This window comes from Suncus etruscus, chromosome 17, assembly GCF_024139225.1.
Source record: "Suncus etruscus isolate mSunEtr1 chromosome 17, mSunEtr1.pri.cur, whole genome shotgun sequence".
NCBI classification, from domain to species: Eukaryota; Metazoa; Chordata; class Mammalia; order Eulipotyphla; family Soricidae; genus Suncus; species Suncus etruscus.
The window spans coordinates 65,081,758-65,142,705 of record NC_064864.1 but is presented as its reverse complement, the minus strand read 5'-3'; the positions used below and the strand labels follow the sequence as shown (position 1 = coordinate 65,142,705).

General features: G+C 47.2%; 2 protein-coding genes and 2 non-coding genes across 4 annotated transcripts; 3 read left to right on the top strand and 1 right to left on the bottom strand.

Moving 5' to 3' along the window:
* Nucleotides 1–1,647: 1,647 nt before the first annotated feature.
* On the top strand, nucleotides 1,648–48,249 carry EIF3A (eukaryotic translation initiation factor 3 subunit A). The gene is made up of 22 exons (XM_049764535.1): nucleotides 1,648–1,860; nucleotides 12,385–12,575; nucleotides 12,721–12,857; nucleotides 13,199–13,362; nucleotides 14,527–14,726; nucleotides 16,956–17,164; nucleotides 20,730–20,901; nucleotides 23,489–23,593; nucleotides 23,934–24,032; nucleotides 26,520–26,636; nucleotides 26,798–26,983; nucleotides 28,387–28,734; nucleotides 29,711–29,815; nucleotides 32,719–32,832; nucleotides 35,064–35,186; nucleotides 37,637–37,790; nucleotides 38,980–39,164; nucleotides 42,021–42,109; nucleotides 43,005–43,672; nucleotides 45,103–45,298; nucleotides 45,784–45,959; nucleotides 47,732–48,249. The coding sequence occupies exons 1-22, from the start codon at nucleotides 1,812–1,814 to the stop codon at nucleotides 47,956–47,958; spliced, it is 4,014 nt and encodes a 1,337-aa protein (XP_049620492.1). The 5' UTR covers nucleotides 1,648–1,811; the 3' UTR covers nucleotides 47,959–48,249.
* LOC125995548 (small nucleolar RNA SNORA19) lies at nucleotides 23,673–23,807 on the top strand. The gene has a single exon (XR_007491050.1). It is a non-coding gene; the product is annotated as a small nucleolar RNA SNORA19 (small nucleolar RNA).
* On the top strand, nucleotides 26,019–26,147 carry LOC125995541 (small nucleolar RNA SNORA19). The gene has a single exon (XR_007491044.1). It is a non-coding gene; the product is annotated as a small nucleolar RNA SNORA19 (small nucleolar RNA).
* A 4,812-nt stretch (nucleotides 48,250–53,061) lies between the features above and the next one.
* Nucleotides 53,062–53,970, bottom strand: NANOS1 (nanos C2HC-type zinc finger 1). Its single transcript, XM_049790444.1, has one exon. The coding sequence runs from the start codon at nucleotides 53,968–53,970 to the stop codon at nucleotides 53,062–53,064; it is 909 nt and encodes a 302-aa protein (XP_049646401.1).
* Between the last annotated feature and the right edge of the window lie 6,978 nt (nucleotides 53,971–60,948).

Below are 60,948 nucleotides of genomic sequence, written 5' to 3'. Positions count from 1 at the left end.
ACATGTATATTAGCTTAAGTTAACCTCAAATTTTAAGTGTGTGCGTTTTAAGGATTAGAGTCAAAGGAGCACAGTAAAAACGGTGTTAGAGTGGCAATTGTTGTTTTTTTTTTTTTTTTTTGGTTTTTGGGCCACACCCGGCGGTGCTCAGAGGTTTCTCCTGGCTGTCTGCTCAGAAATAGCTCCTGGCAGGCACGGGGGACCATATGGGACACCGGGATTTGAACCAACCACCTTTGGTCCTGGATCGGCTGCTTGCAAGGCAAACGCCGCTGTGCTATCTCTCCGGGCCCGGCAATTGTTGTTTGCATAGGCCAACCAAAATATGAGAGGCATGGAAAGGAATAACCTTGGCCTAAATACAAAGAGATCCTACCCCTGAAGTTTCCTGGCATAAGACCAGCTCTAGGCCTCAGGCAAGTTATCGTTCGATCCAAGACATTGTCCTACGGTGAAACTTTTAATTCACATATTTCATCCAGCATTTTCAAGTTGTAATACGTCTGCAAAAACATTTTTTTCCAGTGTTGTTGGCTGGATTCCTCCTATGTTCACCTTCATTGCAGACCCACGACTTAAGTAATCAGTTTTGGCTCACTTAGATTTCAACTTCTAGGTTTAATTAATCTTTTGAAGTGTGAATCAGAAAAGACTGGGTCTGAGGCTTAGAGGTACAGCGTTTGCCTTCCCCTGCAGAAAAACCTCTCCTTGGGTCCGGAGAGATAGCACAGTGGTGGTTGCCTTGCAAGCAGCTGATCCAGGACCTAAGGTGGTTGGTTCGAATCCCGGTGTCCCATATGGTCCCCCTTGCCTGCCAGGAGCTATTTCTGAGCAGACATCCAGGAGTAACCCCTGAGCACCGCCGGGTGTGGCCTAAAAACAAAAAACAAACAAACAAAGAAACAAAAAAAGAAAAACCTCTCCTCCCCCCGCAGAAGGCCTGCAGCAAAGGTGAATGTTCCTTTACATTTTCCCCCACTATCACTCTTCTTCCCAACGTTGCTTTAAATCTTTGCCCGTGGGAAAGGCGAGTGCAAGCTTTTTCTATAGGCTTTTTGCAATGGGATGCAACAAGTCTGTCGTGCTGCGGGGCCTTTTGCTCTCAGGCAGACTTGTGGTGGCCACCCTGTGAGGCTCAGGTTTCCAAAAGCGCTTTGTCCGGGGACCCCAGGACCCCCACGCAATTTCCGAGTTTGCTTTCTCACTCTTAGCCCAGCCTGGAGGAAGTAAGATTGTTTTCGGATCCTGTCCAGCACACCCTGCCCGCCTAGCCCCATATGTCACCGGCCCTTCTTCAAGACCACTTTGGTCTGCACATAAATTAGGTCTTCTCTTGGACCCTCGCCGGGGTCCTGCTTCCAAAAAGGGGCAGAAAGAACCAGAAGCAAAAGTGCATGTGCGCAGACACCTGCTTCCTCTTTGCAGACGGAAGCTCGGCTCCCCGGGACCTCGTTCCGGAGGAGACGCGACGATAGGCCCAGGGCACCGTCTATCTCCCCGCCGCGTTCCGGGCCTTCCGTCCGCCGCCACGTCAGCCGCCGCGCGTGACGCCAGCGCGCTTGCGCGCCGCCGCGGAGGGGGCGGGGCGTAGGCGAGACCCCGCCCCTTACATCCGGGGCCTGGTCGGCGGCCGTGCCGCCGCGCGCGCGCGGTCACGTGGGCCCTTCCTTTCCGTCTCTGGCCGGCTGGGCGCGGGCGTCTGCTGCGAGGCGCGTGGAGGGAGCCCCGCGCCTGTCCGCCTCGTCCCCTTCCCGGCCCGGGCCCCGAGGAGAGAGATCGCCGACGCCGGCTGAGCCGAGCCTGCCGCCAAGATGCCGGCCTACTTCCAGAGGCCGGAGAACGCCCTCAAGCGCGCCAACGGTGAGCCTCCGCGGAGGTGGAGGCCGGGAGGGCCGGCGGGGGACGGGGCCTGCCATGCGGCCTGTGCCTCGGGCCGCGCTTCGGCTGCCGGGCAGCCCCCTCGCCCGGCCCCGTCGCCCCGGGAGCGTGTCGGGCCACGGCCCGGGCTCCCGTCCACGCCGCCATCTGGCAGCGCCGGGCGAAGGAAGGACGGAAGCCAGGACGCCAGGAAGAACATGGCTCCCGCCCGGCGCTCCCGGGCACAATGCGCGAGGCCGCGGCTCCTCCCGCCGGCCGGGCCGCCCGGGCCTTCGGGGCTGCGCGCTTGGGGCTTCGCGGCCGCCCCCGCCCGGCTCACCTGTGGCTGCGCCTGCTCGGGTCCCAGAGCCCGGAAGTCGGGCGGGTCCCCGGCTGCGACTTCCCCGCCGAGCCGAGCCGAGCCGAGCCGAGCCCGAGGCCCGCGCCGGGCTCGGGCCGCCCAAGGTCACGCCGGCCGGGCGGCGCTGCAGCCCAGGCGCCCGCCGGCGGTTCGCGTTCAGTTTAGCTTTATGGAACTTGACTCGATGCAATGTCTCGGGTCGCTGTGTGTCCGCAGCTCTGATGCTTCCCCCCCACCCGCACCGCACCCCCAAACTTGTGACTCCCCGAGAGGCCCCTTGTTTATTACGTGGGCCCGGGAGCGGGGTGCATGCAGGCACGCGGTGCACGGCCGCTCCAGGCACTTGGTGGTTGGGGAATTTATTTCTGTTTTATTTAATACAGCTTTTTTTTTTTTTTAAATAGGGATGCGCATTGTCTCGTCTTGCAACTTTTAGCGGCAGCTTTCCCAAATCTTGCCCACCCAGCGTTTATTCCTTGAGGCCCCCAGAGCCGCTGGGGATGGGTTTTCGGGTTTTCGCGCTTTTTGGTTTTGGGTTTTTGCCCCCCAAACCTCAGAGAGCTCTTTGATGGGCTCAGCGCTGCTGCGAGATAGATTCGGGTGTTGGGGTGTTGGTTCGGATCTTGTCTGGTCTCATCCCGGCTCCTCCTCCTCCTCCTGCTCCTCTTTGGGAAACTTGAGCGTTCGTGTTTCGACAACTTGAAAAGAATCGAGCTATAAATATGATGCAACAGCTCTTGCCTCTTTCGCGGCTTCCCCCGATGATGAAATAGATAAATTTGATTCTTGGAGAGGGAATAACCTGAAATGAAAGTAGGCAAGAGGAGAGTAAAGGTGTTTGTAAGGGGGGCATTTTGTTTTGTCTTTTCTGTCCCCCCCCACTTTGTACTCTCAGGTGGTGCTTGCTCCAGTCCTTAAGCCCTGTTGCACCAGTATTTCCGTCTTGAACAAAGTAGTCAGGGTAAAAACTTCCGTACCTCTGAGCGTGGAATGAGATCCAGTCCCCTCCCTAATCAGGTGAACTGACACAGGACCCTGATAAGGAAATTTATGCACATGGAATGATAGAAGGACTTTTCCTTCACTGGGAAAATACATTTTACCTACATTTTCACTGAAACTCTTGTGATCCTGAGTACTTGTTAAAAAAAGTAGCAAAGATTAAAGTAGGAGAGCCTTGAACTTTGGAAACCAGGGAGACTGTGGAGGAAATTAATTTTCCAGATTATTGGTAGGTATGCCAAATTAATTGCTTCTGACTCAAAAACAGCCCCTTAAACTATAGAACCAATGGCTTCAAGTTGTTAGTAAGCCCATAAATTATGTAACATAATAGTAACTGAAGCATCTAGCTAGATTTTGTCTTTGGAACTAGACAGGATTTCCTTCATTGTGCTCAGAGGTACTCAGAAAGGCCACATTCGAGAAACAGGTGGTAATTTCAGATTTTCATGTCAAAAGTACCAATCTAGAAACCGGTTTTTATTGCAACAGGAGTGTTCGTGTGCTAGTTCTATCAGCCCTATAAACTCCCCGCTTACTATAAATCATAGGAATTGAATCTTGTGTGTTAGGGTAAAGAAATGTTCCCAATCACTATCATGTTAATATTGATCACTATTTTTTCTTTTTTTTGTGATTTTGATCACTAATTTTTTTTTTTTTGGGCCACACCCTGTGACGCTCAGGGGTTACTCCTGGCTATGCGCTCAGAAGTTGCTCCTGGCTTCTTGGGGGACCATATGGGACGCCGGGGGATCCGTCCTAGGCTAGCTCAGGCAAGGCAGGCACCTTACCTCCAGCGCCACCGCCCGGCCCCGATCACTATTTTTTTTTTTTTTTTTTTTTTTTTTTTTTGGTTTTTTGGGTCACACCCGGCGGTGCTCAGGGGTTACTCCTGGCTGTCTGCTCAGAAATAGCTCCTGGCAGGCTCAGGGGACCATATGGGACACCGGGATTCGAACCAACCACCTTTGGTCCTGGATCGGCTGCTTGCAAGGCAAACACCGCTGTGCTATCTCTCCGGGCCCCCCGATCACTATTTTTTAAACAAAATTGTTCATGGTTTTATTTTGTCCTTGGTCCTGGTAGGATGTCTAGACAACATTTTTTTTTGTTTGTTTTTTTGGGCCACAGGAGTTACTCCTGGCTATGCGCTCCTGGCTTGAGGGACCATATGGGACCGCAGGGGATCGAACCTTGGTCTGTCCTAGGCTATAGCTTGCAAAGTAGACGCCTTAACTCTAGCGCCACCGATCTGGCCCCTAGACATTTTTGTCAAGAATCCGTTTATGTGCTTAGACTTGATGGGACATGCTATTTTAGAGTTTGAACGTATGTTCCTTGGAATCAGACATATGATTGGCTGTTGAGGAAGTGAGAAATACTTCAGTTCTTGGAACAGTTTTTTTTTTTTTTCTTAGCGTGATATTAAGAAACCATGTTCTTCCTTTTGAAATAAGGGATTGGAAAAGTGAGTTATTTTTAGACAGTTTAGCAATTTTTTTTAGCAATTTTTTTTTTTTATCATTTTGGTTGGGATGAGCTTTGTGTCTGTCCTTGTTTATAAGCACATTGATGGTGCTTATCTATAGTGGTGTAAATTCTCATCAGAGTCTTGGCAACTAGAAGATGTAAGAAGTCACTTTGGTGCTGGTATGACTTTTTATGTTTTGTTTGTTTTTGGGTCACACCCGTGGCATTCAGACACTCAGGGCTCTGTGCTCAGAAATCACTCCTGGCAGGCTCGGATGACCATATGTGTCCATTCTGTGTTGGCCAGGTGCAAGGCAAATGCCCTACCGCTGTACTATGGCTCCTGTGCTATTGCTCTGGCCTCGGTGCTGGTATAGCTGTATTTTGGCTGAGGGATTTATTATTTGACAGTGCTCCCTGGTATTGCTCAGGGACCAGAAAACAGAATTAGGTTGGTGTTTTTGTATTTCTGCTAAATAAACATCACTAAAGTGATGTTCTTAATGTGATAAACTTAAAAGCACCCGCCCCCATTTTTGGTTGATACTTTTTTTTTTGCATAGTTGTGAAAAATACATAAAATGTTCAGATATAGGGGCCGGGCGGTGGCGCTGGAGGTAAGGAGCCTGCCTTGCCTGCGCTAGCCTAGGACGGACCACGGTTCGATCCCCCGGCAGGCTTGGGAGACCATATAGAATGCTGGGATTTGAACCACTATCCTTCTGCATGCAAGGCAAATGCCCTACCTCCATGCTATTTCCTGTCCCATGTTCAGATATTTTAATTTGGGGGGGGGGGTCACACCTGCCAGTGCTCAGGGGTTACTCCTGGTTCCACGCTCAGAAATCCCTCCTGGCAGGCTTGGGGGACCATATGGGATGCCGGGATTCAAGCCACTGTCCCTCTGCATGCAAGGCAAATGCCCTGCCTACATGCTATCTCTCCGGCCCCAGATATTTTAAATATTTTTTGGAGGGGGTCACACCCGTTAGCGTTCAGGGGTTACTCCTGGCTCTAGGCTCAGAAATCGCTCCTGGCAGGCTTGGGGGACCATATAGGATGCCAGGATTCGAACCACCGACCTTCTGTTTGCAAGGCAAACGCCTTACCTCCATGCCACATCTCTGGCTCCAGATATTTTAATTTTTACAATAAAAATTTTTAATAAGAATTTTTTGAGTCACACCTGTTCCTGTTTTTAATTTGCTTAATCCTGGCCCTGTTTTTAATTTTACTTAAGGTAGTGCACTTTCAGTTTTGTTGACATTTCTGGCCTCCTCACTCCCACCAAATTGCCCAAGACCTCCCACTGCATTATTGGGTTTTAGAAAGTCACATTTTCTGTGGAGGGGAACCAGGCACATTCTCTTCCAAGGAGGATCATACACTTAATTCTGGTGATGTTTATTTTTTTACATCTATGCTTTATTAGTAGCTTTTGTCAGGTCTTTGAGTCACACAGACAGTGAGTGGTGCTCAGGGCTTGCTCCTGGTTGTGCTCAGGGACCACTCTGGCAGGACAGAGGACCATATGGGATGCCTGGAATCTAACCTGTGTTGGCCATTAATAGGCAAGTTGCACAAGCAGCAGAAGGCGAGTGCAAGTACTATCACCCTGGCTCTTAGTAACTTTCTTTTTTTTTTTTGGTTTTTGGGTCACACCTGGCAGTGCTCAGGGGATACTCCTGGCTCCATGCTCAGAAATTGTTCCTGGCAGGCATGGGGGACCATATAGGACTCCGGAATTCGAACTGGTGACCTTCTGCATGAAAGGCAAACGCCTTACCTCCATGCTATCTCTCAGGCCCAGTAACTTTCTTTATAATGATAAAATTGAATCAACTGGAAATATATTTGTACTATAAAGCAGAGATTAATACAGTCATCTGGCAGGCTCAGAGGACCATATGGGATGCCAGGATTCAAACCAGGGCTCCATCCTGTGTTGGCATCGGGCAAGGTAAATGTACGCTGTGCTGTCACTTAGGCCTCAGTACAGAGACTATTGATTTGAAAAATTCAAGTGTGGGGTCGGAGATATAGCATGGAGGGTAAGGCATTGCCTTTCATGCAGAAGGTCCGTGGTTTGAATCCTGGCATCCCATATGGACTCCTGAGCACTGTCGGGTGTGACCCAAAAACAAAACAAAACAAAACAGAAAAATTAAAGAGTAAGCCTGAGCATTGCCTGATGTGTGTCTCCCTGTCTCCCCCCCTCCCCCCCAAGTTGCTGCTAGAGAATTATAGTCTGATGCTATTAGGACCCTCCCAAGAAAGGACCTATCTGCCTCTTGTGTGCTGAGCATACGATTACAAGGAAGATAGTGTTATATGTTGCTGTTGGTTTTTGGGCCACACCCGGTGACGGTCAGGGGATACTCCTGTCTATGCGCTCAGAAGTCTCTCCTGGCTTGGGGGACCATATTGGATGCCGGGGGATTGAACTGCGGTCCGTCCTAGGCTAGCGCTGGCAAGGCAGACACCTTACCTCTAGCGCCACTGGGCCAGCCCCTAAAAGTTATCTTTTTTTTTTTTTTTTTTTTTTTGGTTTTTGGGCCACACCTGGTAACGCTCAGGGGTTACTCCTGGCTATGCGCTCAGAAGTTGCTCCTGGCTTGGGGGACCATATGGGATGCCGGGGGATCGAACTGTGGTCCGTCCAAGGCTAGCGCAGGCAAGGCAGGCGCCTTACCTCTTGTGCCACCGCCCGGCCCCTAAAAGTTATCTTTAACTATGATTTACAAAGTTATTAATAGTTGCATTTTAGGTACATGTGTAAAAATAAGTGCCTTTTTTGTTGTAGGGCTTACATCCAGCAGTGCTCAGCATTTATTCTGGGCTCTGTTCAGGGATCACTCCTGGGGGCTTGGGAATGCCCTGCTGAGGACTGATCCTGAGTGTGCTCTGAACTAGGAAAGCACCTTACTTGCTGAACTAGCTCCTGCCTTAAATAGAAGATTTGGTTTTCTTTTAGGGAGGTCGTCAATAGATATTTTTCTTTTCCTTTTCTTTTGGGGGGTGCACACCGGTGACACTCAGGAGTTACTCCTGGCTTGGAGACTATATGGGATGTCAGGGGGATCGAATATCCAAGTACAAGGCAAATGCCCTACTGCTGCGCCACCACTCGGCCCCAGATATTTCCCTCCTTCCCTCCCTCCCTTCCTTCTTTCCTGTTTTTCGGCAACACACAGTGATGCTCAGGATTTACTCCTGGCTATGGGCTCAGAAATCCCTCCTGACTTCGGGGACCATATGGGATGCTGGAGGATAAAACTTCCTACTGCTTGTGCCACCATTCCAGCCCCATAAAAAATCTTTCTAGGAGAAAAATAATTAAAATAAAATGGAGGACCTGGAGAGATAGAACAGTGAGTGGTAATGCATGTCGCCTGCCCATGTTTAATTCCTGCCACCTCATCTAAGTGTGTACAGTAGTGATCCCTGAGCACAGAACCAGGAGTAAATCTTTTTTTTTTGTTTTATTTTGTTTTGTTTTGTTTTTGGGTCACACCCAGCAGCTCAAGGGTTACTCCTGGCTTTATGCTCAGAAAATTGCCCCTGGCAGGCATGGGGACCATATGGGATGCCGGGAATCGAACCACTGTCCTTCTGCATGGAAGGCAAGCGCCTTACCTCCATGCTATCTCTCTTACCCCAGGAGTAAGTCTTGATCAGAGTGCCAAAATAAAAAACTGCCCCCCTAAAAAAGGGGAAAGTAACCAAACAAAATAAAAGGAAGATATAGTGTTTCTTAGAAATTTTTATAGTTTTTATAGATTTTACAGATATTTATAGTTTCCTCGCTCCTCCTATTTTTCAGATATTAGGTAGGAAGTCTTTTTGTTACGGCATTTGGCAGCTATTGAAAAAATTATTTTTTGATCCATACCCTGTTATGCTCTGGGACTACTACTGGCTCCTTGCTGGTCTACCATGTCTTGTCGAGATACGAGGCTTTCCAAAGTGTGGAACCTTTGATTTCTCTTGGGCCCCAGTTTCTGTACTTGAAGTTGAACAGAACTATATGACTTGGAGTAAATAGATCAAAGAATGGTCGATTTTGGTCAAACTGGGTCAAGCTAGAACTAAGAATAAAAATCTGAGTACCTCAAGATCTTGTGCTGGGGGGCTGGAGAGATAGGACGGAGGTAAGGCATTTGCCTTGCATGCCGAAGGACAGTAGTTCGAATTCCGGCATCCATATGGGTCCCTGAGCCTGCCAGGAGTTATTTCTGAGCAGAGCCACACACCTGAGCTCTGCCAGGTGTGACCCAAAAACCAAAAAAAAAAAAAAAAAAAAGATGATCAGCAGTTGGGTGTGGTCCCTCCAAAAGTAATTTTTGGTGTTTGGGGAGCTCTAGAATTAGCTACTTGTAGCTTTGTGTTCAAGTGTGTTGCTCAGGGCAGTGCATTTGGAATTTTCTGTTGGCAAATGAACTGAGGTCAGTCACTTGTTAAGACTAGTGCGTTAGGGCCCGGAGAGATAGATAGCACTGCGGCATTTGCCTTGCAAGCAGCCGATCCAGGACCAAAGGTGGTTGGTTCGAATCCCGGTGTCCCATAGGGTCCCCTGTGCCCGCCAGGAGCTATTTCTGAGCAGACAACCAGGAGAAACCCCTGAGCACCACCGGGTGTGGCCCAACAAAAACCAAAAAAAAAAAAAAAAAAGACTAGTGCTTTTATCCTTATGTAGTATCTGTTCCGAAAAGGTAAAAAAAAATCTGATAGGGGATGTAAAATCTAAGATAAACTAGTTAAATTTTTTTGTTATAAAACTTAAAATAAAAATTAAGAAGCCACTGTAGGGCCCGGAGAGATAGCACAGTGGCGTTTGCCTTGCAAGCAGCCGATCCAGGACCTAAGGTGGTTGGTTCGAATCCCGGTGTCCCATATGGTCCCCTGTGTCTGCCAGGAGCTATTTCTGAGCAGACAGCCAGGAGTAACCCCTGAGCACTGCTGGGTGTGGCCCAAAGACCAAAAAAAAAAAAAAAAAAAAAAAAAAGAAGCCACTGTATTTGAAGTTATTGATAGTTTTAGGCATGTAATAAATGAACAGCAATCTTAGCACTTCAACTTCCCATTTTCCAGTCTTCCTCTTCCCTTTGACAGGCACCAGCTTAGACCTCATGTTTGCGTTGTTGCCTCTGTGATGGAATATCCAGCTATGTTATCCTTCCGTCTCTTCAGTATAATAGAGATCCCTGATTACTGCCCTTTCTCATCATCTTCCATTCTCTCTGATTTCTCTATCTTTGTCTTCCCTAGACTCTTGGGTCAAGGGTGATCTAGACACCCCTATTTACTACACTATATTTCTTCATACAAGTGCATAAATCATTCTGAGTTTGTCTTTTTCTGGCTCACTTCACTTAAAATAGTATCTTCAGTTCCAGGGGCTGGAATGATAGTATAGTGGTGGGACATTTGCCTTGCACATGATGGGCCTAGGTTTGATTTCCAGCATCCCATATGATCCTCTGAAACTGCCAGGGGTGATTTTTGAGCACAGAGCCAGGAAGAACCTCTGAGCACTACTGGGCTTGACCTAAAAAGAAACAAACAAAAAACTTTAGTTCTAGCCAGGTTGAAGCAGATTGCATGATTTCTTCATTCATTGCAGCTTCATAGTATTCTGTTGTGTGTATATACCAGTGATGGCTAACCTTTTTGAGTCTGAGTGCCCAAACTGCTGCACAAAACCAAAGAATTTTCTCAAAAGTGCCAGCATATCAATTAAACCTTAATAAGATTTTAGTACCTAAAAACTATGCGACATGCACCGCATATCTTAATTGTGGACCTTCTCGCATGCCACAGGTTCACCATCGCGGGTATATACCATAGAAGATAAACTAGTTTTAAAATACTGTCAGGTTTTATTGGTAGTAAATTAAGAAATGGTATAGTTTTCATGCCAGGGCAGTAGCACTACAGGTAGGGCATTTGCCTTCCATGTGGCCAACCGCGGTCCATCCAAGGCTAGCACAGGCAAGGCAGGCAAGGCAGGCACCTTACCTCTAGCACTGCAATTCTTTTTTTTTTTTTTTTTGGTGGTTTTTGGGCCACACCCGGCAGTGCTCAGGGGTTACTCCTGGCTCCATGCTCAGAAATTGCTCCTGGCAGGCACCAGGGACCATATGAGATGCCGGGATTCGAACCGATGACTTTCTGCATGAGAGGCAAACGCTTACCTCCATGCTATCTCTCCGGCCCCAGCTGTAATTCTTTTTTTTTTTTTTTTTTTGGTTTTTGGGCCACACCCGTTTGACGCTCAGGGGTTACTCCTGGCTATGTGCTCAGAAATCGCCCCTGGCTTGGGGGGACCATATGGGACGCCGGGGTATCGAACCACGGTCCTTCCTTGGCTAGCGCTTGCAAGGCAGACACCTTACCTCCAGCGCCACCTACCCGGCCCTAGTAAGTTTTTTTTTTTTTTTTTGGTTTTGTAATTTTTTTTTTTTTGGTTTTTGTTTTTTTGTTTTTTGGGTCACACCCTGTAACACTCAGGGGTTACTCCTGGCTATGTGCTCAGAAGTTGCTCCTGGCTTGGGGGACCATATGGGACACCGGGGGATCGAACCTCGGTCTGTCCTAGGCTAGTGCAGCAAGGCAGGCACCTTATGTTTAGCGCCACTGCCCGCCCCAGTTTTGTAATTCTTTTTTTTTTTTTTTTTTTTTTTTTTTGGTTTTTGGGCCACACCCGGTGACGCTCAGGGGTTACTCCTGGCTATGTGCTCAGAAGTCGCTCCTGGCTTGGGGGACCATATGGGATGCCGGGGGATCTAACCGCAGTCCGTCCTAGGCTAGCGCAGGCAAGGCAGGCACCTTACCTCCAGCGCCACCGCCAGGCCCCTGTAATTCTTATGTTTGGATAGAGATCCAAAATTCATGCTCCAGGATTAAAACGCTGAATGTTAAGTTTCTCCGGAAAAAAAAAAAAGTTTTTCCGAAATTTTAGCTACTTTGATTCCAATGAAATTTTCAGCGAACTATTTTCTTAGATATTGCATGCCAATTCTAAGCTATATTAATCTCTGGAAGCTAAAAGACAATGTGGTAATAATGAAGAACCAGTTTCAATTTCACACTGCCTGACTTTAAGGCATTGTCGGTGGGGTAGTAGTGAAAGATTAAGGTACCTGGATTTCTGAAGAAGGTGTCCAGCTAGAGACCCTTGACAGGCCAGTGCAGGTCTATTTCAAGGAGCAAAGGAGATGGGATTTTGGGGTGATGAAGCATGAATTTTCTTTGGCCCAACTGTTCAAGTCGGATTGAACTTACTGTTTGTGAGGGGAAGATGAGATACCTGTTCTCATTGCTTCAGTATTACAACTTCAGTCTCATTTTGACATTTTATTATTATTATTATTTTGGTTTTTGGGCCACACCCGTTTGACACTCAGGGGTTACTCCTGGCTATGCGCTCAGAAATCGCCTCTGGCTTGGGGGGACCATATGGGACACCGGGGCGTGCGGTCCTTCCTACGCTAGCGCTTGCTTACCTCTAGCGCCACCTTCCCGGCCCCTTATTATTTTTCCTTAGGTAATTTTGGTATGGCCTTAGAAGTTAAAAATAAATGCGACCTAGAAATGCTTAAGTCCATAAATTATAAAACAAGCAATTAAAAAAGGGAAGATTTGGACTTTTGATTGTTATTCATAATTAACTGGTTTCAATTCTTTTCCAGAATTTCTTGAGGTTGGCAAAAAGCAACCTGCTTTGGATGTTCTTTATGATGTTATGAAAAGTAAGAAACACAGAACATGGCAGAAGATACATGAGCCAATAATGTTGAAATACTTGGAGCTATGTGTGGATCTTCGCAAGAGCCACCTGGCTAAGGAAGGTTTATACCAGTACAAGAACATCTGCCAACAGGTATGAGCAGGGCCAAAGTTTACGTTTTGAATGGGTGCTTTTGCTAATAGATCTTTATTAAGCAGTTAATAAAATTTGCTTTTAAGCTACTTTATGGCTTTTTGGAAAAAGTTTTAAGTTTTTGTTTTGTTATTGGGGGGTTTAGGTAAACATCAAATCTCTAGAGGATGTTGTTAGGGCATATCTGAAGTTGGCAGAGGAAAAAACTGAAGCGGCTAAAGAAGAATCCCAGCAGATGGTCTTAGACATAGAAGATCTTGATAATATTCAGACTCCTGAGAGGTATGTGAGTTTGGATGCTAGGAAAGGACTTTCTTTCAAAGTACCATTGTCTTAGTTTGAATCAAATACTTATAAACATCTGATCTGGAATGGCTTATCTTTGAAATGTTAAATGTATAATCAAAATATATTAAAATTTATAAAAGTGGGAAATTACAACTTATAGATTGGAATGTAAGTATAAAGTTTGGGAATGAAAACTAACATTAAGTGCTCACACTCTGAGAAATTGAGGTTAAAACTTGCAGTTTTAAGATTGTCTTTTTTTTTGTTTTTTTTAAATATATGAATTAGGAAAGCATGTCCAAGACTTAAAACACATTTTGTTTTTTGTTTTGCAGTGTTCTTTTAAGTGCCGTGAGTGGTGAAGACACTCAGGATCGTACTGATAGATTACTTTTAACTCCCTGGGTTAAGTTCCTGTGGGAATCCTATAGGCAGTGCTTGGACCTTCTCAGAAACAATTCAAGAGTAGAGCGTCTTTACCATGACATAGCCCAGCAAGGTAAAATAACTGGTTTGAAGAATTGACTTAAGGGGTCGAGTGATAGCACAGAAGGGGAGGGCATTTGTCGTGCAGGTGACTGACTGACTGTGGTTCTATCCCCGGTGTCTCAGATAGTTCCCTGAGCATTAACAAGATTGTAACCCCTGAGCACTGATGAGTGTCCAGGTGTGATCCAAAACACCCACCCCCAACCCTCCCCCCCAAAGAAAAGGGTTGACTTGATGTTTTGCAATTAGTACATTTAACAGCATTTCTAATAGTTTTTACTCTTAGGCAATTTGATATTGAACCAAATTGAATCTTGACTTAAGCATTTGAGGATATGTTGGGTTTGGACCACATCTGAAGGTGTGCAAGAATTACTCCTGGTTCTGCTCAGGAGTGACTCAGCATTGTTTGTGGTACCCTTTGCAGTGGTAGGGATCACACTGGGTTGACCACTTGGAAGACCAAGCACCTTACTTCTATTTACTCTTCTGGCCCCTAAACACTTGTTTTAATAGAGCAGTTTGCTATCAAGTGTATTCCATTTTTTATCTAAAAGACTTTTTTGGTTGGAGGAGTACACCTGGAGAGGCTAGAGGTTATTCCTGGCTCTGCATTCAGGAATTACTACTAGTAGTATTCATAGGACCAAATGGAATCTAACCCCAGGGACCCCAATGAGCTGTGTGAAAGGTAGATGCCCTACATACTGTACTGTCTCTCTAGCCCCACTTTATTTTTTTAAAAATTGGGCCACAACCAGTCACGTTGAGGGGCTACTCTTTTTTTTTTTTTTTTTGGGCCACATTGGGTGACGCTGAGGGATTACTCCTGCTGTGTGCTTAGAAATCACTCCTGGCTTGGGGGACCATATGGAATGCTGGGGGATTGAACCGAGTGAGGTCAGTCCTAGGCTAGTGTGCGCAAGGCAGACACCTTACCGCCTGTGCCACTGCTCCAGCCCCTGGTTACTCCTAATTTTGTATTCAAAAATCACTCCTGCCATTGCTTGGCTACTGTATTGGATGTTGGAGAGTAATCCCTGAGCCCTGCTTGGTGTTCAATTAATAAATAGTCTTAAAAAATAGCTTAACTTAACATATATGGAATAGTATCTGTTCAAATATTGCGGTAGGTGGTAGAAAGTATGTAATGTATTTTATAAATTGCTTCCAGCTTTCAAATTCTGCCTTCAGTATACCCGAAAGGCTGAATTCCGTAAACTGTGCGACAATCTCAGAATGCACTTGTCACAAATTCAACGCCACCATAACCAAAGCACTGCGATCAACCTCAACAATCCAGAGAGCCAGTCCATGCATTTGGAAACCAGGCTCGTTCAGTTGGACAGTGCTATCAGCATGGAGTTGTGGCAGGTACGTGGTCAGCTCCTGGTTTACCTTTGTGATCATTGACTCTTCCCCCTTCAATTGAATATTTGAGGTTTTTTTCCCTTGTTCCCCCCCCCCCCCCCCCCAGCAGTAGTATCATGGGAAGCTTTTGTCTTTTTACCCTTTTGGTTTTGTTTTTGGGTCACACCTGATGGCAGTCAGGGGTTAACTCCTGGCTCTGTGCTCAGAAATTACTGCTGGCAGGCTCGGGGGACCATAAGGTATGCGGCAGTCCTGGATTGGCTGCCTGTAAGGCAAAAGTTCTCCCACTGTGCTATCTCTCTGGCCCATCTTTTTACTCTTGATACAGCAGCAATAAATACTTTCTTGTTTCTTTTTTTTGAAAAATAAAATTTTAAAATAAGTGTGGTGTTGGGGGATTGAACCCAGGACTTACTCAGGAATGCTTTTTTACCACTGAGTCACATCCTACCCCATAGCTACATTTTATTATTCGATTTCTGGGACATATCCATGGCCGCCACATTTTTTTTTTTCTTTTATACATCATTTCTATTTTACTTTTCTAGTTTGTTTTTTGCTCTTTTTGGACCATACCTAGAGATGTTCAGGGGATACTCTTAGTTTTGCACTTAGGAATCACTCCTGGTGGTGCTGGGGAGGTCATATGGGGTGTTGGCTGCATGCAGGTCACCTGTGTGCTATGCAAACACCTTATCTCTGGCTCTCCAGGCTCAATTTTACAGATTTTTTTTTTTTGTTTTTGGAAAAGTCTTGGAATGAAAGTTTAGAAATGGGGCTCGAGAGATAGCATGGAGGTGTAAGATGTTTGCCTCGCATGCAGAAGGTTGGTGGTTCAAATCCTGGCATCCCGTATGGTCCCCTGAGCACTGCTGAGTGTGACCCAAAAACCAAAAACCAAAAAAAAAAAGTTTAAAAATGGGGGGAAAAAAGCACAAATTCTCTCTCTCTCTCTTTTTTTTTTTTTTTTTTTGGTTTTTGGGCCACACCCTGTGACGCTCAGGGGTTACTCCTGGCTATGCACTCAGAAGTTGCTCCTGGCTTCTTGGGGGACCATATGGGACGCCGGGGGATCGAACCGCGGTCCGTCCTAGGCTAGCGCAGGCAAGGCAGACACCTTACCTCCAGCGCCACCGCCCGGCCCTGCACAAATTCTCTTGACCTCAGCTAGTTGGAGAAAGCTGCAGTGGGTTCTTGTTTGGGATGCTTATCATTCATTGCCCCAGGTAAAACATGCATGAGAGGTGATATGTGGCATTGGAGAGAGCCTAGAGGCATTTGAGGATTTTAAAAAAGGCTTGGCTTTTTTTCCTAATTCTGTGAAGTCATGTCCACATGTGACTTAATACTTGATACTGCCATTTGGAATTAACACCGAAAGTTTTAAAAATACTGGTAAGCGAGGGGCCGGAGAGATAGCACAGCGGTGTTTGCCTTGCAAGCAGCCGATCCAGAACCTAAAGTGGTTGGTTCGAATCGCTGCGTCCCTTATGGTCCCCCATGCCTGCCAGGAGCTATTTCTGAGCAGATAGCCAGGAGTAACCCATGAGAACCATCGGGTGTGGCCCAAAAACTTAAAAAAATACCGGTAAGTGGACGTGTGTTTAGTATCTTGCTCCTTACACTTTTCTGTCAAGAGACTTGAAATTCAAATATTGAAGAATCAAAGGGAAAAAAGTCACAAGCAGATCAGGCTTTACTTATAGGAAAAAAAAGGTTTTTGTTTTTGGACCACATCCAGTGCTGCTCAGGGATTACATGGCTCTGTGTTCAGAAATCAGTCCTGGCAGGCTTGGGGACCAACCAAATGGATGCCAGGGATCGAACCTTGGCCCATCCTAGGTCAGCTGCATACAAGGCGTTAAACGGCCTACTATTGTGCTATTTCTCCCACCCAATAAAAAGATGAGTAAAGAAACTATTTTCTACCACTGGGGACCAAATTCAACCCAGGGCCTCATGTGCAAGGCAACATCTATTCAAGCCAAGCCACATCTTTAGTTGTATCCTTAGTCAAGCCAAGTTTGTTTTGGGTTTTGGGCCACACTGGGCAATGTTCAGGACTTACTCCTAGCTCTGTGTGCATGGATTATTCCTGGCGGGCTCTGAACTGTACTGCCCTTCAGCCCCCTTTTCTTTTTAGGATATAAAAGATATAAAAGATATAAAAGAATATAAAAGAATTTGATTTTTGCTCAATTCATTGCTTATAATTAATAATGTTGATTTCAGGAAGCATTCAAAGCTGTGGAAGATATACATGGGCTGTTCTCCTTGTCTAAAAAGCCACCTAAGCCTCAGTTGATGGCAAATTACTATAATAAAGTTTCAACTGTGTTTTGGAAATCGGGAAACGCTCTTTTCCATGCCTCTACCCTTCATCGTCTGTACCATTTGTCTAGGGAAATGAGAAAAAATCTTACACAAGAAGAGATGCAGAGGTAAGAATGTAGGAGAGTTGAAGGTAGGAAATGTTATTTTCTACTAAATGATACTGGTAATATATTCTTGCGAAGGGCTCTCGACTTGCACTTGATAGTGTGAAGAAAGGAGAGACAAGACTAACCTTGCTCTTAGGGGACCATATGCAAGGCAAATAGCACCCAACCCCTTACTGGACTGTGGACCTGATTATAATGTGTTTTGTTTTTTTGAGGGGAGGGGGTCTTTGGTGTTTGGGCCACACCTGGCAGCTGCACTCAGAAAGCACTCCTGGCAGGCTCGGGAGACCATATGGTATGCTGGGGATTGACTGGGTCTGTTCTGGGTCTGTTCTGGGTCTGCAGCATGGTCTTTGCGATCAAGGCAAAATGCCTTACACTGTGCTATTGTTTCAGTCCCTGGTTTTATTGTTGGGTTTTTTTTTTTTCTCCCCCCTTTTTGGCCCACACCCTGTGATGCTCGGTTACTCCTGGCTATGTGCTCAGAAATTTTTCCTGGCTTGGGGATCATATGGGACACTGGGGATCGAACCAAGGTCTGTCCTGGATCAGCTACGTGCAAGGCAAATGCCCCACCGCTCTGCTATCTCTCCAGCCTCTAAAAATATTTTGTAAAAAAATTTTCTTTACTTTGGGGCTGGAGTGATAACAGTGGTATGGCATTGCCTTGCATGTGGCAGACCCGGATGAAACTGTTTTCTTCCTTTTTTATTTATTTATTTTTGGTTTTTGACGCTCAGGGATTTACTCCTGGCTGTGCGTTCAGAAATCGCCCTGGCTTGGGGGGGGGGGGACCATATGGGATGCTGGGGGATTGAACGCTACAGCTTGCAAGGCAGACACCTTACCTCTAGCACCGCCACCTTCCTGGCCCCAAGAAAACAAATCTAACCCCATCAAAAAATGGGGAGAAGAGATGAACAGACATTTCTTCAAAGAAAAAATACAAATGGCCAAAAGGCACATGAAAAAAATGTTCCACATCACTAATCAGGGAGATAGAAATCAAAAATTTGGTACCATTCATGCCATAGAGACTGGCACAAATTACAAAGAGTAGGAACAATCAGTGCTGGCGGGGATGTGGGGAAAAAGAAACTCATTCACTGTTGGGATTGCTGTTTAGTCCAGCCTTTATGGAAACAATACGGAGATTCCTCATAAACCTGGAAATTGAGCTCCCATATGGTCTAGCTATACCAGTCATAGGGATATTTTCTAGGAAAACAAAAGCACAATACAAAAATGCCTTCTGCACACCTATATTCATTGCAGTGCTACTTATATCCAGAATCTGGAATTAAACCAGATGCCTGACAACAGATGAGTGGCTGTGGTATATATACACAATGGAATACTATGCAGCCGTCAGGAAAAAGAAGTAATAGCATTTTCCTATACATGGACAGACACGGAAACTATTAAACTGTTCTTCTGAGTGAAATAATTCAGAGTGAGAGAGACACAAAATAGTCTCATCTATGGGTTTTAAGCAAAATAAAGACGGGGCCGGAGGCATGGAGGTAAGGCGTTTGCTTTTCATGCAGAAGGTCATTGGTTCGAATCCCGGCATCCCATATGGTCCCCCGTGCCTGCGAGGAGCAATTTCTGAGCCTGGAGCCAGGAGTAACCCCTGAGCACTTTCGGGTGTGACCCAAAAATCACACACACACAAAAAGATTATTGTAATAATGCCCAGAGACAATAGAGGTGGGCTTTAAGGACTGGCCCACTATATGAAGCTTACCACAGAGTGGTGAGTGGAGTTAGAGAAACAGCTACACTAACAACTATTATGACAGTGGTAATTAGAGAAGTAGAATGCCTGTTTCAATACAGGCAGGGGGTGAGGGGCATTGGTGGTCGAAATGTTGCACTGGTGAAGGTAGGTGTTCTTTCTCTCTTCTTTTTTTTTTGCTTTTGGGGTCACACCCGGCAGTGCTCAGGGGTTACTCCTGGCTCTACACTCAGAAATCACTCCCAGCATGCTTACGGGATCATATGGGATGCCGGGATTTATACCAATGATCTTCTGCATGAAAGGTAAACGCCTTACCTCCATGCTATCTCTCTGGCCCCTGGTGTTCTTAATGACTGAGACCCAACTACAAACTGTAATCATGGTGCTTAAATATACTATTTTAAAAAGAAATCATGGAGAGGACATAAAATATTAAAATATTTCTTTTTGGGGGCTACACCTGCCAGTGCTCAGGGTTTATATACTCTTGGCTCTGTACTCAGGAATCATTCATTCCCAGCAGGCACGGGGGACCATATGGGATGCCTGGGATTGGATCCTGGTCTGCCTGCATGTAAGGCAGGTGCCCTACGCACTGTACTCTCTTCCACACTTAAAAATATTTCAGAAGATGTTTTGTTTTTGTTTTGTGCCACACCCGGCGGTGCTCAGGGGTTACTCCTGGCTGTCTGCTCAGAAATAGCTCCTGGCAGGCACGGGGGACCATATGGGACACCGGGTTTCTAACCAACCACCTTTGGTCCTGGATCGGCTGCTTGAAAGGCAAACGCCACTGTGCTATCTCTCCGGGCCCATATTTCAGTAGATGTAAGCATTCTTTTCTTCTTTCTGTAATGAGATTTAGGTACCATTTTTTTCTTTTATTGCCTTTAGTAGAAGTATGTACACTAGGTTGTCTTAAGTCTACAGAAATAGATGAGGTCAACTCAGTGACACTTGTTTTGAGGCCACACCTCATCATACTTCTTGCAAGTCTCCACTTGTTTCTTGGTACATAAAGTGCTGGGTATTGGAATTTGGGTCTCCATCATTTGTTCCATACCTTTTACCCATCTCTCTGGTCCCTGCTACTAAATTCTAAGTTATTTTCTTTGAGTCTTTGAGGACTCTTTCCTTTAATACCCCTTTCTCCCCCTTTAAAAAGTGGGTGGGGGACATTATACTAGGCAGTACTCGGCCTACACCTGGCATGGCTGTTGAATCATATGGTGCTTGGGGATTGAATCTGGGCCTTCCACATGTGAAGCATTTTCTTAGCTGCTCATTCTCTTGATTGTCACTTATGAACCTTTGCTAGGCGTGAGGAAAACCTTTTCTTAAGGCACCTTTTTTGGGCTTTCTTTTTTCTTTTTTTGGCTGAGGGAGAATCCATGGGGCTTGAACCTGTCTCTGCACTCATGGATTGTTCCTGATGGGGACTGGGGGACCCTCTGTGGTGCCAGGTATGGAATCTGACTTGGTAGCTGCCAGGCAAACTACATATGTACTTTTGCTTCAGTCCAGTACCTATTTTCTGTACTCATCTTAGAGAGGAGTGGAACAATAAGCATTAGATTTCTTAGCTGTGTATTTATTACTATTTTATTGTTACAATAGCCTTTTTGATTATAATGTACTAAAGTGCTTACTCTGCCATTGATTCCATAGCTTGAGCACATTGACTATAAGTGGAAGGGTGAAATTGTCTTGCTTTGTCAGTGTTTTGGCAATGTCATGGTTTCAGTCTGGGCTGTGATGATGCTGTTTATGGACAGTTGATTCTGATATGCCAGTCTTAAAACAGCACATCTTTGTCTCCTTCAGAATGTCTACGAGAGTCCTCTTGGCTACTCTTTCCATCCCTATCACTCCTGAGCGGACCGACATCGCCCGACTCCTGGATATGGATGGCATCATAGTTGAAAAGCAGCGTCGCCTTGCAACGCTCCTGGGTCTTCAGGCTCCACCAACACGAATTGGTCTTATTAATGATATGGTTGGTATAGGTTTGAACTTTATATTTTTCAGGTGTTTATTATGGGGAGGCATAGCTGGCAGTGCTCAAGAGCTACTCTTGGATCTTTGCTCAAGGATTGCTTTGGCAGTGCTCAGGGCAACCATACAGTCCAGGGGTCAAAGCCTGTAGAAAGGCTGGGTTCAGCTATTGGACTATCTCTGTAATTTCAGGATAGCTTTAGACATGAATGTTTGGTCAGGTTGTACAAAGCACTGAGAATCCTGATGCATTGCTGAGGGAGTTTGATTTATGCATAAGTTTGAGAACCAGGTTTGAATCAGCAGTGTTTAGGTGAATTGTTTATGTTTGAGAGCTGGTGATATTGGAGATAAAAGACATTACTAGCAGAGCCAGGGATATAGTATAGGGGTTATAAATAAGGCCCAGTCCTTGGTAAATTCCAGCCATACACGGCCTCACCTTGCTGGGCAGCTGTAATGTTCCTGAGTCCACACCTTTGGGCAGAATTGCTCCTGGGTTTCTGTCTCCATGTTTTCATTCTACCATTGCTCACAAAAATTTAGCTTTGCAAACTAGAATTTTGTGGAACTACATTCTGATTAGGGATAGTAAAACAATGGAACTGTGGACTGGAGAGAGCACAGTGGTAGTGCGTTTGCCTTGCAGCTGATCCAGGATGGATGGTGGTTTGAATCCTGGCATCCCATATGGTCCTCCGTGCCTGCCAGGAGCGATTTCTGAGTGCAGAGCCAGGAGTAACCCTTAGTGCTGTTGGATGTGGACCCCCCCCAAAAAAAAAAAAAAGCCAGAAAACCAACCCCAAAACCCACAATGGAATTGTATTTAGGAAGAGGTCTTATACTAGTTATTATGTTTGTTTGTTTTTGGCTTTTGGCTCTGCTCAGAAATCTCTCCTTGAGGCCAGAGAGAGAGCATGGAGGTAGGGCGTTTGCTTTGCATGCAGTAGAACAGTGTTTCGAATCCTGGCATCCCATATGGTTCCCTAAACCTGCCAGGAGCGATTACTGAGTGAAGAATCAGGAGTAACCCCTGAGCGCTGCCGAGTGTGACCCCAAAACCAAAAACCAAACCAACACAAAAACAACAGAAATCCTGGCAGGTATTGGGGTAGATGCTGGGATTCGGACCACCATTTGTCCTGGGACAGTATTTGCAAGGCAAACACCCCACTGATGTGCTATCTCTCTGGCCCCTTCGGGTTGTATGTTTTTTAACATAATGTGAAACATTTGAAATATAATCTATTGTTTGCCGATAAAAGTTTCACATACTTTTTTTGTTTTGTTTTGTTTTTTGGGCCACACCTGGTGATGCTCAGGGGTTACTCCTGGCTCTGCTCTCAGGAAATATTCCTGGCAATGCCAGGAAATCATGGGATGCCGGGGATTAAACCCCATCATGCAAGGCAAGCGCCCTACCTGCTACACTATGGTCCCTGTGAGGTTTTGGGGTAACTTTTATTAACCTGTGTGTTTATGTATGTCTCCCCTACTTTTTTTTTTGGTCACACCCGTTGGCACTCCCAGTGGTCACACCTGGAGGTCCTGGCTCTGCACTCAGAAATCACCCCTGGCTGGCTCAGGGGACCATCCATATGGGATGTCGGGAATCCAACCACCGTCTGTCCTGGATTGGCTGTGTGCCAAGCAAACGCCCTACTGTTATCTCTCTGGCCCCCAACCTTTATATATATTAAATGTATCTTAGTTTATAATTATATTTTTCTATTGTGGGCTTATTATAATCAGTGTTACAATAATTTTTACCTAATAGTTAACTTGTAAAGACTGATATTTTACTCAGTAAGCTGTTGTCTGTAAAATCACCCCACACTCTGTATCTCCAAGCCCATTTGAACCGAGATCACCCCTGGGGTAGGGGGAGTAAACCCACTCAGATTTACAAGTAAGACAATCTTTGGGTGAAACCAAGTTGTAATAAACAGAATCAAAGAAACCAGGGATGAACTTCTTTGTTTTAGGTAAAATAAGGTATAACCCAATAGTTGTCCACGTTTTTTATTCTTTTTGTATTCTGTTGACTTAGTTTTAATTTTCTGAATTCCTGTGGATCTTGTCATTGTAGATAGATGTATAGTATTAGATAACTAAAGAAATCCCTTAAAGTCCTCTATATTAAATGGGTAAAATTTAAAGGTATTTGAATTCAGAAAACCTGCAGTTTTCCAGTTTTTGTTGGTTTTTTTGGGGGATGTTGTTTTTTGGGTTATACCCAGTGGTGCTTTTGTTACTCCAGGCTCTTCGCTCATATTGCATCTGGCAGGCTCAGGGGATCATATGGGATGCGAAGAATTGAACCCAGGTTCTGGTTCAGACACATGCAAGGCAAATGTTCTATCTTAGTACTATTGTTTCGTTCCTTCATGCACTGTATTAAGGGGTTACTCTTGGCAGTACTTGGGGATCATATTTGTTTCTAGTGATTGAGCCAGGGTCAGCTGTATACAGGTAAGCACCTTATCTGCTGTACTATCCCACACTATATCTTATATTAATTTATATTCTGTTTAGAATTTCACTTAATACATTTCTTTTAGCAATTCACCTCTTTTTGCTCTTTGTAGGTCAGATTTAATGTATTGCAATATGTGGTCCCGGAAGTGAAAGAACTGTACAATTGGCTGGAGGTAGAGTTTAACCCTCTGAAACTCTGTGAGAGAGTCACAAAGGTAAATCTTTGTTCATGGTTAGAATTTTATTACCATGTAACCAGAATTAATGTTGCTTTGGTTGCATTTTTATTTACTAGTGCACATTTCATTGTCTTTTTTTTCTTTACATCAGGGAAAAAAGATATTTCTGATGTGCTAAATTAACCTTTGGAGGTAAATTAGCAGCATGACTTGTTTATTAGCCATTGTTGTCAGTCATCTTCAGACAAATAGTTGCTTCAGTACATTTATACTTCTTGGCATGTTTGATGTCTTTGTAATTAGAAATCTGGAGAGCTTTTCAGATATTTCAGTATCTGCACATAAGTAATTTTTCTCAACTTAATGGATTTTATAGGTTCTAAATTGGGTTAGGGAGCAGCCTGAAAAAGAACCAGAATTGCAACAGTATGTTCCCCAACTGCAGAATAACACCATACTTCGACTCCTGCAACAGGTAAACATTAAAAATGAACGTTTTGTGTGTGTGTTTGGTTTTGAACATCCCTTGTTGGTGCTCAGGGAACCATGTAATGCTGGCTGTTGACCTGGGGTTCTAGTTTGGAATTGTCCCTTAGCCCACGATGCATGCTTTCTATTAAGAGCTGGATCTCTTTTTGTCTCATTTCTTACATTTTTTTTTACTATTTATTAAGGTACTGTGCTTTATAGTTATTCATAACAGGACTAGGCACACATTGTTACAGTACCAATCCTGCCACTAGTGTGGAGTTTTGCATAATAGTAATCAAAATCAACTACCTTTACCATTCTTTTTGGAGGGTGACCACACCCTGTAGTGCTCAGGTGGCCAGGGATTGAAATATCCAGGTTGTATGCTTGCCAGGCAAATGCCCTACTCTGTTCTCTATCACAGCTAATCTTGACATTTATCTCTTGATTACTTGATTGTTTTATCTTCTTGAATATTCACCTTCATATTTGTACCTGATTTGAAAACAGGATTTTTTTTTTTTTTTTGGTTTTTGGGCCACACCCAGTAACGCTCAGGGGTTACTCCTGGCTATGCGCTCAGGAGTTGCTCCTGGCTTGGGGGACCATATGGGACACCGGGGGATCGAACCGCGGTCCGTCCAAGGCTAGCGCAGGCAAGGCAGGCACCTTACCTTTAGCGCCACCGCCCGGCCCTTGGATTTTTTTTTTTTTTTAATTTTGGGTCACACCCGGCAGCGCTCAGGGATTACTCCTGGCTCTACCTCAGAAATCACTCCTGGCAGACTCAGAGGCCCATGTGGGATGCCGGGATTCGAACCACCATCCTTCTGCATGCAAGGCAAATGCCTTACCTCCATGCTATCTCTCCAGCACTGAAAACAGTATTATTTAGGATACTTTCCCCGTTTTTTTTTTTTTTTTTTAATTTATATTTTGTGCATTTGACCATAACCCATATATCTTTTTTTGGCCACACCCAGCGGTGCTCAGTAGTTACTCCTGATTTTGTGCTCAGAAATTGCTCTTGGTAGGCTTGGGGGATCATATAGGATGCCAGGAATTGATCCTAGGTGGGCTGTATAGGCAAACGTCCAACTGCTGTATTATTGCTCAGCCCCAACTTGTATGTTTTCCACTGTCTTTCAGGACTATTAAAATGAGTATATGTAGGTTTTTTTTTTTTTTTTTTAGAAATTTATTTAAATATGTATTTGGTGTTTGGGCTACACCCGGCAGCACTTGGGTTACTCCTGGCTCTGTGCTCAGAAGTTGCTCTTGACAGGCTTGCCGGACCATACAGGATGCTGGGGATTGAACCCAGGTTAGTCCTATGTCAACAGCGTGCAAGGCTAATGCCTTACCGCTGTGCTATGGCTCCGACCCACTGAAGGTTTTCTGTTCTTAGAAAATTATGCAGCAGTGAGCATCCTTTCTGCATTTATCATTGCATTTGTCCATGATTTTTGGTATAGCACAAGAAGGGAATTCCACAGACTTGGATATTCAAGCTTTATTACATTTCTGTTGCTTCTCAGGGCATTATGTTCATGGGTCTCTTTACTAATAATGAATGCTCAATCTTTTTTCCTTTTTTTTTTTTTTAATGTTTGGTTTTTGGGTCACACCCAGCAGGGGCTACTCCTGGCTCTATGCTCAGAAATCCCTCCTGGCAGGCTCAGGGAACCATATGGGATGTCGGGATTCAAACCACTGACCTTCTGCATGCTTTACCTCCGTCTCTCTCCGGTCCAGAGAGACTCAATCTTATGAACATTACCAGAAGGGTTTTTTTTGGGTGGGGGGGGGAGGGTCACATTATTCAAGTATTTTAGTCCTGGGTCTGTGCTCAGAAGTCACTCCAGGCAGGCTTGGGGGCCCAACAGATGTCAGGGATTGAACCCGGTTTGGCTGTGTGCAACGCAAATGCCCTGTTCACTGCTATTGCTCCGGTCTTAGAAGGGCTTTTCTTAAACCTGTTAACTTGAGTGTGCACATTTCATTGACCTGCTTTCTTCTGTTCATGTGAGCAGTGTTATTTCTCATGTGCTATATAATAGTAGAAGGCTAATTAGCAGTATGACTCCATAGTGATACTGCCAGTCTCCTTCAGACAGTTCTGTCAGATTGCCTGGGCGAATTACAAATCAGAATGTTACCAGCACCTGGTTGGTCATTTACTATTTCTTGTTAAAGAGTCTAGGGTTTAAAAGATTGTATATTTGAGGAACATAGGTAATTCTCTGTCACTAGTTGAAACCATAGGAATGGGGGTTGGTAGCTTTGGATTAGACTTCCAGCTCCATATTGTACATGTTCTGAACCATCTCTCCCCCCCGTCCCATGAAAAATGGTTGTCCATGCGTGTGTGTGTGAGATCCTCTGTCCTCAAATGGGCCTATTTTTATTTCTTATGGTTGACATTATACTATTATCTCATCAGAAGTACCGAATAAATCCCATTATGACTGACCTTGTGTCTTTTATGCAGGTGGCACAAATTTATCAGAGCATTGAGTTTTCTCGTTTGACTTCTCTGGTTCCTTTTGTTGATGCTTTCCAACTGGAACGGGCCATAGTAGATGCGGCCAGGCATTGTGACTTACAGGTATGTGTGTAAGGGGGAGGCAAAGTCTTCAGTGAAATGAGCACACCATTGGGCCTCTTTTTTGGTACTGAGGTGCAAGATTATGGCTCCTGAATACCCCTACTCTCATTTAGAAGTGTTGGTAGAATGGCTCCATGTTCATTTTTATTTCATTCTCCAAGGTTCGGATTGATCACACTTCTCGGACCCTTAGTTTTGGATCGGATTTGAATTATGCTACTCGTGAGGATGCCCCGATTGGCCCACATTTACAGAGTATGCCTTCAGAGCAGATACGGAACCAGCTCACTGCCATGTCCTCAGTTCTTGCCAAAGCACTTGAAGTCATTAAGCCTGCTCATATACTGGTATGCATATATGGAGGGGTCAGAGGAAAGACAGATTTTGTTTGTTTTGGGTCACACCCAGTGCTCAGGGCTTAGTTCCTGTGCTGTACTCAGGGATCACTCCTGACAGAAGTTGGGATCATATAGGATTCTGGGGAAAGGCTGTGTGCAAGGCAAGTGCCTTACCCACTGTACTCACTCCTCTGTCCCCCAGATTCTCACCTGGTTGTGTTCAGTGATCATTCCTGGTGGGTTTTGGGGGAATCATTTGGGGTATCAGTATCAGATCAAACCTGGCTAGGCTGGGGCCAGAGCGATAGCACAGCGAGTAAGGTGTTTGCCTTGCACGCAACCGACACAGGATGGACCCTGGTTCTAATCCTGGCATCCCACATAGTTCCCTGAGCCTGCCAGAAGTAACCAGAGTGCCATCAGGTATGACCCAAAAGCGAAAACCAAACAGCAACATCAGAAATCCTGGGTAGCCTGCATGCAAAACAGGCATCATCTTGTAGTTCCTGGGATTGAATCTTTTTTTTTTTTGGTTGTTGTTGTATGCAGGGCCAGTGCCCTACCCCTGTGTTATTCACTCCTGTTTTAACTTCTTGTTTCCGGTTGTTAGTGTTAGTGTGACAGTGTGGCTTCTTGGGTAACACACACTGGAAAGTAGATTTGTTACAGATAGAAGAGACCTAGCCAGTGAAGACTTTCAGGAGCACCATCATTATGATTTAATAATTTTCTAGATTTGGGGGGGGCGGTTTGGGTCACACCCGGCATCGCTCAGGGGTTACTCCTGGCTCTATACTCAGAAATCGCTCCTGGCAGGCTCTGAGGACCATATGGGATGCCAGGATTCGAACCAATGACCTTATGTATGAAAGGCAAACACCCTACCTCCATGTTATCTCTCTGGCCCATTTTTTTTTTGGGGGGGGGGCACACCTGGTGTTGCTCAGCGGTTACTCCTGGCTGTCTGTTCAGAAATAACTCCTGGCAGGCACGGGGGGACCATATGGGACACCGGGATTCGAACCAACCACCTTTGGTCCTGGATTGGCTGCGTGCAAAGCAAACGCCACTGTGCTATCTCTCCGGGCCCTTTTAATTTTTTTTTTTTAATTTTTAATTTTTTGGAGGCCACACCGAGCCATGCTCAGGACTCACTCCTGGCTTTGTGCTCAGGGATAATGACTGCTTAGGGGGGACCATGTGGGGTATAGGGTATTGAATCTTGGTCAGTTGTGTGCAAGGCAAGTACCTTACCCACTGTAATATCTCTGCCCAAAGGGAGCTAGTAATTTAAAAAAGTTCTTTATTATTAAACAGAAACACTAAGAAGGTACTGCACCAGAACTACTTAGTGATATTTTAATACCTTACTGCTATCACACTTTGTAAAAAATATGCATTTATCTTTGAAGCAAGAGAAAGAAGAACAGCACCAATTGGCTGTGAATGCATACCTTAAAAATTCACGGAAAGAGCATCAGCGTATCCTGGCTCGAAGACAAACTATTGAGGAGAGGAAGGAACGCCTTGAGAGTCTGAATATTCAGCGTGAGAAAGAGGAACTGGAGCAGAGGGAAGCTGAGCTGCAGAAAGTTCGGAAGGCTGAGGAAGAGAGACTGCGGCAGGAGGCAAAAGAGCGAGAGAAAGAGCGCATCTTACAGGAGCATGAACAAATTAAGAAGAAAACAGTCCGCGAGCGTTTAGAACAGATCAAGAAAACGGAGCTGGGGGCCAAAGCGTTCAAGGATATTGACATTGAAGTAGGTAGAATGTGCATCAGCTCTGTTTGTGTAGTCTATTGGAAGTGCTTATTACAACATCCTTTAGCTTTTTTGAGGGGTATTAGTCCTGGGCGTCCCCCATCCCCGATTCTAGTTTAGCTTGCTTGTCACAGTTACTAGAGTTAAGAATTTTCCTTTTTTGTTTCCTGGGTGGGGCAGTGTTGCTCAGAGATTTTTAGTTCTCTTGCTCTTCCCTCAGAGATCATTCCTGGTGGTGTTTAAGGTAACCATCATGGGTATTGGGATTGAGTCCAGGCGGGCCATATACTAGACATGCTGTCTTAATTGCTTTTGCCCTCAAATTCTTTGTAGTTCTTATCTATTACACTGTTACAGTTTAAGGAATATTAAGATTGTAACCTACAGTCAAGTAGAAAATGTGCTATTATAAAAGATTTTTTTGTTTGTTTGTTTTTGGGCCACACCCGGTGACGCTCAGGGGTTACTCCTGGCTATGCACTCAGAAGTCACTCCTGGCTTGGGGGACCATATGGGACGCCGGGGGATCGAACCGGGGTCCGTCCGAGGCTAGCGCAGTCAAGGCAGGCACCTTACCTTTAGCGCCACCGCCCGGCCCCTATTATAAAAGATTTTTTGGAGGGTATGTTTTTGGATGCTCAGGGCTCACTGTACTATTTTTTTTTATTTTATTTTTTTCACTGTACTATTCTTAGCTGCTGTATCATTCCTACCCCTGTAAAACAGTTGTTCACTGTCTCAACTGTTCACTTTTATAAGAAAAACTAGGATTTAAATTTAGAAAATAGTGTTCCAAGTTGACTTTTAAAATAGCTGTTAAAACTATACATCTCTGGGGGCCAGAGATGTTGTATGTATGTATGTATGTATGTATGTATGTATGTATGTATGTATGTATGTATGTACGTACGTACGTACGTACGTATGTAATGTATGTACGTACGTATCACTGACAATGCATTTGCCTTATTTTCAGGATCTTGAGGAATTGGATCCCGATTTTATCATGGCAAAACAGGTTGAACAACTGGAGAAAGAAAAGAAGGAACTTCAGGAACGCCTGAAGAATCAAGAGAAGAAGGTATATGAAGTGACAAATGATTTTTTTGTGTGTGATGGACCCTAGTGCCTCACATGACCAAGGGGCCTTGTGCTTTACATAAAGCCACCCTGACCTGTGTTAGTCATCAGTGTTTTGTTTTTTTTTTTAAATTTAAAAAGGGTGTGTTGGCCACAGAGATAGCATGGAGGTAAGGCATATGCCTTTCACGCAGAAGCATGGTGGTTCGAATCCTGGCATCCCATTTGGTCCCCTGTGCCTGCCAGCGGCGATTTCTGAGCCTGGAGCCAGGAGGAACCCCTGAGCACTGTCAGGTGTGACCCAAAAACAAACAAAAAAGGAAGTGGAGCCAGAGCATTTGCCTTGCATTCAGTCGATCCAGGATGGAAGTGGTTTGAATCCCAGCATCCCATATGGTCCCCTGAGCCTGCCAGGAGCAATTTCTGAGTGTAGATCCAGGAGTAACGCCTGAATGCTGGCCGGGTGTGATGCTAAAACCAAAAAAAAAAAAAAAAAAAAAACCACATGGGTTTTGAAAATTTTCATTTTGGGGTGTCGCATCTGGCAATACTGAGGGCTTATTACTGGCTGTGCGTTCAGAAATCACTCCTGGTAGTGCTGGGAAGCCACATGGGGGAAGCTGGGGATCAACCATTGACTACTGGGAGATTCACTTACAGGACCCTGTGCTCAGGAAAGGAACTTAACCTTGGAAGCAAGTCATAATGCTCTGGGCTTGGGAATTGTCTCCAAATCAATAGGGTTGGGAAAAATATTTTGTAAAGAAAATTCAGACACCATGAAATGAAGTAATTATGATTAAGTTCTTTTATTTATTTATTTTTTTGTGTGTGTGGGTCACACCCTGCAGTGCTCAGTGGTGTTTATTTTTGCTCTATGCTCAGAAATTGCTCCTTGCAGGCTCAGGGGACCATATGGGATGCCGGGATTTGAACCACCGACCTTCTGCATAAAATGCAAACGCTTTACCTCCATGCTATCTCTAGCCCCATGATTAAGTTCTTAAACAGTATTTAAACACCAGTCCCTTCACCAGTGGGTGTAGGGGGAGAGAGATGGATAGGGCATTTGCCTTCCACCCACCAGTCTGCTAGGAGAGACTATTAGCTGTTGCGAGCAGGAAATAGGCCCTACACCCTGTAATATAATTCTGGTCCCCTAGTGGCATTTTTTTGGTAGAAGGAGAGAGCCCGTATCTGGAAGCGACTCGGTGCTTAACCCTGGCTCAGAGACCTTAAGGGATGCTGGGGTCTGCCTCATGTAAGGCAAATGCCCAACCCACTGTACTATATTGCTCCTGATTTGAAAAGCACTTTCTTTTAAGCACTTATTTTTTAAACCATTCATTGATTAATTGGGGGCTACACCCAGCATTACTCAGAGGTCACTCCTGGTTCTGCACTCAGAAATCACCCCTGGCAGGCTAGGGGACCATATGGGATGCTAGGAATCTAACTGGGTCCCTCCCAGGTCGGTCATGTGCAAGGCAAACTCCCCACCACTGTGCTATCTCTCTGAGCCCCTGAAAAACACTTTTAAAAATAAAAAAATGTTTTTATACTGTGGTTTATAGTTGTTTTGCTGATAGGATTTCATTCATAATTCTTTACCACATTTCATTGACACCTTCCATTTGAATGCCTCTACTATAGACAATGCCCCTCCTTGTCCTGTCCCCATCACTTTCATGTGACTTCTTTTTTTTTTTTTTTTGGTTTTTGGTTTTTGGTTTTTTTGTGGACACACCCGGCGTTGCTCAGGGGTGACTCCTGGCTGTCTGCTCAGAAATAGCTCCTGGCAGGCACGGGGGACCATATGGGACACCGGGATTCGAACCAACCACCTTTGGTCCTGGATCGGCTGCTTGCAAGGCAAACGCTGCTGTGCTATCTCTCCGGGCCCTCATGTGACTTCTTTATTAAAGCAGTTTATTAATGATTGGTTTTAGGGTCAAATCCAGTGATGCTCAGGGGTTACTCCTGACTCTGCTCAGAAATGCTCCTGGCAAGCTTCGGGGGTGGGGGGGAAACCATATGAGTTGCCAGGAATCCACTGCTGTGCTCTCTCCAGCCCTTCATGTGACATGTTTTCTAGAGAAAACCAGTAGGGCTGGATTTGCATGTCGTAAAATACTTAGGTATTGTGGGTTTTTTTTTTTTTTTTTTTTTTGGTTTTTGGTTTTTGTGTCACACCTGGCAATGCTCAAGCGTCAGTCCTGACTCTAGGCTCAGAAATCGCCCCTGGCAGGCACAGGAGACCTTACGGGATGCTGGGATTTAAATCACCGTCCTTCTGCATGAAAGGCAAACGCCTTTCCTCCATGCTATCTCTCCGGCCCAAAATAATTAGGTGTTTTTATTTTTTACTTTTTTGCCTACCCCTATCTCTGTTCAAGAATCACTCCTGCTGGGGCTTTGGGAACTATGTGGGGTCCTAGTGGTTGTCATATTGCTTGTTCATAAGTTTTTTTTTATTTTGGTTTTTGGGCCACACCCGGCGGTGCTCAGGGATTACTCCTGGCTATCTGCTCAGAAATAGCTCCTGGCAGGCACGGGGGACCATATGGGACACCGGGATTCCAACCAACCACCTTTGGTCCTGGATTGGCTGCTTGCAAAGCAAACTCTGCTGTGCTATCTCTCTGGGCCCTGCAGTAGATGTGACATGCTAAGTTAGTAGAGATGTTCTTTTTTTTTGTTTGCTTGTTTTTGGGTCACACCTGGCAGTGCTCAGTTACTCCTGGCTCTATGCTCAGAAATTGCTCCTGGCAGGCTCAGGGGACCATATGGGATGCTAGGATTCGAACCGTCGACCATCTGCGTGAAAGGCAAACGCCTTACCTCCATGCTATCTCTCCAGTCCCAATTCTCTATTTTTTAATAAACTGTTTTCATCTCTTTCAGATTGACTATTTTGAACGAGCTAAACGTTTGGAAGAAATCCCCTTGATAAAGAGTGCTTATGAAGAGCAGAGAATAAAAGACATGGATCTGTGGGAACAACAGGAAGAAGAAAGAGTAAGTGTTTTTTTTTTTTTTTTTTTTTTTTTGGTGTTTTGGTGTTTTGGGCCACACCCTGTGCTGCTCAGGGGTTACTCCTGGCTATGCGCTCAGAAGTTGCTCCTGGCTTCTTGGGGGACCATATGGGACACCGGGGGATCGAACCGCGGTCCGTCCTAGGCTAGCGCAGGCAAGGCAGGCACCTTACCTCCAGCGCCACCACCCGGCCCCGGAGTAAGTTTTTTTTTAAAATTATTACTTTTTAGTTTGGAAGCTTTAATCAATAATCCTTTTAGTAAAAATGGATTTATTTTGTATTTTGTTAGTAGCCTAACAAGTAGAAAGATACTTTCCTAGATTTAAAAAATGAACCTGGAGAATGCAGAGGACACAGATACTAGTTAACTACACAGATACTAGTTAAGTGTGGAAACAACTACATACTTGAGAGAGGATTTTTATTTTGGGGTCATGAAAGGTGCTCGAGCACTACTAATGGGTCACAGTGCTCAGAAAGTTGCTCCTGGTAGTTTCTGGGACACCGTATACTTGAAATTTTATCAAATATTTAATAGAATTGTGTAACTCTGAATTTGTAGAACATTCCCAATAAAACGTGATGCCAGTTAATAGTTATTTCCCATTTCTTCTCTACTAACTGGCCAAGCCATCACTGATTCCTTTCTGTCTCTCATTTTGCCTATATTGAACAGTTTGGAGAAATAGGATCAGTAATATGGCAGTTTTTTTTTTTTTTTTTTGTTGTTGTTTGTTTTTGCTTACAGAGCAGTCTTAATTTTACTTCATAGTGTTTGGGACATGCCCTACAGTGCCAGGTGCTGGTCATGGCTCTCTTTTGACAAGGAGTGGGCATTTTAAGTGTCCAGGGGAAACTGAGGTGGTGCTTGGGAATTCAAACTGGGTCAGCTGCTTGCTTAACCCTTATGTTAATCCTCATGTCTCCAGCCTTTTCTATTTGATGCTAGGCTGCAAGCCTTTTTTTGTTTGTTTGGGTTACACCTGGCAGTGCTCAGTTGTTAACTCGTAATGGGCTCAGGGGACCATATGGGATACCAGGGATTAAATACCAAAACTGCTATTGCTCTGGCTCAAGGTTGTAAATTCTTTTTTTTTTTTTTTTTTTTTTTTGGGTTTTGGGTTTTGGGTTTTGGTTTTTGGGTCACACCTGGCAGCGCTCAGGGTTATTCCTGGCTCTATGCTCAGGCAGGCACGGGGGACCATATGGGATGCTGGGATTTGAACCACTGTCCTTCTGCATGAAAGGCAAATGCCTTATTTCCATGCTATCTCTCCGGTCCGGTCCCAAGGTTGTAAATTCTTAATAAAACTTGGGGGTGGGGCGGAGAGATAACACAAGGGTGTTTGCTTTGCAAGCATCTGACCCAGGACCTAAGGTGGTTGGTTCGAATCCCGGCGTCCCATAATGGTTCCCTGAGCCTGCCAGGAGCTATTTCTGAGTAGGTAGCCAGGAGTAACCCCTAAGCACTGCCGGGTGTGGCCCAAACCCCCACCCCCCAAAGAAAATTTTTAATAAAACTTGTATTTAAAACAGGTTACTTAGGGACAAGAGTGATATTACAGCAGATAGAGTATATCCTTTGCACATGGCTGACCCAGGATTGATCCCTAGTATCATGGTGCCCTAGCTACATCATGATTGTAGCTTCTGAGACTGTAGATAGATGTGTTTCTAATAATAGAGCCCTTTCCTTGAGGTATTCTTCCAGTTTCCTGGCATTGCCAGTCTTCATGGCCCACAGTAGAAGGAGGAGCCAGATAATGCTAGTAATTCAAGAACACCTGTCAGCAATTTGGGGGTAAATTAGGAGATGTTTTGAAACCCATTTGATGCTTAGGGGTACTCCTGGCTAAGTGCTCAGAAATTGCCCCTGGCTTGGGGGGACCATATGGGATGCCAGGGGATGGAACCGCGGTCCTTCCTTGGTTAGCGCTTGCAAGGCAGACACCTTACCTCTAGCGCCACCTTGCCGGCCCTGATGTTTTTTTTTTTTTTTTTTTTTTTTTTTTTTGGTTTTTGGGCCACACCCGTTTGACACTCAGGGGTTACTCCTGGCTTGGGGGGACCATATGGGACATGGGGGGATCGAACCGTGGTCCGTCCTACGCTAGCGCTTGCAAGGCAGACACCTTAACTCTAGCGCCACCTTCCCGGCCCCTGGCCCCGATGTTTTGAAATTTAACTTGAACCATGTGTCATGTCTTTGCAGATCACAACCATGCAGCTAGAACGAGAAAAAGCTCTGGAACATAAGAACCGCATGACACGGATGCTGGAAGACAGGGATTTATTTGTAACGCGACTGAAGGCAGCTCGGCAGTCTGTTTATGAGGTGAGCTTTGTGGTTTCAGGGAAATTGCTTACCAGGAACTGTTTCGTTTTGACTAATTTTTGTTTTGTTTTGTTTTGGCAAATTCATTGTTCTTAGGGCACACACAGCTTTGCTTAGGGCTGGCTTTTGGTTGGGTTCACAGGACCATATGTAGTATGGGTTTGGCCAACTTGGGGCAAACACCTTAATGCTTTGTTGTTTCTCACGTCCTTCAGTTTTTTTTGGTTTGACAGTAGTGCTTTGGGCTTGTTCACAGCTAAGCAGAGGGTAAGGCCTCCAGTGTATAGAGCCCTGAGCAAACCTGGTGCTCACATACTCTGCTCTGCCTGTTGAGCTAGGTTTCTAGTTCTCAAACAGTATTTTGGTTTCTTTTTTTTTTTTTTTTTTTTTGGTTTTTGGGCCACACCCGGCAGTGCTCAGGGGTTACTCCTGGCTGTCTGCTCAGAAATAGCTCCTGGCAGGCACGGAGGACCATATGGGACACCGGGATTCGAACCAACCACCTTTGGTCCTGGATCGGCTGCTTGCAAGGCAAACGCCGCTGTGCTATCTCTCCTGGCCCGTATTTTGGTTTCTTTTGGGGGGAAAGTGTCATGTTTAACTAGGGATTCAGTACTGACAGTGCCAGAGGACCAACCTTCTGTGATGCTGTGATTTAACTGGTTGACCCAGTTTGCAAAGCAAGCACCGTGACCCCCTCTACTACTTTGTTCTGTAGAAATATTTTGAAAAAATACCTTGTAGGCCATGTAATCAAATTTTACCTTTTTTGTTTGTTTCTTTGGTTTTTGGGTCAGCAGTACTCATGGGTAACTCTTGGTTCTGCGCTTAGAAGCTGCTACTGGCAGGTTCAGGACCATATGTGATGCCGGGATTCGAATCACCCCATCTGTCCTGTGTTGGCTGCATGCAAGGCAAACGCCCAACCGCTGTTCTATCACTCTGGGCCAAATTTTACCTTTTTTTGTAGACCATATTAAAAATAGAATTTTCAAGGTGAAAGAGTACTAAGATTTGCTTTTGACAAAAGTTTTTGTTTCTGAATTCCAAAAGGTAAAAATTTCAAAAGTCTAAATTCCAAAGTAATTATTAAAAGATTTCTGATTTGTAGGGCCAGGAGAGATAGCACAGCGGCGTTTGCCTTGCAAGCAGCCGATGTAGGATCAAAGATGGTTGGTTCGAAGCCCGGTGTCCCATATGGTCCCCCGTGCCTGCCAGGAGCTATTTCTGAGCAGACAGCCAGGAGTAACCCCTGAGCACCGCCGGGTGTGGCCCAAAAACCAAAAACGGAAGAAAAAAAGATTTCTGATTTGTGAGGAAAATATGTCACTGGAAGAATTTCATGGTATGGCCATGGAATATTGTTCAGCAATAGAACCACCTGCCTTATGTGTATGAGGCTATATATACGTTTGATCCCTGCGTTTGCAATATATGTCTTCAGAATTTTTTATTTTTTGGGGGACCCACTCTGGCAGTGCGTGGAGAACTGTGTGAGTTAGGAGTCATAGTAAATGAGTTAGTTAGCTTTATTATGAGAGCCCTGTTGCTCCACCTCTTGAACTCAACGCCCTTGTTCTTAGGGTTCTTGTTTGTTTTGATGTTTGTTCTGGGGCTGACTGGGATGTTGTTCAGCGTTGGTCCCCAACTTCCTCTGAAAACTGCTGTCTGAGAACAGGCCTGTGTAAAAACATTCCCTCCCTCCAGGTGTCTACTAATTCTACTAATTCTGAGCCAGAAATCAATCAAGGTGTTTTTTCCTTTGGGTATAAGAAAGTGAGAATAAGTGAGTGAGTAAGAGAGAGAGAAGACGACGAGAGAGAAAGTCAGTCAAGGCCAACTGCCTGGAGGGACCACATGTGGTGCCACAGATCGAATCAGGGTAGGCCATGCTGCAAAACAAGAGCCCCCTCTCTCTGTTCAAGTCTTAAGAAATTTGCTCAGTGGTAGAACCTATCTCACATTAAGGTCTGGATTTGATATTGAACAGAATCTGAGTTGTAGTTTTCTTAAAAGTTCTGTTCTTGGGGCCGGAGCGGTGATGCTAGAGGTAAGGTGTCTGCCTTGCTGGCACTAGCCTAGGACAGACCGTGGTTTGATCGCCCTGCGTCCCATATAGTCCCCCAATCCACGAGTGATTTCTGAGCACATAGGCACGAGTAACTCCGGAGTGTCACTGAGTGTGGCCCTTAAAAGCAAAAAAAAAAAAAAAGTTCTGTTCTTGGCCAGAGAGATTGCAAAGTGGTAGGGCATTTGCCTTGCATGCAGCTGATCCAGGACTGGATGATGGTTTGAATCCCAGCATCCCCTATGATCCCCCATGCCTGCCAGGGGCGATTTCTGAGCACAGAGCTGGGAGTAACTCCTGAGTGCCGCTGGATGTGACCCACCTCCCCAAAAAAAAACAAAAGAAACAAAAATTTTTATTCTTCGTAATCGTTCAATCGCAGGAAAAACTTAAACAATTTGAAGAGCGACTGGCAGAAGAAAGACACAATCGCCTGGAGGAACGAAAGAGGCAACGGAAGGAAGAGCGCAAGATCACTTATTACAGAGAGAAGGAGGAGGAGGAGCAGCGGCGGGCTGAGGAGCAGATGCTGAAAGGTGACTAGTGTTGGGGGGGATGTGGCGTGATTTGGCACAGGATGGGGAATCGGGACCCTGCCTTCAAGGAGCCTGTCTCGGTTATCAGGATTTCTTAAGACCTGAGGAGCCTCTTCACACCCTGATCACATTTTGTAAATACTCAGAAAAATGCTGTGTAGTTCAGTGTTCTTTCCCTGTCGCCTCTCCTGCCCCTACCTACTCAGGGTCCTGGCCTGGCAGTTCTCTGTAAGTGTGGTTCCCAGACTTGAGCCATGATTAGGATCGCGGTGGTATTTGTGTGCCAGGCAAGTGTTTTAATCTTGGATTGCATCGAAGCTCAATGCTGTGACTGTAGCTTAACAATTTTTGTCTTTTGGACCACACCTAGCAGTTTTCAGGGTTTTCTTATGGCTTACAGCTCACCCCCTACACCCAACACCCATGGTGTTTGATATTCTCTGGTGCTGGGATGGGCCCTTGTCTTGGGTGCAAAGCATATGCGTTGCTAAATGAGCCATCTGGCCCTCAAATACTACGACTATGACTTTTATTTATTTTGTTTTTTGGGCCATACCCAGCTGTGCTCAGAACTTTCTAGCTCTGCATTAGGAGCACTCCTAGTAGGGCTCAGGGAACTATGGGTGCTGGAGAGTGAACAATTAAGTAATATGCCAGGCAAAAGCATTACTCATGTGCTATCTCTCCAACCCCCAAATACTTTTATTTATTTATTTATTTATTTTTGAGCCACACTTGGTGATGCTCAGGGGTTAATCCTGGCTCTGTGCTCAGAAATTGCTCCGGGCTCGGGGGTCTATATGGATTTCCAGGGATCAAACCCAGGTCCGTCCTGGGTCAGTGTGTGCAAGGCAAATGTCCTGCTGTGCTATTGCTCTGGCCCCATACTTTTATATTTAATGGGAAATATCAATAGAGTTTAAAGGAAAGTATTCTACCCTGCAGTCAATTATTTTAGAAAGTCTTAAGAGTTTACATTCTGCCTCTTAACAAAAATAACCCCAGTGTGGGGGAAAGATAGGGACAAGTAAGCACATTTGCCACAGTTGGCGGTGCTCAGGTTTATTCCTGACTTTTTGCTCAAAGATCACTCCTGGCAGTGCTTGGGAGGGCATGTGCCTTGCTAGGGTATGCTCTGTGCTATCCCCTGCCTTGGGAGCACCGTGTATGACCATAATTCTTTGTGTAGAGCGCGAAGAGAAAGAGCGTGCAGAACGGGCAAAACGTGAGGAAGAGTTGCGGGAATACCAGGAGCGAGTGAAGAAACTGGAAGAAGTAGAAAGGAAGAAACGCCAAAGGGAGCAGGAAATTGAAGAAAGGGAACGGCGCAGAGAGGAAGAGCGAAGACTTGGTGAGGACCCGCTTTCTAGAAAGGTGAGCACAGAGATTTGGTTTGGTGATGCTCATTGATTCTCTACAGGACACGTGTTTCCAGCCTCATTTCAAATTAATTATTGACCTCTATTTTAATTTTGGACCATTGCCTGCTGTAATCAGGTGTGCTTTGTTTTCTCAAAGACAGCTTCACACAGGAGGGGAAAAAATCTGGTTTAGCAAAGTGAGGAATTTGTGGCCAGCATTAGCATGGGTTAGTGTTCTGTAAAAGGAAAGAAGATGTGAATTCTGGGGCTGGAGAGATAGCATGGAGGTAAAGCGTTTGCCTTTCATGCAAGAGGTCATCGGTTCGAATCCCAGCGTCCCATATGGTCCCCTGTGCCTGCCAGGAGCAATTTCTGAGCATGGAGCCAGGAGTAACCCCTGAGCACTGCCGGGTGTGACCCAAAAACCACAAAAAAAAAAAAAAAAAAAAAAGAAGGTGTGAATTCTGACCCTGGTAGTCTCATAGTTCTGTCCTGCTGAGAACATTGTTCTTCCTTTGGGGACTTGTGGGAAAAAACAAACATTCAATCTCAGGTTAAGTCTCAAACTGTCCATATTGTTCTGTACCTAATAAGATTCCCATATCACTTAAAATCTTGCTTTAATTTCTGATAGGCAATCAGAACAAGTTTTTGGTGGTGTTTTTTTTTTTAATCCTTCCCATATCTCTCCCTTCCACCCCCCTAAAAATTTTTTTAAGGAGTGTGAAGTATTTTTGGTAGGAATGTTCTCAGGACTAACCTAGTCTCCTATTGCTTTGGCTTTCTGAGTTCTTTGGTCCAGCCCTGTTAGAGGGCCTGTTCTGTTGATTTTTATTAGCTGATTTAAAAATCTGTGTCTAACTGGAAAAACAATTGTTTTGTTTAATTTCATAAGGTCTGAGTTTCTCATATATGCAGTAAAACTATTCAATATTCAAGCAAAATTTCCTTGAGGATGATGTAATTTGAAGAATGAACAATGATGGGGCAAAGTTTGGGTGAGGAGTTTCTCTCCTTGTAACCAAGGAGACTTGTATGACAGTGATTTCTGTGCTTTCTCTGATTCCATGTTAAGCATAGACACCATCATTAAAAACAAATCAGTTTGGGGGCATACCATATAGTGCTCCAGGGCTTACTCCTGTCTGCTCTCAGGGATTATTCCTGACAGCCTTGGGTGGGGGGAGAACATGTGTAGTGTGGGACTTAAACCTTGGTGGTTAGTGCAAAACTAGCACCTTATGAACCAGATTGTTGCTTAGGCTCAGCATGTTTCTTTTTCTTTATTATTGTATTGTTTATTTTTGTGGCACACTAGTGGTGCTTAGAGATTCCTGGCTCTTTGTTGCTGTTTTTTGAGGGGGTCACACCTGGCAGCGCTCAGGGATTACTCTTGGCTCTACACTCAGAAATTGCTCCTGGCAGGCTTGGGGGACCATATGAGATGCCGGGATTTGAACCACTGTCCTTCTGCATGCGAGGCAAATGCCTTACTTCCATGCTATCTCTCCAGCCCCCCCCCCCCCATTTTATTTTATTTTATTTCATTTAATTTCATTTTTTCGATTCCTGGCTCTTAAGTATTCAGTCTGGGTGATGCTTGGAGACCAACCATTTGGGGTGGTAGAGATCTATCTAATCTAGCCTGGACATGTTCATGGGCTTACTTGCTGTACTGTCTCTGGCCCTATATAATACCCATTTTTCTCTCCCCTCCTCTCTCTTCCCCCACCCCTCCCTTCCCTTTTCCTCTCCTCTCTTCTTTCCTCCCCTCCCCTCCCCCCTCTCCTTTCTCCTTCCCACTCCTTTTTTTGGGGGGGGGGGCGCACACTCAATGATACTCAGGAGTTACCCATGGCTATGTGCTTAGAAATTGCTCCTGGCTCGAGGGACCATATGGGATGCTGGGGATCAAACAGAGATCAGCCACATGCAAGGCAAACGCCCTACCGCTGCGCTATCACTCCTGCCCTCAATTTTTTTTTTTTTTTTTGGTTTTTGGGCCACACCCGGCATTGCTCAGGGGTTATTCCTGGCTGTCTGCTCAGAAATAGCTCCTGGTAGGCACGGGGGACCATATGGGACATCGGGGTTCGAACCAACCACCTTAGGTTCTGGATCGGCTGCTTGCAAGGCAAACACTGCTGTGCTATCTCTCCAGGCCCTCAATTTTTTAATATTAAATTTAATATTAAAGGGCTTAAGTTTTGCCCCCAAGTTTTTTTTTTTTTAGGTCACACTCACGCAGTGATCCTCAGAACTTACTCCTGTTTCTGTGCTCAGAGATCACTCCTGAAGGAACATATGGGCTGCTGTAGTATTAAGTATTAATTAATATAGTCCTAGCGGTGGATGGTGAGGCCATGATCATCACGGCTCGGTGCCTGCAACCCCTGCTACCTAGCGGGGTCTTTAAGTTCAGGACAAAGGCTAAGAGATGATCACAGCAGTCCAGTGAAGTTTTAGGAGACATCCAGCTTTATTAAGGCCCTAACCACCATGTGCATATTTCAAAGCTTCTAAGCTAATCAGCCTCTTCCTTGCTCCTCTGCATCCATGCTTTCTCTGATCTCTCTCTTCCCCCTCTCTTCCTGTTGCTTTTCTTTCACGTTTCCTCCAGGCCACTCCAATTACCAACCACAGACCCCTCTCAGATGTGGAAGGGTCTCACTATGTAGGTAAGATAAGTAGGAAGTTGAGGGGAGGGTAACAGGGTGCCAAGGAGCAAACTTGGGTCAACTGTGCAAGGCATATATGCTTCCTTACATGTTGCTCGGTCCTAAAGATCATTTGAGTACTGTGCGAAACTATCTGAAGCAAGCGCGGGTAATGAGTTAACTAATTTAATGTTTCTGTTTGGTCAATGTAGGACTCTCGTTGGGGCGATAGAGACTCAGAGGGCACGTGGAGAAAAGGCCCAGAACCAGACTCAGAGTGGCGGAGAGGCCCCCCAGAGAAGTAAGTGGGGTCTGAAAAACAACTCCGGCTGTTACAGAGCCCTGGAGTGGCTGTTTGGTTTATTGTGTTAGAGGTAGGAAAGGACAGCACAGCACGGAGAAATCTGAGTCTTAAGGGTTCCAGAAATGTATTTCCTAGTTGTCTTCAACATTACTATACCTTACTTTGAATTTGAAGAACATTGAGAGACTGGTTTTGGTATTTCAAGTATTTTTTATTCCTTAATAGTATTGATTGATATTAGGGTAATAACATCTCAAAAAGTAGTTTAAAAGTGATTGATTTGAAAGATCAAACTAATAGATTGAGAAATCACCAAGGTAAAGTGCATCTATACTTTTTTTTTGTTTGTTTGTTTTTTTTGGGCCACACCCGGCGGTTCTCAGGGGTTACTTCTGGCTGTCTGCTCAGAAATAGCTCCTGGCAGGCACGGGGGACCATATGGGACACTGGGATTCAAACCAACCACCTTTGGTCCTGGATCGGCTGCTTGCAAGGCAAACGCCGCGGTGCTATCTCCCCGGGCCCTCTGTTGATAATTGGGGGGGTTTGCAGCTCTGTATTTTCTTGTTTTTTTTTTTTTTTTTTTTTGGTTTTTGGTTTTTGGTTTTTGGGCCACACCCGGTAATGCTCAGGGGTTACTCCTGGCTATGCGCTCAGAAGTCGCTCCTGGCTTGGGGGACCATATGGGACGCTGGGGGAATGGAACCGCGGTCCGTCCTAGGCTAGCGCAGGCAAGGCAGGCACCTTACCTTTAGCGCCACCGCCCGGCCCCAGCTCTGTATTTTCTAATGAGAATACACTTTAGGGTCAGTGGGATTGGGTGAGTGAAGTGTTATTCCAGACCCTGTGCTTTCCTTAGGCTGATCTGACCCCACTGCTTTCTGCCCTGCAGGGAGTGGAGGCGCGGTGAAGGGCGGGATGATGAGAGGCCCCACCGGAGAGAGGAAGAGCGAGACCGGCCGCGGCGTTTGGGAGATGATGAAGAGCGTGAGGCTGCGCTCAGGCCTGATGAGGACCGTGTGCCCCGGCGGGGCCTGGATGATGACCGAGGCCCCCGGCGTGGGCCCGACGAGGACCGGTTTGCCCGGCGTGGGCCTGATGAGGAACGGCCTTCTTGGCGTAGTGCTGATGAGGAGCGGCCACTCCGCCGGGTGGGAGATGAAGACCGGGGGAGCTGGCGTCACGCCGAGGACGACAGAGACAGAGCCCCGCGGCGGGGCCTGGATGAGGACCGGGGGAGCTGGCGCATGGCTGACGAGGACAGGGGCCCACGGCGAGGGCTGGATGAGGAGCGGGGCCCACGACGAGGAGGAGCTGAAGATGAACGGCCATCCTGGCGTAGTGCCGACGAGGAGCGGGGGCCTCGGCGGGGTCTGGACGACGACAGGGGACCGTGGAGAGCTGCGGACGAGGACCGGATGTCCAGGCGGGCCGCTGATGAGGACCGGGGGCCATGGAGGACCATGGATGATGATCGTCTCTCCAGGCGGGCCGATGACGACCGGGGTCTCCGCAGGGGCGATGACAGGCCAGCTCCCTGGAGGCCGCTTGTCAGGCCAGGTGAGCTGCTGCCAGCAGGGAAAGGGCTTTGTGGCCACAAGTTCAGTTTTAGTAATAGGGCAACTTGGACTGTGTCTGCTCTAGGAACAGGGTTTCTAGACAAACTGGTGTGTAGCTGGTGTTCATAAGGCTGTGTAGGGGAACAAACCCAGGGAATCCCAGCTCTTGCCTGAGACCACCAAGCCACACCTGCCCTCTGTAGCTACCTTTACTCCTCAACTTCACGCTGTGCTGCTTAATTCTTCTTTTTCCTTGTTTGCTACTTCGGTGGCTCCTTTCCTTGTCCCACTCTCACCTTTTAGATTGTGCCTTGAAGCAACCTCTTTAGACAAGAACTAAAAGTGAAATAGCAACATGAGGTGGTGTACACGAGGGGAAGAAATTTACTTCATTCTTGGAACTACTCATTTTTCAGACCACCATGGCCAGTTTCTTGCTCTGTGCTTATGTGTACTCTCTGGTGCTGCTCTGGGCTGGCTATTGGGTGCCAGGGCTTGAACTGGGGTGGACTGGAAGGCAAGGTATGCCATACCTCCTGCACTTTATTCATGCCTTTTGGGATTTTTGTCTGCAACACATGTCCTTGGGTGCTGTATCCTGGACCTCATGATTTAGCCATTTTGGTCACTTTTAGTTCTTGCTTCCATTATTTGCTTGTCTGATAATTTGTCTTTTTGGACTATTTTCTTGAGACCACACTAGCAGTGCTCACCTTCTGTTTGGACTCAGCTAGTAGGATGGGATGAGTTAAATTAGTACAGTTTTATTAGACGTGGTGACAATAGTTGCAATAACAGCGTGCTTTATGAAGTTTTAGTTCTTGAACTTTTTTTTTTTTTTTTTTGGTTTTTGGGCCACACCCAGCAGTGCTCAGGGGTTACTCCTGGCTGTCTGCTTAGAAATAGCTCCCGGCAGGCACAGGGGACCATATGGGACACCGGGATTGGAACCAACCACCTTAGGTCCTGGGTCAGCTGCTTGCAAGGCAAATGTGGCTGTGCTCTCTCTCCGACCCTTGTCTTAATAGACTTATATTGAATTCTCTGTCTACAAAACACAACCCAGACTATATTATCTTTTCTATATGTGGTAGAAAAACAATGGTAATTCTAAGTAGGAGCTGCTGATAGTGTGAAATGAGATGTAAAATAGCCTCAGTGTTTAGTTAATTGAGATTGGAGTGTTCTTTTGTTTGTTTGTTCCAGGGATGATAATGTATTCTACCACTGAGCTCTCTTGCTCTCTCTCGCTCTCTCTCTTGCTCTCTCTCATATATATATATATGTGTGTGTGTGTATGTATGTATATATATATATATATATGTATATATATGTATATAGTTTCTAGACTGGAGTCCCTTAAGTTAGCTTTTAGAAACAACACTCAGTGTTTCTTAAGCGGAAACATTTTGCTTTTTCAAAAAAAAATAGGTGGATGGAGAGAGAAAGAAAAGGCCAGAGAAGATAGTTGGGGTCCACCTCGAGAATCAAGACCTCCAGAAGAACGAGACTGGGAGAGAGAGAAAGAACGAGATCATCAAGACCGGGATGAAAATGACAAGGAGTCTGAGAGAGAACGAGACAGAGAGAGAGATGGGGACCGAGAAGATCGTTTCAGACGGCCCAGGTTTGGTTCCCGGTTACAACCTATTGGGCAAAATTCATAGCTTGTACTGTGTTCTGGGAGGAGGGATGGGTGGCGGTCCAGCTACTGTGTTTAGGTGCCAGCAGCAAACCCAGTGATCTGTTGAGCATATCTCTGGCCTATCACTCATTAAATGATCACAGAAATGCCTCACCAAAATGGCTTACATGAGTTCACTCAGTATAGTTATGTGTCCCGTCATTGTGGCTGCTGATCCACATTGTGGCTGCTGTGGAATGTGCTCAGTTCTACGAGGTCCTGGTATAAATTAAATGGGCATGTGTCCTTAGTGGCTGCAATCTTGGCATAGGACCAGTCAGATGTTCTCATATGGTCTTCATTTTTGAAGCATCAGTCATGTCTTGTTCAGGGATTTAACCTTCCCTCTTCTCTGAGCCACAGCCTGGACTCAGGTTTACTTTGCTCACTTACTCTGAGTCTCTGACTTGTTATTTTGATGACCCTAGGGATGAAGGTGGCTGGAGAAAAGGACCAGCGGAGGAAGCGTCAAGCTGGAGAGAGATGAGTCGCCGTGATGATAGAGATGACCTCCGTCGTCGTGAAAGAGATGATCTAAGACGTGATCTAAGACGAGATGACAGAGACCGAAGAGGTCCCCCTCTGCGATCTGAGCGCGAAGAAGGTAAAGGTCATTGAAGGACATTGTCTTGGGAGGAAAGGAAAAAGAGTGAATTAGTGTTTAGAATTTGCTACTAAGACTTAAACACAATTAGACTTTAACAACCAAAGTTAACACATCTATAATTCTAACTATTTAATAGAATAAATTGAACAGGTATCCACAACGACATAATGGCGGAAGCAAATTTTTTTTGGGGGGGGAGGGGAGATTAGTTGGTCTTGGTGGTCCATAATTGGCAATGTTCAGGGGCTATTTCTAGCTCTGTACTCAGAAATTACTCTGGGTAGTGCTCTGGGGAACCATGTGGAATGCTAGGGATTGAACCTAGTTCAGGTGCATACTAGCCCCAGTACTGTCTCTGGCCTCATGTTAGTTATTTAAAAGTTGCGGTGGCGCTAAAGGTAAGGTGCCTGCCTTGCCTGCGCTAACCTTGGACGGACTGTGGTTCGATCCCCCGGTGTCCCATATGGTCCCCCAAGCCAGGAGCAACTTCTGAGCACATAGCCAGGAGTAACCCCTGAGCATCACCGGGTGTGGCCCAAAACCCCCCCAAAAAAAAAAAAAGTTGTACATGTCTTTTCTGTTCTTGTAACCGTGATACTTTGTTTATTAATTTATTCATTGATTGGTTTTTGGGCCACACCTGGTGATACTCTGGGGGTTACTCCTGGCTCTGTTCCAGAAATCACTCCTGGCAAGCTCAGGAACCATATGGGATGCCGGGAATTGAACCGGGTCAGCTGCATGTAAGGCAGATGCTTTACTGCTGTGCTCTATCTCCTGGCTTCATATACTTTGTTATTTTTATTTATTTAGTTTTGTTTTTGAGTCACACCTGGCAGTGCCCAGGGATTACTCCTGGCTCTAAGCTCAGAAATCACTCCTGGTAGGCTTGGGGATCATATGGGATGCCAGGATTTGAACTACCATCCTTCTGCGTCTAAGGCAAACGCCCTACCAGTGTGCTATCTCTCTGGCCCACTTTTTTTTTTTTTTTCTTTTTGGTTTTTGTGTCACACCCAGCAGCACTCAGGGGTTACTCCTGGCTCTATGCTCAGAAATCACCCCTGGCAGGCTCGGGGGACTATATGGGATGCCGGGATTTGAACCACCATCCTTCTGCATGAAAGACAAACGCCTTACCTCCATGCTATCTCTCCGGCTCCTACTTACTACTGAACCACATCCCTGGTCCCTTTAAGTTTTTATCTGCCTAATTTATTAAATCTGTAACATTAATCAAAGGTCTTTTTCCCGTTCACTTTTTTTGTTTTTGGTTTTGGTTTTTGGGTCACACCCAGCAGTGCTCGAGGGTAACTCCTGGCTCTATGCATTTTGCTGTTACGTTACTTTTCCAGGCCATTGAATTCTTTTTTTTTTTTTTTTGGGGGGGGGTTTTGGGGTTTTTGGGTCACACCCAGCAATGTTCAGGGGTTATTCCTGGCTCTACGCTTAGAAATCACCCCTGGCAGGCTTGGGGGACCATATGGGATGCTGGGATTTGAACCAGCGACCTTCCGCATGTAAGGCAAAGGCCTTACCGCTGTACTATCTCTCCGGCCCCGCCATTGAATTATTGTTTGGCAAATTCTTATAAAGTTTTTGTCAAGCAGCTGAATTAAAATGATACAGCATTTATCATAATTAGTGGATTTTTACAATAGGAGTATGGGGGGCAATAAAGTGAATATATTTTGGATTTTTTTTGAACCCAAAAAATGTTAGTGGCTGAATGCACTGCAAACTTAAATTTTTTTTTTTTGACATTTTAGTAAGCTCTTGGAGACGTGCTGATGACAGGAAGGATGAGAGGGCAGAAGAGCGGGATGCGCCTCGGCGTGTTCCTCCACCCGCAATCACGAGAGAACGAGAGAGAGATCGAGAACGAGAGAGTGGTGACAAGGAAAAGGCCTCTTGGAGAGCTGACAAGGAGAAGGAATCTCTTCGTCGTACTAAAAATGAGACTGATGAAGAAGGATGGACCACAGTACGGCGCTAAGTCTCGATAGCGGCTCCAGCTCCTGTCCTGCATAGGTTTGATTACACTTGAGGATTGTTAGACTTGTGCTTCAATCAGTCTCAGTTGGATTCTTTAATGTCCTCACCATAACACACACAAAAAAAGCATGAACTTGTATTAATCCTATATAATAGATTGATCATGCACCGTATCCACAGAAGGTTGGAATACCATGCCATTTTCTGGAATTTAAGGTGTTGCATTATTTCATCAATCATTTGTTTACAAAAAAGAAAAACTAAAAAATAAAATTGAAATGTGAACCCTTCAGATATTGAGTAACACAACTGTATCTTGGCATAGAACTGACATATTTTTCTTTTGATTTTAAAATGTCTGATACTAATTTGGAATGAGGTAAGGTTCTGTTAATAGAAAATGGATTTGAAGACTTTATTAAAGCAGGTTGCTAAAACAGTTTTCACACCATTAGCAGTTGAGATATACCTTTATGTAGCTGAGGTATTTACTATTAACTCCACATGTAGCAAGTTTTTAGGTTTACGCTCAGTGCAGTAAACATTGAGTACAGTGGAATTCTCTATAGGTTGGACTCAAAGGTGAGTATAAAACAAGTTATAGTCACTGATGACAAGAGTACTGCTGAGTGGATCCACAACAGCTGCAGCCTTGCAGTTTTAGAGCATGTGGGGGACTTTGGTGGACTTCCTTCTGTTTCCAATAGCAAACTGCTTTTCCATTAATGCCTTTCAAACATTTTAAATAAGACAATATTTATAAATGTGTGGTTTGGAGGAATTGTTTTAAGTTCTTTTTCTTAATTTTCTTTCTTTCCAGGACATAGATTCTTTTGAAAAAGTAATTTGTAGTAACGACTGTGTTGACTTCAATTTTTGAATGTGGTATCTATGTTAAAGAGTAACTATTTGGTCTTATTGAAGCCAACACAGAACTTGCTGCTGTGGTTTTTCTTCAATGATAAATAAAACACTTACAGAATTTTAGTGTTGGTTTGTGGTCATAGACAATGTTTTGTTTGTAAGAGAGAGCCTGCATGTTCAGAGGAGTTTTATTGGCTCGAATCTTAAACAATGCCAATGTCTCAGGTCTACAATAAATATGGTTGGGGTGTGTGGGGTGTGTGTGTGTGTATGGTACAGTACTTGGATCTTGCCTGAATCTTACAATGCCAATGTCTCAGGTCTATAGTATCAAAGAAAGTAGATTGAAACAAAGCAAATGTGACTGCATTGTCTAAGCGGGGTGTGTATGTAAGTAAAATATAATTTCTTAGAATGGTGCTTGCAAATTCTGTGTGTGTGAAATATAATTTCTAAGAACGGTGCTTTTAGATTCCTAGTGACTGTGCTGGTGCTTGATTTAATTTGGCGGAGGTAGGTTGGGGTCATGCCTGGCACTGCTCAAGGATTTCTCTTGGCTCTGCTCAGGGATCATTCCTTTTGGGATGCCAGAGATCGAATCCAGGTCACCTGTATGTGCAAGACAAAACACCCTACACACTGTGCTATCCCCCCCCCCCCCCCCCCCCCCCAATCTTCCCCAATTTCTGAGGTTGAGCATCGAGAATGGCTGCTGATGCCTCCTGGTCCTGCTGCAGGACGAGAGAAGGAATATTGTGCTTTTGCAAAAAAGATGCAACTTTTCCGGTTCCATATTGCCAGTGATGAAAGTAAACATTTCCTTTCTTATTGCTATTTTAAACAAATGGAAGTCTTTAAAAAAAGTTTTTTTTTTTTTTTTTTTTTTTTGGTCTTTTTGGGGGTGGGGGGGTCACATGTGGCGACGCTCAGGGGTTACTCTTGGCAGGCTCGGGGGACCTTATGGGATGCCGGGATTCAAACTACTGTCTTTCTGCATGCAAGGCAGACACCTTATCTCCATGCTATCTCTCCGGCCCCTTGAAAAAAAAGTTTTATGAGTCTTTCAGTATTGTTAAAGAACTTGGAGCTGAAATATGCTGAGGCAAGCTGCTAGAGTAGAAGTGAGTGCACAACATATAGCAGCTCCTTGAAGTTTGTTTGGCTGAGTTATGGGTACTTGATGTGAGACTGAAAGCCAAATTTATTCACGTTTGGAGCCAGAGTCGAGAGGCCTGAAGACCCCCTGCTGCAGAACCCCTCATGGCCCTGCACACTCCTCCCCTCTCCTCAGCTCATTTCTGGTAGTGATGGCTTCTGGGGGGGGGCGGGGCCCAGGCTTGGATTCTATTATAAAGTGAAAGTCCTGGGGCCGGAGCAGTGTCTTGTACTCGTGTCCCATATGGTCCCCCTAGCCAGGAGTAACCCCTAAGTGTCACCGGGTGTGGCCCAAAAAATCAAAAAATAAAAGTGAAAGTCCTATTTAAGTTAATCCAGGTGAACCCGAGGAGGTTCATAAACTAGGCTCATAAATGTCTACCTGGTTAGATACTCAAAATGCCGATGGAGTGGAGGTAGGCTTCACTAGAGAACAAACCAAGACCTATGGTTGGTCCCACCTTTGGGGGAACGTGGCTGAGGTTGCGTTGAGGAACAGTGGTATTAGAACTGATGTTGAGAACCACTTCCCCTCGTCTACCCAGTGGTCCTCAGGAAGCTCCTGGGTCTCCGAGCAGTTTTCTGCCTATCAGGTCCCAGGAATGGTTCTAAAGGTCTTGGGAGGGAGAACCTCCTGCATCTAATGGGTATGTCAGAGGCTAAACATGCCCTTCACCTAGGGATTCTCTGACCCCAAAACTTAAGTTCTTACCATTTGGCTCACTACAAATTTATGTTGAATGTTCTTTGTGATTACAGTTTAACCTTGGAGTTCCACAAAAAGGACTTGTTAAAAATGAGAATTCAAAGAAATCTAAAGCCACCAGAAAAGTATAGGTATAAAGCTCTGCCTCCACAGTGGGAGAACTGGTTTCCTAATCATTTTTGATTGGTTGTTTGGACCACCCCCTAGGTCAGTTTGGAGCCTCGCCCAAACTATAAAGTTGTGAAAGAAGGGAGGGAGATTATTCCTGTACTCATTTATGGGGATACTTGGTGGACCATATACAGTGCGGAGGTTTGAACCCAGGCCAACCACGATGATAGGCGGAAGGCCTTACCTTACCTGCTATGTTAACTTGTCCCAAAAGATTTTGACTTCTTTGATCCCAATTTGAGAGGAGACAGTGACAGCAAGACTTGATATTGTGGCCACGTACATCTTCAGCCGGGTCTTGTTTTTGTCTTCAGAACTCTCTTGGCTCAGTACCCAGGGGTCATCACTCGTGGCAGGCTTGGGGGACCATGGATTAAACCTAGGTTGGCCACATGCGAGACAAAACTCTTGACTCACTTCATGTGCTCTGGCTTCTTTTAAAGTAGATTGATAGGGTTGTCCAGCTAGTAAGGGTATTGTGTCTGTTGGCATTGGGCGTCAGATTCAGGCCCTCCTTTCCAGAAACTCAAATTCTCCAGCATGTTCCCAACATTGAGTGGGTGTCAGTATCAAATTACCCTGCACACATACTGTTTGGCTTATCAAATCACGGGGATCTTTCTAGTAAAGCCACACACCTAGACCTGGGAAAGACCTCGACTCTTAAGTGGCTATGTTGACTTCTGCACCAGCTGGCTTTTCAGGTCTGGAGAATATAAACGCTTAAACCCGGAAGGGGGAGCCGTGTAGTGGCAGTCTGCCGAACTGTGTTGAGCTAAAACGGCTCCAAAGCAGAAAACTGCCATGTCTTTAATGGAAAACAAAACAAAAGCAACTAATTCACCCAACTGTATAAAGCCACTTGAATTTAGGTCCCCAGTGAGTGGATCTAAATTTGTTCAGATGAGTTCTGATGAACCTGCTCTTAATCAAGAAGGCTCACATCGCTGGAGTGTGCTATGAAGCCTGTGTTAGAATTAGCTATTCGGTGTGAAAGAGGCCTAACCTCTCAAGCCTCTACACGCCTGGGACCTATTGATGGTTGATTTCGGATTTCAGGTGGGGCTGTACTGAAATGGGTAGGTAGCTCAATGGCACAAGGAGAGGGTAGAAGGTCATAGATTCTAAGAAGAACACTGGAGTCAACATTAGGCTGGGAACTGCAGGGTTCCCGAAACAGACGAGCACCTCCCGTCAGTGCTGCTCATTTGAGGATAAATGACAAGTGCGTAAAGCCAGTCAGTGCCCTGTCCTCCCCCGCAGTCTTGGCCAGATTGGAACCTTCCGGGCCTCAAAGGGCTGTTTTTCCACTTAGTGAGAGGTACCAGCTGGGTAGGAGCATCCCTCCCTCTAGGAACCCTGAGAGCAACTGGGGGTGGGTGGGGTGGGTTGAAGCTAGTCCTGCGCTCAGCCCTTCAAGAATGTTTGCAACCTGCAAGCCGGTAGTGTTCAGACAGAAGGCCCAAGTAGCCAAGTTGTAGACAAGGTTAATTCATATACTGATATTGTATAAATACACAACCTTCTTAAACAGCACCATTCCCAAGTATACACAATATGATTATAGGTTGGCACAATTTTTAACGATGAAAAACCGCTAGTTCAGTAATAAAATACCTGGTACATAAAATGAGGAGGAGGCATATTCTTCTACCACCGGTACAGATTGCACTTTTCCCTCCTCCAGCTAGGACCCACGAGTCACGAGGGGGGACTAGACTACCCACCAAGTCAACACTGGGGAGCTGAAGCCTTCGCTTCTCAGAAACTGGCTTCGCCTGGAACCAAACAAACCACCAATGAAGGAAGGACCAGGAACCAAACTCGAAAACAAAGAAGTCATCCAGACAAGCCCACCACGGTCCATGAAATCGCCCCTTATCCGTTCCGTGGGCTTTTCTTAAAAAGAAAAACAAAATATTCTAGGGCTAGTCCAGTGCCTCCCTTCATGAAACGAAACCTCCGTGGCGATCTGGAGATCAGCTCCAGACAACTTGGCGAGCGACGCGCTTAGTCAAACGGTTCGACGGTGCAGCCGGCGGGGCCGGATAGATGTCCGTGCCCGTGTGGGGATGGGTCCACGTTCGGCGCTGGGACGTGGGGTTGGGCGGGGGCCGCGAAAGGAAATCCCCGCCGTCCCTCCTGGCCCGGGCCACATTCGGGGCGACCTCCCCGTGGGGAGAGAGGTGGCCGCGGGCCTCGGCCGGCTCAGCGCAGCTTCTTGGCGCTGCGGGGCGGCGGCGGCGGCACTTTGGAGAGCGGGCAGTACTTGATGGTGTGCGCGTTGTCGCCGCTGGCGCCGCACAGGGGACAAGTGTAGCGGCGCAGCACCGGGCACAGCACGCGGCCGTCGGGGCCCTTGAGGATGTGCGTGGTGTAGAGCGCCACCGCCTCCTTGTTGTTGCGGCAGAACACGCACACCTGCAGCTCGGGCTTGAGCAGGCGGGCGGCGGCGGCGGGCGGCCGGGGCTCGGCGAGCCAGGCCGGGGCGCGCTCCTCGCGCGGCGGGGCCCCCTCGGCCGTGACGGGCGCGCAGCCGAGCAGCACGGCGCGGCCGGCGAACGGGCTCAGCTCGGCGAAGCGCTCCTCCAGCAGCCCGGCCTCGGCGGGGCCGGCGCACAGCTCCAGCGCGCGCAGCTCCAGCGCGCCCGGGCCCAGGCAGCGGGCCCGGGAGCCCGGCTCGTCGCCGTCGCCGTCGCCGTCGTCGCGGTCGCCGTCAGCGTCGTCGTCGTAGTCGGGCGGCCCCAGCGCCGCGGGGCCCAGCGCCCCGGGCCCGGCGCCCGCGTGAGGCGAGCAGCAGGACGACGACGACGAGGAGGGCGGGGAGCCGCCCACGCCCACGCCGAGGCCGAGGCCGATGCCCAGGCCGACCACGCCGACGCCGTCGCTGTCGCCGGCCCCGCTGCCCGCGCAGCCCAGGCGCGGCTCGCCGTGCACCGCCTTGGTGATGAGCGTGGCGAGCCCCAGGTAGTCGTTCCACGAGCTGAAGGGCTGCGGGTGCGCCGGGCCCGGGGTGCTCACGTAGGGGCTGCTGGGCACGAGCGCCATGGGCGCGGGGACGGGGACGGGGGCGCGGGCGCGGCGGGGCGAGCGGGGCGCCCAGGGGAAAGCCTCCATGGGCGGGCTGCGGGCCCGCGCGCTCCTTCCCCGCCGCCGGCGCGGGCCGGACGGAAGGGAAGGGAAGGGAAGGGAAGGGACGCGCCGCGCGAGCCTGCCTGCCCGCCGGCCTGCCGCCGCCGCGGGGTGGGGCGGGGCGGCCGCGCCGCCTTTTATTGGGGGCCCGCTCCTCCCCGCCTCCCGGCCTCGCTCCCGCGCCCCGGACGGAGGCGGAGCGCAGGCGGACGCGCGCCCCGCTCCGGCCGGCCCGGCCGCGCGGCTCTCACGCCCCGCACGCGGCGCCGCCTCCCCCGGCAGCCGGGGCGGCGGGCCCGGGGCGAGGGGGCGGGCGAGGCGCCGCCTCGGGCCCCCCAGGCGCTGATTGGCTGCTGGCCCGGCTCCCCCCGCGCCTCGGGCGTCGCTCCGGACGCTGATTGGTGCCGGCTGGGGAGGGGCGTGTCCGGCAGGTCCCGGGAGGGGCCCCAGCTACTCGGGCTTCTTGAGTCCTGGCTTTGGAACAGGTGCCCGGGCCCGGGCATCCCTCCTCGGCTTGGCGGTGACACTCCCCTAGGACCGGGCCTTGTGCGCCGCGATAGGCGCACCCAGCTCTGGTCTGCTAAGGGTAGCGCAAAGCAGCTCCTCCTCTCTCCTGCTTCCCAGCTCCCCGGCCAGCTCCCCGGGAGCTGGGAGCTGGGCAGGACCCTCCTGGCCCTCAGGATGCAGCAGCGGTCAAGTCCGAGCCCGCCCAGCTCCGAAGATCTTCCAGGGGCACGCGCTCCTGAGCGAGAGTCGGGCGCGGGATGCTCGGGAGCCCTGGAGGGATGCAGTTCTTTCTTCCCGGCCGTGAGCGCGGTGCTGTGCCTTCAGCCCTTCCAGCCCGCAGCTGGATGGATTGCCGGGGAGCGCCTACTTCCAGGAGGGTCTGTATCCGAATCTGGGTTATCTGAGCAGTTTCAGCGTCGCAGTTTGCACTTGGAAATGAATAAATATTTTGTTTGCTTTGGGGCCACACTTGGCTCTGCTCAGGGCTTATTCTTGGCGATGCTGGGGTGTACGGGGGGGGGAACATAGGTGCTGGGCATTGAACCCAGGTTGGCTACGTGTAAGGCAGCTCTGTGTTGTCTCTCTGGCCAATAAAATAATTTGGGTACAAACTGAGAGGATTGGGTAGATGATGGTGTCAGGTGGAAAGTGAACAAGGTTTATTTATTTATTTTTTGTTCTTGGGCCGCACCTGGCAATGCTTAGCAGTTACTCTTGGCTCTGCACTCAGGAATTACTACTGGCAGTGCTCGGGAGACTATATGGGGTGTCAGGGATTGAACTTGGGTCTGGTGTGCAAGGCATACATTCTCCCCGCTGTGCTAATACTCCAGTCCCAGCCAAGACTTTTTTTTTTAAATAATGAAAAGCAGGGGTCGTGGCATAATAGAGTGCAAATACTTTGCAAAGCATCAGACCTGGTACCTGTAATGGTCACCTGACCACAGAGCCAGGGGTAAGCCCTGCACATTGCTGGGTTTGTGTGTCGTTCCCCCCGCCCCCCACCTCTCCCAGTGAACTGGAGAAAGGTGGGTGCTGGGAAGTTCCTTCTTGGCTGGAACAAGGGGGTAGGGCTGGCTGCCCACATTAGACCCGGGCCATGCTCAGGGGTGTGGCTTCCCTGCTAGGCTGCCCAGAGCTGGTGCTGGCCTTGGGTTCACCCTGGCATGAATGAGTACCTGTCTGCAATGGTAATGGGCCTGGGGGTCAATCGGCCGGTCCATCTTTAACCCTCTTTACAGATGAGGAAAGTGAATCCCAGAGCTCAATGGGCTGTGTGCAGATTCTGCACTTGAAACATATAGTTTCTTGAGCACTACTGCTGTGCACCCTCCATCCCTTCCCCAAAAGGGGCCAGATAGTATAGCAGGTAGGTTGCTTGCCTTGCATTTGTCTGACTCGGGTTTGATCCTTGGCATTCTATATGGTCATGCCAGGAGTAACTCCTCAGTATTTCCAGGAGTAATTCATGAGCAGAGACAGGAATAAGCCCTGAGCATCTCCATGTGTGGCCCAAAACAACAACAAAGAACCAACAACTCTCCAAAGCCTGAAAATAAAACCCACAACACCTGCCATTGTAAGATCACATGGTGAGTGTATGACAGAAACACTTGCACTTGCAAGCTGAGGTCTTCCTGCTGCAAGAGTGTGTTAGCAGATTTGGAAAATACCATCCCCAAGTTTCCTCCCTCTTGCCCACCAAAAAGAAATAGGAGCTCTGTGGGCTGATTATGCCCTGCGGAAGGCTGGACTCAGGTCTCAGCCCACGAGCACTGGACCCTGTGTGGGGAGGAAGATGGTTGTTCTAGTATTGGAAAATTCCCTCCACTCTTTTCAGCAGGCCACTCTCTTCTTGCAGGGGAACTGGTACCCTGTTTACAGAGATACGCCTGGCAGGGGCTGTGTGAAGCTGTTAGCTGTGTCTGGTGTCCTGGGTCAGGTGGTGATGGGGAAATGAGGGCTCCTTCTTCACAGCATGAACTCAGGTCCTCATGGCTTTACAAGGGCCACCAGGACCTACCTATGCAGGCAGTAAGATTAGAGCCTTTGCCTGGGAGATGCAGCTTGACCAGCGGGGGAACAGAGGTGTCTGGCATCAGGGACGTCTGGGCCTGGGAGGAGCTCTGGGATTGGCACATCCTGCATGTGGCTCTGCATTAGAGCCTGGTGGGTTGCGCACCTCGGGAAGGCAGGGGCGTGCCTGGTACCCCTCTGGTTGCACAGAGTGCTCCAGCTCTCCAAGATGGCAGGATTAACTTCAGTGATGTCCTGAGCATCCTAGACTCTAAGATGCTCTAAGAGGAAATCAGGGGTCCTCCCTTATTTCTCTTCCCCCCGCCCCCCCCCCCTTTCTCCCTTCTCTTCCCTTCTCTGCCTGGTCCAGGAGCCTGCACAGAACATAGCTCAAGTGAGGCTCTTTCTAGAAGGGACTCTGGGAATATAAGGAGGAGGCCGTGTTTCTTCTAGAACAAGCTGCACGGCCCAAGATCAGGCTGAGGGGAGATGCCCTGGCCCCAGCCCCAGCCCCCAGCCCCCAGCCCCCCAACCCGGACATTTCCTCTGCTGGCAGCACAGACCTCGGGCAGCTTGAGGCCCTTCAGAAACATGAGGTCAGCCCTGGGGAATGAGGCGGCTTGGCGGGGGGCCAGGCAGCTACAGAGATGCTGTTTGTTGGCTTCGGGTCCCATGGACCTGCCTGCCAAGTGGCTGCCAGGGCAGGAAGTGCAGTGGTGCTTTGAGGCTGGGCGGCTGGTGAGGCGCCTTTGGGTACATCAGGGGCTGCTTCAGTGGTGGGGGGACTGTCTCTATTAGCCTGCAGCCAGGCTCAAGAGAGTCAGGGGACAGGCCCCTGGGACTGCACTCTGCTCAGGGCTCTCCTGGGCAGCCAGATCTGCTCTTGGTCTTGTGCAAAGTTTTGGTGACCTTGACTTCCTCTGGCTGGGCTCCAGGCCCCCTCTTTCTTGCATGGACACAGTTGCAGGGACAGGTGTGAGGCAGGGACATCCTCACCCCCTGGTCATGACCCAGTTTGAACCCCTGGAGTGTCCAGCAGGAGATGGGTTTTGCTTCCTATTTAGAAAGTGCCAGGTTTCTGGCTCCTTGGGAGTTAATCTCCTGATCCCCAAGCCACTGCTGCCACTGGCCGGCCAACCCTGGTTACCTTTACAAAGGCCACAGTGACCCAGGTGGCAGCCAGCCTGTGACCTAGCACCCCATTCTCTGTCTTCTCTCACTCTCTGTCTAGCTGCTAATTCCCCTGCAGGAAATTCAAGCCATGTGTTTGCTCATTTCCCTGGAGAGGCGGCCACCCTATTCTGGCCAGAGGGTGCTCCAGCCTGAACAAGGAGGGTAGGGGAGACCCCAGGGGAGATCTCTCCATCCTACTCTACTCCCATCCTGCAGTCTGGGCTCCAGTTGATGGGAATCAGCACAGCAGGCTGAGCCCAAGCCCAGCCCATGGGCAGGCATGTGTATGATACCTGCTGGGACGAGGCTCCTTCACCCCCACAGTTGGGCCCATGGGATTCACATGCAGCCTTGAGACCTTCTTACACCAAAGCTGGGCTCATGCCTACTAGAGTGCACCTAGTTCAGCCAGGGCAGGGGGAAGACTGGCAGGGCTCAGGTAGCAGGCAAGGTGGAGCTTGGGCCATGTGGACCGGTTTGCTCTCCACCACCACCACCTGCCCTGACAATACTGATCCAGCTTGTTCTGAGTATCCAGCAGTGGGTATCAGGCCATTGGGGATCTCTGTTCTCCAGCACCTCTTCCTCCCACCCCCAGTCTTCTTTGGGAATCCAGATTGGAGCAGGAAGTGCCTGGGGGCCGGGCTGACTGCTGGCAAGTGGCAGTGGTTTTGAATGAGCCTCAGGATTGGTAAGTGTGAACCTGTTCTCTGCCCTGCCTCAAGGAAGAAGAGGGTGATGGGCTCAAGTGTTCCCCATCTCCCGGAGAGTCTGTGGGTGTAGCTCTGCGGGTCCTTGTCTCTTGGTCCCCAGACACTTATCTAGAGCCATGGTCTGTCAACCCAGTTCATGGCTGCTTCCTGGAACATGGCCAGCAGCCTCCCTTGCTCATCTTCAACCTTCAATGAAGCTGGGGTCCCTCAGGGAGGGTCTTGGATGTGCACTTGAAGGACAAGAGGGCTTAGAGAGGTCAGGACTGGACTGCCAAGCAGAGGTGCTGTGTGCGGTGGTATGGTTGTACACCAGGACTTCCCACTGAAGGAAACCTTTGACTCTGTAGATGTGATGTTGCTCCTACAAGTGAACCAGAGCCACTTTATGGCAGACATAAAAAGTGTCTTATTCACCACTATGATCAAAATAAAAATTATATTATAAAAAAAGTTTCTTATTCTTGCAAATCTTGACAATTTTCTGACAGGTGGCATTAAAGGCTTTGTGGGTGAAATGCCCATTTCTCGTTTGCCCAGAGACTTGAGACTTGACCAGATCGTAAAACCCCAAGCTTCTGGGACAGCCCACCCCTGTTCGATGCTAGCAAGGTGCCCTCGGGTGCTGCCTACTCTCAGGTGAAAAGCATCTTCCTCCAGGGCTGGCCAGGTCTGTGGGCTATGAAATGCTCATGGCTCAGCTAGGATTAGCATTGTGGTAGTTTGCGGATGGTCTGGGGGCCACACCTGGCAGTGCTTAGGGATCATTTGGGGCCCAGGATTGAACCTGAGTCTCCTATGCATTAAAGCTTCTGCTGCTCCCTACTGAGCTTTCTCTGCAGTCTAGGGATTGTATTTTTTGTTTCGTTTTGGTTTCTACCCGGTGATGCTCAGGGATCACTCCTGGCTGTGCCCAAGAAATTCAATGTGGGGCCGGAGAGATAGCATGGAGGTAAGGCGTTTGCCTTTCATGCAGAAGGACGGCGGTTCGAATCCCGGCATCCCATATGGTCCCCCGAGCCTGCCAGGAGCGATTTCTGAGTGTAGAGCCAGGAGTAACCCCTGAGTGCTGCCGGGTGTAACCCCCCCCCCAAAAAAAAAAAAAAAAAGAAATCTGATGTGATGCTGGTGAAAGCATCACTTTTTGCTGAAAGCAAAAAGCTTTCACCTTTGTGAAGACTTTCTGGCCTAGGATAAGCTTTATTTGATTTGGTTTGGGGCCACACCCAGGGGTGCTCAGGGGTTATTCCCGGCTCTGCACTCAGTAGTCCTTCCTGCGGGGCTCAGGGAAACATATGGGTGCTGAGGATCTGAATACTGGTCAGCAAACCCCTCTGTGCTCTCTTTGGCCCAGGAGCAGCATTTTGAAGACTGCTGAGCTGTTGAAGGTGTCTAGACCATTGTGGGTATCTTCTTTTGGGTTTCCCGACTAAGCGGCTATTCTAGTCCCTGGACTTTTTCATGTCTTGTTTGGAACATTTTTGTCCTGGAGATTCTGTGGCATTGCTGGCACAACTGGAGTGGCTTTGAATCCTTTCTTCCTCTGCACCCTCAGTGCAGACCTTTATTTGCACCCCATCTTAGCCTGGCCTGGGTATGAATGAGACTTGCAGTTTCTTTTTTTTTTTTTTTTTTTTTTTTGGTTTTTGGGCCACCCCAGCGTTGCTCAGGGGTTACTCCTGGCTGTCTGCTCAGAAATAGCTCCTGGCAGGCACGGGGGACCATATGGGACACCGGGATTCGAACCAACCACCTTTGCAAGGCAAACGCCGCTGTGCTATCTCTCCGGGCCCGAGACTTGCAGTTTCTGAACTGCCCAAAAGGTGCAGCCAGAGAAGCGGCTCCATGCTTGTGCAGGCTCGGTGCAACTGTTACTCCCTATAAGCAGCTGGCATCGACACAGATCTGGGACTCATCGAAGCATCTGTACTAGTTGAAGGATGAAGTGGGTTTCATGGGGCTGAAGCCAAGGTGTGGGGGACAGGCCTGCCTTCTTCTAGGGGCTCAGAAGTTTCTTTCCTGGCCTGTCCATGATCTCCTTCTGCATCACCAGTGGACTCACCCTGATGAACATTTTCTTCTATCTCCCTTTCCCAGGTTTTGGGCCTGTGGTCATAATGGGCCAAATGAAGACTCTGGCAATGTCCTATTGTGTTGTTTTATATATATATTTTTGTTTGTTTGTTTTTGTTTTTTGTTTTTTTGGATCACACCCGGCGGTGCTCAGGGGTTACTCCTGGCTGTCTGCTCAGAAATAGCTCCTGGCAGGCATGGGGGACCATATGGGACACCGGGATTCGAACCAACCACCTTTGGTCCTGGATCAGCTGCTTGCAAGGCAAACGCCGCTGTGCTATCTCTCCGGGCCCGTTATTTTATATTTTAGGTTTAGGACCATGCCCATTGGGGGTGGGATCCACATGTCTGTGTTTAGAGGTTACTGGGGGAAATTTACAGGTCCTCTTACTGGGGACCCAATCCAATACATGTTCTCACATGCTCTAGGCCTTTGAGTGCCCCCCAGTGTCTCCAGTTCTCTGCCTTTTTTATTTTCCTT

Coding starts and splice junctions, on each gene's coding strand:
- NANOS1 (XM_049790444.1), bottom strand. CDS start 53,970: ATGGAGGCTTTCCCCTGGGCGCCCCGCTCGCCCCGCCGCGCCCGCGCC.
- EIF3A (XM_049764535.1), top strand. CDS start 1,812: ATGCCGGCCTACTTCCAGAGGCCGGAGAACGCCCTCAAGCGCGCCAAC. Junction 12,858..13,198: donor AATATTCAGACTCCTGAGAG/GTATGTGAGTTT, acceptor TTTGTTTTGCAG/TGTTCTTTTAAGTGCCGTGA. Junction 14,727..16,955: donor TCAGCATGGAGTTGTGGCAG/GTACGTGGTCAG, acceptor TGTTGATTTCAG/GAAGCATTCAAAGCTGTGGA.